Source organism: Dermacentor albipictus, chromosome 1 (assembly GCF_038994185.2).
Source record: "Dermacentor albipictus isolate Rhodes 1998 colony chromosome 1, USDA_Dalb.pri_finalv2, whole genome shotgun sequence".
Classification (NCBI taxonomy): Eukaryota; Metazoa; Arthropoda; class Arachnida; order Ixodida; family Ixodidae; genus Dermacentor; species Dermacentor albipictus.
In genome coordinates this window covers 58,380,395-58,452,483 of record NC_091821.1, presented here as the reverse complement: position 1 = coordinate 58,452,483, position 72,089 = coordinate 58,380,395, and the positions used below count along the sequence as shown (strand labels likewise).

General features: G+C 44.7%; 1 protein-coding gene and 1 long non-coding RNA gene across 5 annotated transcripts in view; both read left to right on the top strand.

The window, feature by feature from the left end:
• LOC135899373 (uncharacterized) overlaps positions 1 to 13,685 on the top strand; it is a 19,275-nt gene extending 5,590 nt beyond the window's left edge. The window contains exon 3 of the long non-coding RNA XR_010563608.2: positions 7,895 to 13,685. This is a non-coding gene — a long non-coding RNA (uncharacterized lncRNA). The remainder of the gene's footprint in view (positions 1 to 7,894) is intronic.
• Positions 13,686 to 42,348: 28,663 nt separating this feature from the next.
• LOC135899372 (dehydrogenase/reductase SDR family member 12-like) lies at positions 42,349 to 71,687 on the top strand. 4 transcript variants are annotated; one of them, XM_065428629.1, is made up of 9 exons: positions 42,349 to 42,558; positions 42,889 to 43,022; positions 43,397 to 43,479; positions 43,568 to 43,666; positions 45,466 to 45,547; positions 48,483 to 48,544; positions 57,578 to 57,776; positions 65,600 to 65,737; positions 70,379 to 71,687. In XM_065428629.1, exons 1-9 carry the CDS (start codon positions 42,500 to 42,502, stop codon positions 70,606 to 70,608), a joined length of 1,086 nt encoding a protein of 361 aa, XP_065284701.1. In that variant the 5' UTR covers positions 42,349 to 42,499; the 3' UTR covers positions 70,609 to 71,687. The 4 variants fall into 4 exon arrangements, with proteins under 4 accessions (XP_065284701.1, XP_065284704.1, XP_065284702.1 ...); XM_065428632.1 differs by lacking the exon at positions 70,379 to 71,687 and adding an exon at positions 70,319 to 70,338 and having other exon boundaries at positions 42,351 to 42,558; XM_065428630.1 differs by having other exon boundaries at positions 42,352 to 42,558; positions 70,493 to 71,687.
• Positions 71,688 to 72,089: the final 402 nt, after the last annotated feature.

Sequence of the window (72,089 nt, the reverse complement as noted above, 5' to 3'; positions counted from 1 at the left end):
TAACTGTGGCACAGGCGAAATTACTTTGAATAGCACGCTTCTCGCCACCCTTGCCGACACATCCTTACCAGTTAAAAACTATTGTGTTGTTTCAAACGATTTGCTGCTGCCGCCTTGGTCGCTGTCACGTATCCCTGTCAATTTCGCTGCTGCCGACCTTTCATCATTTGACGCGCAAGTCCAGCCACTTACGTCGAGCTGCGCAAAGAAAGCTGTACTTGTACCGTGCTCTGTCGTGAGAGTAGTGAATGGCGCCTCAAATTTGTGGACTTTCAATTGTTCTTGCGTCCCTGCCGTTCTCCCGCGTGATATGAAGCTTGCTGAATATGACGAGATGACTTATAGCTCCGCTACAGTTCTAAGCGAGGAGGTGCAGTCTCATACTAGTGATCCCCAACAAAGCATTTCTGAAGAGCAGATCCTACGAATGATCAACAAGGCACTGCCCTCACATGAGCGCCGTGCTCTCGCACAAGTTTTGTGGGCACATCTTTCTTTGTTCGATTTCACACAAGGCGACGAGCAGGCTTCACTCCCGCGTTCTTGTGCTCGCCACAGAATTGACACCGGATCTGCGCACCCCATTTGGCAAAAGCCTTACCGCGTTTCTTCAACAGAGAGGACAGTTATTGCTGAACAGGTGAAAGACATGCTGTGGAATAATGTTGTTCAAGAGTCTTCTAGTCCGTGGGCAGCACCAGTAATCTTAGTAAAGAAGGATGGATCGTGGTGGTTTTGCGTTGATTACAGGAAACTGAATGCGGTCACCAAAAAGGATGTGTATCTGCTTCCTAGAATTGATGATGTCATCGATTGTCTATATTTCGCTGCCTACTTTTCATCGCTGGATTTGCGATCAGAGTCTTGGCAGATACCCGTGCACCCAGATGATAAGGAGAAAACGGCCTTCGTGACGCCAGGTGGTCTTTATGAATTTAACGTTATGCCGTTCGGTCTTTGTAACGTGCCAGCAACATTCGAACGATTCATGGATACTATCCTCCGAGGACTTAAATGGGAAATTTGTTTGTGCTACCTCGATGATGTGGTGATTTTTGGCAGCACATTGAGTGAACATAACAGCTGTCTCAATCTTGTTCTGGATTGTGTCAAACAAGCCGGCTTGATCCTAAATTCCAAGAAGTGTCATTTCAGAGAAACCGAGATGTTAGTACTTGGGCATCTGGTCGACAAAAACGGTGTGAGGCCAGATCCACGGAAGATTAAGCAGTCAGCTCCTTCGAAGCACCGAAGTCAGTGCGGGAGTTGAGGAGTTTCTTGGGCCTGTGCTCGTACTTTTGTCGCTTCGTTCCAAGATTCACCGATGTGGTGTACCCCCTAACATGTCTTCTCCAAAAAGCCGTCCCTTTCAACTGGACATCGGCTTGCGATGACGCGTTCCATCAGCTAAAATTTCTACTAACGTCAGGGCCCATATTGCGTCACTTCGATGCATCCACACCTACGGAAGTGCACGCGGATGCCAGTAGCATCGGCATCAGTGCCGTACTTGTGCAACGTCATCAAGGAGCTGAACACATTGTGGCTTATGCTAGTCGCTCTTTGACTAAGGCGGAACGCAATTACACTGTGACCAAGCAAGAATGCTTGGCAGCTGTTTTCGCTGTCCACAAATTTCGACCCTATATCTACGGACGCCCGTTCACTATCATTACTGACCACCACGCGTTGTGCTGGTTGGTGAATCTCCGTGACCTGAGTGGACGACTGGCACGTTGGGCTCTTCGACTGCAGGCGTACGACTTCGTTATTTCCTACAAGTCCGGGCGTCACCACGCAGATGCGGACTGTCTCTCCCGCCTTCCTCTGACGACGACGGAGTGTGACGAAGACAATTTTGATGACTGTTTTGCTCCTATTTATTCTACATTCCCAGACTCGATGACTTTCAAAGCAGAGCAGGAAAATGACATTAGTTTGTAACCTCTGTTTGTAGCCGCATCGCGTCCTGGAGCCACCAGTCGATTTTGTGTCCGTGACGGCCTTCTTTACAAGACCAATTATTCAGCTAAAGGTGCACGCTTCCTTCTGGTGGTGCCGCAGAGTCTGCGAATGGACATACTGAGAGCCATGCACGACGATGTGACCTCTGGCTATATCTAGGATTCATCAGAACTTTGAACCGGACACAGGAGCGTTTTTACTGGCCCAGAATGCGGGACACAGTCAAGCACTACGTCGCCAGTTGCGAACAATGTCAACGCTACAAGCGCCCTGCGACCGCTCCGCCAGGTCTTCTCCAACCTCTGCCGCCGCCTCGCCTGCCATTTGAACAAGTGGGTATCGATGATCTGGGCCCATTTCCCCGATCTTCTAACGACAACCGATAGGTGATCGTATGTGTCGACCATATGACCCGTTGCAATGTTTTTGCTTCGATTCATTATTCTTCGACATGGTCCCCCCCCGTGTGATCATTAGCGATCGCAGTCGTCAGTTCGTTGAGGACGCCGTAGAAGAACTGCTTCGTCTCTGCAGTTCTGCAGAGACGAAGCAGTTCGAATACTGCAAAGCATGAGACGACTGATTACAGTCCTTTTTATCTCCTTTACGCACATTCACCGCTAAGCTGCATTGACACTATACTACCGTTTGACTTTCACAGCGAGTACTCTGTTGCCAAGACGCTTTGTCTTGCCGAAGAAGCCAGGCGTATCGCTCGTCTTCGTACTGTGGCATCGCAACACCGATCGAAAGAGCGCTATGACAGCCGACACCAGTCTGTCTCGTACGCCAAAGGAGACTTTGTGTGGTTGTGGACTCCGCAATGTAAACGTGGCTTATGCGAAAAGTTTTTACCCCAGTACACGGGCCCATTCGTCATTGTAGATCGCTTGAGTGACTTGACGTACGTGGTGGCACGCTTGACATCGGCTGGTCGTCGGTCTAGTTGGACCCAGTTAGTACATGTTGCCCGTCTTAAGCGGTTTCACCCTACGCTTTCCGAGTGATTTGGACTTGCCCAGCGGGCTTCGTCTGGCAACGGGGGATTGCTACGGCATGAGCCGGGCGAGGAGAAGAGGAAGAAGACGTGAGCTGGTGCAGCCTCAGGACACCATCTTGACTTTACCATCAATCTCGTCCCTTGAATAAAGCCGGTTTAACATTAACCATAACAATATGTTTAAGTTGCGATGGTTCGAGGACAAGGCAAACATAATGAACTGGTCCGAGCTAAAGAATTCCAACATATCTGTGGGTGAAGAGTTTTCTATCCGTGTGCGTATCAGAAAAACTTTGGAACAGCAGCAAGAGCAACCGAGAGAGGGCTGAAAAAGTTACACTTGTGTACGGCAAGATTAAAATCAATGGCCAAGTTTACGTCTGGGACGAACATAAAGGAGCTCGAGCACCCGTGGGAAAGAAACCTGCCGTCTGAAAGAAAAAAACTCACTAAACATGAAATGCCCTCCAGTCTAGTGATAGTGAACATAAATGCCAGAAGTGTTGTGAACGAAAGCACCGAACTTGAAACATTTATTATAGAACATAGAAGACCAGATTTTGTAACAATAACCGAAACATGGCTTTCTCCTGATGTTTCAAGCAGCGATATCTGTCATGCATAAAGATAGGTCCTCTCGCGATGGCGGCGTAGCAATTTTGATAAGGGAAAATAAGGGAAAACGGCGTTCGTGTTGTTCACTTCTCTACTCTTGTGTCCTGTCTGCACGCCTCACTTCTTTTTTGCATAAGGAAAATATTTGTCACACCTATGAGGAAAGGGTTGATGCTGGAGCACTTTGGTGCAAAATCATGACAGATAAATCTTCCCTCTTTTTAGGCACCATGTACCAAGCCCCTAATACTTCCCATGATATGCTACACGTGCTAGCAAATTGTATGGAAAATCTTTTTACACATACTACAAAGCTAATCCTTATGGGGGATTTTAACCTTGCTAGTATAGCAAGGGACTCCCTTGATAACATTGCTGATACAACTCACACAGAAGTACTTGACGTATGTTTTAATCTTGGCCTTCGACAAATCATACGGGAGCCAACACGTGTTACTGCAAAAAGCAGGAATGTACTCAATTTGACGTTTGTAAGTGATGCTATTGCAGAAGACAGTGTTTTATGGGAAGTTGTCGACGGCATATTGGACCACAAAGCTACTAAATGTTTCTTTACTGTTAGGCGCACCTCCGCCTACCCAAAAAGGAAGTCCGCCAATTTTTAACTGGGCGAATTCTGATGACGTCAGCATTCTTGATTATCTAGATCACTCTTTCACCACTTTTAGATCGTTCTCGAATGATCCTACAGTTTCAGTAGATGGATTATGGTCAACATTTGAAAGAATCATTCAGCACTGCTTATCAAAATATATTCCCACAAAGATCAAACCAGTACATAAGACAAACCCTTGGATAACAAGAAACATAATACAACTAAAGCGAAAGATTGTCAGACTCGGGAAACTGAGAAATAAACTACCCATACCAGGCTACACTACTAAAATACGCGAACACTCCCTGGCACTAAAGGCAGCCGTAAAAAAAGCAAAAGATGAATACATGAATGTCACCCTAAGTAATTTTATCAAAACATCTCCGTTGAAGTTTTGGCGATACCCTAATTCGAAGTCACGTCAGACCAGTAATCCATCACCAACTGAAGCTATGGCAAAGGCTACAGAGTTCAATGAATGAATGAATGAATTTCGGTATTTACACAAGACAACGGTAAACAGCCCAACCTCAAACCTCTTCCGAATAACATAGCGAAACTACACTTAATCTTAACCAAATCGGGAATTTTTTTCCCTCTTACTTGAAATAGACCCAAACAAATCTTGTGGTCCTGACAACATACCAAATGCATTTTTGAAGCGCTATGCGGAATGGATGTCCAAGTTCTTGCTGATTATTTTTGTGAAATCATTGCAAATGGGCGAAGTTCCGGTGAAATGGAAAACTGCTAAGGTTATCCCTATACATAAATCCGGTGACCTTACCAGCACAGCAAATTACCGACCAATCTTGCTTACTTGTATGGCCAGCAAAATCCTCAAACATTTAATCCTAAAACACACAATATAATTTGTCGAACAAAAAAATTTAATTGTCCCTAATCAGCATGGCTTTAGAAAAGGATTATCTACGACTATTCAATTGATTGAGACAATCCACGACTTAGCGCTTACAATGGACAAATGCAGTCAAACCGATATTATATTCCTAAATCTATCCAAAGCGTTCGATCAGGTTTCCCATCCAAAGTTACTTCAGAAACTTATCCACTACCTCGGTGGTAACAACATCACCAAGTGGATAAAAAGCTATCTTGCAGTTCGACGTCAATATGTATGTTTCAAAGACCACTCTTCGGATTGCGGCGATGTGCTATCTGGCATCCCACAAGGTGCCGTTTTAGCTCCTATCCTCTTTCTTTTTATCAGTGATTTGGACATTAATACTAATGCCACAGTAAGAATCTTTGCAGATGACCGCGTTGTCTACAAGGAAATAACCTGTCGTGATAACCCGATAACCTTAAACAGTGCACTTGAAAATATAACACAATGGTGCCAAATGTGGCAGATGGTGATTAACACGGAAAAAACTGTTTGTATGACAGTGATGAATAAAAGAGCACCCATGAATTATCCATATTATCTACAAGGACAGATGTTCAAAAAAGTTGTAAAGTATAAATATTTAGGCATCATAATTTCATCAGATATTAAATGGGGCAAGCAGGTAACATATATTGTTAATAAAGCACTATACTCATTAAAATGCTCGCTTAGATCCGGATCAGTAGGTACTAAACGCTTAGCATACCTGTCACTAGTTCGCTCTATACTGGATTATGGAATAGTATGTTGGTTTCCCTTCGGTAAACAGTACATAGCAAAATTGGAGAGCGTACATAGGAAAACGATTAGATTTATTTTTAATATGTATTGCCGTCTTGACTCCCCCGCAGAACTATTACGGCAAGCTGAACTTCCCACTATACAAAATTGAGCTCGACTACTTCGTCTGAAGTTTCTTTTCCTTCTTCTTAATGGCGGTATGAAAATCAATGCGAGTGACTACTTACTACAGACAGATACACATAGTTCTCAAACAAAATACACCAAGAACTTAACAGAATACAGATTTCACAACGACATATTCAGGTACTCCTTTTTTCCACATGCAATCCTTGAATGGAACACGTTGCCTGATGACGTTGTCACCGGCGCATCACTCGAAACATTTATCGCCAACTTATCAAACAATGCTTTGTAGCTACAATCTGCACGTAGGCGAGCTGCGTCGTACAATGGCATTCTGATTCACTTGTCAATGTCTTGTATCCTGCCGTGATATAAATGTGTGTGTGTTTGTGAGTGTTTGTGTTTTCTGCTCATGACTCCCCCAGTACTAGCCGAGTCTTGTCTCTTGCGCAATGAACATCCAATATACTTACATTTCCTTTCTTTGTTCTTCTTTTGTGTGCTAAACCTTCCAACATGGCGTTTACTACTTTTTCCCCCCCTCCTTTTATAGCATTTGTATAATGAATATAGAGTGCATATGTACTGCCTTGTTCACCTAAACTTACCTATGTCTGCACCTACTTGAACTGTGTTCTCTTGAATATGTATCCTGCCCCTTTCCTGCAACAGCCTCAAATGTGAGGCTAGCAGTGTGTTCAAATAAATAAGTATGTACTCTTAATTCATGAATAACAAGGATAAAAAAAGGAAATAATCCTATAAGAATTAAAATTTTGATGCATTGTTATAGTCCAAGGCTTAGAATATGTGCACACAAGAATATTTCGCAAGACTCAAATGTTCCTGCTCTTACACTTATATTTACGTCCATAGCCTAATCGAACTGCCTAGATGAGCGCACCCAAGAAAACTCTGTGGTTGTGTGCCCGTCAAAAAAAGCAAAACTTGTGACAAACTTCCGCTAGTCTTGTTTCTTATCACCAGCCAGAGGCAATTAGATATTGCGAGTCTCCCCAAAAAAGAAAAGAAAAGGAAACGCGTGCATGGCGGCATCCTTCCTGTGCTCACCTCTGTGAGCTCTCTAAACGAGCGAGAAACAGGCGGCCGCCCTTTGAGCAATTAGTAACGAGATAGCCATCAGTTTTGTGAGCGCAAGAAACTGAAACTGCCCGCAGAACAAAACCCAAACCGCCACCCGCCCATGTGCACGCCAATGCGTGAGCGGTAGTATACAGACTTGCTGGAGCAAACTAGCTCTAAAACAAACCATGCAACGAAAACCGAGAGGAGGAGGCGTGAGAAAAAAATTCCATGTATTCCCACTTAGTGGCAGCACATGCCAGGAAAGAAAAAATGGGGAAATTGGCGCGTTTTTTAAATGTACAGACGGCGCCATAAATATACGGCATCAACCATTTTGGACTTGTTCGCAGCATCGTATATTTACGTCATTGACCTTGAAAGGGTTAAAGTTCTTAAAAAATGCTTCATCAGTACAAACTGATTTAATGTTCCTTTTTGGTGTCTCTTTAGGTTGGTCAGGTATTTCTATTGTGACCCCAACATTTGCAAACACTGGCACTTCCCATTGTTGGAACTTGTGTTTATTACAGCTTGTGTTCCAAATTCATTCATGTTTACAGAAGGAGAATTTAAGTAAAAACATGTTTGACATCTTTGTAGTTTGCCAGTATGAAATGATCTAAACTTCTCTGCACTATAGTTGCACTTCCTTTTTACTGAGTAAGCCTGCAGCAGTTCATTGCAGTTGATTGCATTGCGTGACAAAACCCTGGTTTACTTTTATCATTTTATCCAAACACGCAGTGCAGATGTTTTGCAGGCTTATGTAGCATGTTGTCTCAGTCATTATTTCAAGCAAGTGTTTAAGCATTGATTTTTCTTTTTTTCTTCACAGTGTTCAGACATGGTAAATGGCAAGATTCAGGCAGATCTCGTCAAGATAGACATGCCCAAATTGCATGAAATTTTCACAGAGCCAAGTCCAGTCAAATGGCGTGACAGTGATGAAGAATATCATCATCATTGCGTCAAAGTACCCACGTCAAGCGCCAGTCCTTCAGCAGGTTTGGAGTCGAACAATCAGAAGAGCAGAACACATGATACTTCTGCCACGATCGCTGGCACGAAAAAGGTGACAACTGAACCCTTTCGAAGACATGCTGTTGATATTTGTGACAAAGTGCCTACTGCATCCAGTGCCAACCCATCACCGGACTTGCACCTGGAAAAACACCGGGACAGGTTGTGTCAAGGTACTGCTGTTTCCATCAGCGGTGACACAGCACAGGCAACTGCCAACCCATTTAGAGAGCCCACAGTTGGCATTCGTGACAGTGCGCCCACTGCATTGTTGTGTGCCGAGCACCCAGTGCAAGTCAACCCAGTGAAACATATGTACAGGACATGTCACACTTCTTCCTCTACTTGTGGCGATACGGGACAGGTGTTCATCAAACCAGTCGAAGAGCCCACCGTGAACATTTGTGACAGTGCAACCAATGAATCACTGTGTGCCAACTCCGAGGTGTGTATGGATGAAGAGGAACATGTCTATAGAGCATGTGATACTTCTGCCTCCACTTGTAGTGAGGTGGGACATGGCACCATCGACAAAGTACTTACCGTTACCACTTGTGGCAGTGCACCCATTCAATCATTTGGCACTAATACCTCGCTCTGCATAAATACGGACCATAGGAACAGGTCACATCCTTCTACCCACAAACCTGCTGTAGCTGTAACATCAGCACCGACAATTACCACTTCATCATCTGGCTCAGCGTTTCATGATTCACCCATCATCCCCCTGAGTGTCGGTACTCCATCGGAAGCGAAGACAAAGAAATGCAATGACACAGGAGGAGGTCGTGTTTTCTACATGTCTCTGATGCCCAAGGCAGTGACAGTGAAAGTTGTTGCTTCATCAGAACATCCTTTCTGTGTTGTTAATCGTGAACCTACGAGCCCTAATTTGTGCCCGGCGACAAAGCAGAAAAAAAATCCTGATGAAAAGTGTGATAAGGCCAACATGCTTCAAATGGGAAAAGTACTTAAAGTGAAAATCGTTTCGACATCTGAAATGGAGTCCTCTTGTCATCTCTCTAATAATGTTCGAACTCCCACACTCCCTGCAAGTGGTGTTATTGACTCGTGGCAAGAGGTGGTGCCAGAGGAACTAGAGGATGAAGTAAATTGTGCATTCAAAGTAGATCCACATCGAATGGTAAAAGAGCCAGCAGCAAGAAACATTTCTGCGCATTGTCTCAGGCGTGCGAAAGCAGTTGTTACCCCGGTATCTTCATCTCTACAAACAAATACTGTTGAGGGAGGTGCTGTAAAGCAGAAAGTGGTTAGCTCACCATCTGCAAGCCTGGAGCACAAGCATAGGGAGAGAACAAAAGTGCCACTAGTTCGTGAAAATATCTCAATAAATTTAGAAAAAGGTTATGCATCGTTTGGTGCTGCCACTGAAAGTGCAGACAGTGTGTGTGCCACAGAAAACAGTTCTATGGAATTGACCATCGAGGAGGGGATGGTTGTACCTGTGTCAAGTGCCATTGCAACTAACGCTGCCTTCGCATCTGTGGGAGAATCTGACACAATGGACACAGAGAGCAGATTTTTTCACAAAAGACAGAACTTGGCGTTACCCTGTGAAACTTCACCCACAAACCTATCTGCACTTTCACAAGAGCAAGGGGCTAAAAATACAACAGACCATAATTTCAGTGATTCAGTGAGACATTGTGGTGATGTGTGTGGCATGCTAAGCACAGTAGGCCAACCAAAGAGTGACCAGATAGCTAGTGAAATGTCAGATCTGGCCAAATCTCTGAGGGAAGAGCGGGCTAATACTCAAACTGCAGCTAATCAGCAACCTGCCATTGTAGAAACTACAATAAAGCCTCAAAGTCTGCTTGATGGAAAAGATGTAGGCATACAAGAAGGCTTAGCCGTAGTAAGCACGCTTGCTTCGCCGGATATCTTTACATCTTGTCAAGAAGAGCAAAGAGCAGATCAACACCTCACTGTTTCGAAAGACTTCAGCACTGAGCTGTTGAACTTGCCTAACAGAAGTGAAGCAACCTTAGCAGAAAACTTAATAGCAAGTGAAATTGAAACATCAATGCAGCCACCTGAACCGTTACTGAAATCTGGGAACGCAGAAAGTGCCGCCACTGACCACATTCTTTCTAGCCTGCCAGGTTCCCCATCCAGTTCGCAAAGTGTAAGTGAGGCAGGGTTACGAGAACAGTTGGCAGTAGTGAATAAAATTCCTGCATTGGAGCTGCCCAGGTCTTTACAAAAAGAGGGAGAAGGCACTAGCAGTGGAGTGCCCTGCCATAAATCCCTTGATTTACCAAATACTGATAATGAGCTCTTCAAATCGCAAAGTATAAATGAAGCAAGCTCACCAGGAAACTTGAGAGTAGTGATGAAATCCCCAACTGACCAAATCGGACCGTTAAATGGAGAAGGGGGCACTGAAGCTGCTGCTACCTCTGACCACCCTCTTGCTCCGTCCTGTGCAGTCAGTGAATTACCTTGCCAACCAAGCTCCCATGAAGCAAGCTTACCAGAAATGTCTGTTGTAGCAGAGGAGACTATGTCATTGGAGCTACCTATGTGTTCGCAAGAAGTAGGGGTAAAGACTGAAGATATTGACAGCTACGTTGACCCTGTTGCTTTTCCATGTGCTTCTGATAGACTGTCTAGATTGCAAAGCAGAACTGAGGGAAACTTACCAGGAAATCCAGGGGCCGTGAATGCAACACCCTCAATAGAGCTGACCAGATACGTGGTGAAGGAAGAAGGTACCGCAAGTGCTGTCAACTGCTATGAATCTTTACCTCAGTCTAGTGCCATTGGAGAACTGCCACTCCAGCACGGCAGTGGCAAGACATTGCAAGCTAACATCCCAGCAACAACTGAAGCCACATCACTGTCAGAATCCTTGTGTGACGAACAAGCAGATACCGAGGGTATGCACGGGCACCGTGAAAACCTTGCAGCAAGGGCTACCACTGATCGGTTCAGTTCACCATGTAAAAGGGAGGCAAGCTCACCAGAACGCTCAGTGGTAGCAGAGGAGACTATGTCATTGGAGCTACCTATGTGTTCGCAAGAAGTAGGGATAAAGACTGAAGATATTGACAGCTACGTTGACCCTGTTGCTTTTCCATGTGCTCCTGATAGACTGTCTAGATTGCAAAGCAGAACTGAGGGAAGCTTACCAGGAAATCCAGGGGCCGTGAATGCAACACCCTCAATAGAGCTGACCAGATACGTGGTGAAGGAAGAAGAAGGTACCGCAAGTGCTGTCAACTGCTATGAATCTTTACCTCAGTCTAGTGCCATTGGAGAACTGCCACTCCAGCACGGCAGTGGCAAGACATTGCAAGCTAACATCCCAGCAACAACTGAAGCCACATCACTGTCAGAATCCTTGTGTGACGAACAAGCAGATACCGAGGGTATGCACGGGCACCGTGAAAACCTTGCAGCAAGGGCTACCACTGATCGGTTCAGTTCAGCATGTAAAAGGGAGGCAAGCTCACCAGAACGCTCAGTGGTAGCAGAGCAGACTATGTCATTGGAGCTACCTATGTGTTCGCAAGAAGTAGGGGTAAAGACTGAAGATATTGACAGCTACGTTGACCCTGTTGCTTTTCCATGTGCTCCTGATAGACTGTCTAGATTGCAAAGCAGAACTGAGGGAAGCTTACCAGGAAATCCAGGGGCCGTGAATGCAACACCCTCAATAGAGCTGACCAGATACGTGGTGAAGGAAGAAGAAGGTACCGCAAGTGCTGTCAACTGCTATGAATCTTTACCTCAGTCTAGTGCCATTGGAGAACTGCCACTCCAGCACGGCATTGGCAAGACATTGCAAGCTAACATCCCAGCAACAACTGAAGCCACATCACTGTCAGAATCCTTGTGTGACGAACAAGCAGATACCGAGGGTATGCACGGGCACCATGAAAACCTTGCAGCAAGGGCTACCACTGATCGGTTCAGTTCACCACGTAAAAGTGAGGCAAGCTCACCAGAAGGCTCAGTGGTAGCAAATGAAACCTCTTATGTGGAGCTACTGGGGCCTCCACAGAAGGCACACAAAGGCACTACACGCACAGAGATAAAGCACTGTGAACATTCCACTGCGTCAAGTGCTATCACTGAAATCTCTGGTTTGGCAAACAAACCTGTGGCTCACAAGCTTGGTCCTGTAGAGGATCCCCTTACAGCATCATTGTACATTGCAGAGAGCATGTGGAATATGAAAATTGGTAGACCGCAGGATACCTTGTTGACACAGGAACCTCCTGTGAATCCCACTGACCTTAAGGTTTTAGAGTACACTGTGTTGGAAAACCATGCGAGTGGAGCTGGCTGCCTTTCACTGGCACCTTCTACTTTGCGTCGGCCTCCTACTGGCAGTTTAAAGAGAAAGAGGGGTGCAACACCCGCCAGTACTGTCAGAGCGACTAGTAGTGCAAGGGCTGACTCTGGCACATTGCAGCAGTGCAAGCCTTTGAATGATAAAGTGCAGAAGGGTGTCACTACAGTTTCCATGGGAACTGGAATGAAAGTGATTGACACCACGATTCAGGGGCAGGCCGTTATCTTTTCAGTTTTGGGTCTACAAAACAGAATGCAGAAAATTGTGGTCAAGCTCCCTCCCAACCTAGTCAACACAACCAATACGCAGACTGCAGCTGTTTCTTCGTCGGACACACCAGCACATGTTGAGAAGAGGACAAGAGGGCAGAAGCTGCCTGCCAGCACCGCAAGTGCAGATACAGGCACAAGTGCAGCAAGCCAAAGCAAGGAAAGGGAAGAAAGAAAAAAACCTACTCTGCCATCGGGGCAAAAGACCAGTCATACTGGCTGTGCAATAATGGACAAGTTGGCCATGATCAACCAAGCCCTGGCCGTACCGATAACCAAACCAAAGTCCAAGAGAAATACCAAAGCACAGACGCAACGTGGTAGAGCCCGCTCAAATAAAACGATGAAAATGCCACAGAAATGCCTGCAGGCAGTGACAAGAAGAGAAGTCGAACATACTCCGCGTAGAAAAAGAAAAGGGAGTGAGCAGGTAGTCCCAGACATCTTGCAACCTGTCCTCAGCCCCACGTCCAGCAAGCTCAGTTCCATAAGCTCAAAACCAAGCGAAAGCAGCTCATCTGGCACTTCCAATAATGCAGCTGGCTCCGACTCTACTGGTGAAATCAGGAGTTCGCTATTGCAGTCCTTGAGCAGCTGCAAGTCTGCTGAGGAATATGTACAAATGATAAAAAAACTTCTCTTCCCAACAGAGGAGAGTGGGAGTGAGTCCCCTGGATACAACCCTGTGCTTGCAACCCGTCCACCTTACAATTGGGAGAAGTCATCTTTGAAAGCACCAAAGCGTAGACGGATGACAAGGCAGACAACTAAAGCAGCTCCTGCTAATGTTGACACAGAGCTAGAGCACTAAGTCACCAAGTTGTCTGCCTCCACAGATGTTATTCAGTATGACAGTGTTCTGTCAGAATTGTTTGATTGTGTTGCATAGTCATGTCACAGCACCGGTTCATTATTTATTTTCACCCTCTTAAGATGTTAAGGGGCTTAGTGGCAGAGTCCACTGTGCATTGTACCATAAATAAAGTACATAGTTCGTGTCTTTTTATTGCAAACTAGCCTTGTATTTATTCTTGTGCTAGATAGTAACCCTGCTGAAGCAGCACCAATGCTTCACTGTCACTTAACATAGAAAGTTGTCATTGCAAAGCATACAAGGCTCTCATCATAGGGTACAAAAGACAGAAGTGCTAAATTGTCCATTTGAGTTGCACATGCTTCAAGGTACAAGTCTAGGCAGAGCAACACAAAAATAGTGTCTTCTGGTGCCACACAGTTGGCACAGCCATAAATAGCAATGGGAAATAGAATCCAAACTGTGTGACAATGGCAGCAAGTGTCCCCTCCACAGTCTTTGATGTGCTGGGCCACTGGTGTTTTCCAAGTTACAACCCAACAACTGATGCTGCAGTGCCAAGAGCCACTGTAACGCCCAGTAAAATGGGCATTTTCTCTGGGTCGCCAAATCATTCCGGAAAGAGCAGTAGGGATGCAGCACACCGAATGAACAGGCAGGCAAGTGTTAGAATGAATGCACCGGCATCTTTTTTTGTCAAAAAACATGGCAAAAGCACTTTGTATGCGCGGTCTTAGTGGTGGAATCGACAATGTCAAATACCTCGAGGAGCACAAACGCCCAGAGATTGGCGCCACATTCAAGGTACACAAGGTTTGGATCTAATATTACTCCTGGTAAAAACTCTGACAAAATCATTGCATGGAAAACTTTGCCCACCACAGTGGAACTTTCACTATAGTTTGTAGTGAAAGTTCACAAACACACAAACAGTCCAGCTATTACCAACATGATAATCCAAGAGACCGTAAGGCAAAATTGTGCAGCTACTGACGCAGTGGTATGCAAGCCAGCTCACGGGTTCTGCATTGGCCATGACACTGCACAGAGGATAGACGAGCAAAATTGCGGAGATAAAAAGCCCCACATAAACCCCCGTCAGTTTCCACAATGCTTGTATTTTGATTACTGCTGCCACAAACAAAGCAAGACTGAAGAGTCCTGCTTGAACGAACCCGGCGAGGCAGAACACTTGAGGTTCACAGCGGTCTCTGTAGATGATGTTGCACACCAGGCTGCATCCGGGAACAATGACGAACGTAGTGATACCTTGGCAAACGAGCAACAGCTCGCTGTGAGTGAACGACTTGGGTGAGTAAGCCGGTAACGACGTCACGAGATAACTGAATATAGAGTTAGATTAGGGGACGCAAGAACTAGAGATCCTGGTACTGCGCTTGCACAGACCCCTACGTCAGGGTCTGCGCATGCACAATACTGTCGCCCCTAGATCTTGCATATGCAAGCCGCTTGTGTCCCCTGAGCTAATCTGTTCCTGCTGTAGTCATTGCGGCCGCTGCACTCCGCAGAAAAGAAGTGCTAGTCTCTGTAACAAGTAAAGATGTTGTCCATACAGTCAAAAGGGCATAGATGGATGTGTCTACGATCTTAAAAATGACCGCAAGAGACAGAACAAGCATTCAGACTGGGATGCATAGCGCAAAAATTATACAGGGACAAGCAGAACACAGGACGAGCGCTAACTTTCAACAATTGATTTATTGCAGCTGGTGAGTATATATATACTCACTGGGATGCCACTACAATAGAACACACTGAAGGGAAGGAGGAAAAGACAGTCATGTGACTACTATGCCCAAAAATTCAAGCTCTTTCCTTGATAAAAATACAGACGGCGTGCTAACGCACTCTTCACCTGCTCTGGCTATCTCAGCTGCTTCTACAATTTCCCTCGTAATCTTATTCCTGTGGCTATAGACAACAACAGTTTGTTTGAATAGCGGGAAGCATGGAGCCTTCACGTCACATTTTCTACAATGGGCAGCCAGATGCCCATCTATTGCAATGCTCTCCACTTTGTTGCTATGCTCCGCCAGACGCACGTTTAAACATCTGCCCGTCTGGCCCACGTAGTACTTCCCACACGAGAGTGGGATCTTATACACAACATTGCGAGTGCATGCAGCAAAAGGATCTTTGTGCGCGGTAGCGCAACCAGGCTTTGGTTTCCTCATGGGACAGCTCATCACACTCAACCTCAAGAGTTTGTGAGGTGCTGTAAACACAACGTTTACACCAGAACGTTGCCCGACCTTTTTTAGGTTGTGGGAAACCTTATGAAAGTAGGGAATTACCGCCACTTTTCGTTTTTCCCTTTCTCTTTCGTAGTCCGCTCTCTGCTCATTGCTCATGCGTGAAGTTAGTTTCTTTTGACGATGCAGGCCTTCAGCAACCGAGATAATGATATGTCTCGGATAGTTCGCTGCTTCCAGACGAGCCACCTGCTTACTAAGGCCTTCATCTAGCAAGTGAGCACATGACTTAGATAGAGCGCATGACAGGAAAGAACGTACAATGCTTCTTTTTATGAGTTTAGAGTGTGCAGAACTGTACCTCAAGGGCGGCTTGTTAGCTCTGGGCTCATATACCCAACACACGTGTTCGGCTTTGAAATGCAAACGCAAGTCTAAAAACCTGATATTGCCCTGCGCTGGAAATTCAGTAGTGAACGTAAGTGGCCTATAATACTCATTGAAAGAGGCAAGAATACAGCTAACAGCAGGGTTTGAACAGTCAAACGGCAAACGGCAATGAGAACTGGCAGCCAGATCAAGTAGTGATCTATCTAAAAATACCAAAAAATCATCTACATATCTAAAAACCTTCAAAACGCTATAATCACCCACCCGCACAGCAAAAGCTTTGTCACAACGAGCTAAAAACAGGTCACTTAAAATGGGCGCTATGCAAGAGCCTATGCAAACACCCCGCTTTTGCAGGTAAATGTTATTGTCAAATTGAACAAAGGTAGACCTCAAATAAAATGATAAAAGCTCTAAAAACCTTGCCACACTTACACCACAAGCGTTAGAAAAAAGGACGGCCTTGGTAAGCAGGTGGCTCGTCTGGAAGCAGCAAACTATCCGAGACATATCATTATCTCGGTTGCTGAAGGCCTGCATCATCAAAAGAAACTAACTTCACGCATGAGTGATGAGCAGAGAGCGGACTACGAAAGAGAAAGGAAAGAAGAAGGGGAAAAACGAGAAGTGACGGTAATTCCCTACTTTCATAAGGTTTCCCACAACCTAAAAAAGGTCGGGCAACATTCTGGTGTAAACGTTGTGTTTACAGCACCTAACAAACCCTTGAGGGTGAGTGTGATGAGCTATCCCATGAGGAAACCAAAGCCTGGTTGCGCTACCGCGCACAAAGATCATTTGTTGCATGCACTCGCAATGTTGTGTATGAGATCCCACTCTCGTGTGGGAAGTACTACGTGGGCCAGACGGGCAGATGTTTAAACGTGCGTCTGGCGGAGCATAGCAACAAAGTGGAGAGCATTGCAATAGATGGGCATCTGGCTGCCCATTGTAGAAAATGTGACGCGAAGGCTCCATGCTTCCCGCTATTCGAACGAACTGTTGTTGTCTATAGCCACAGGAATAAGATTACGAGGGAAATTGTGGAAGCAGCTGAGATAGCCAGAGCAGGTGAAGAGTGCGTTAGCACGCCATCTATATTTTTATCAAGGAAAGAGCTTGAATTTTTGGGCATAGTAGTCACATGACTGTCTTTTCCTCCTTCCCTTCAGTGTGTTCTATTGTAGTGGCGTCCCAGTGAGTATATATATACTCACCAGCTGCAATAAATCAATTGTTGAAAGTTAGCGCTCGTCCTGTGTTCTGCTTGTCCCTATGTAATTTTTGCGCTATGTATCCCAGTCTGAATGCATCCCACCAACACACCCAAACTTCTTCCCTGCTACAGAACAAGCACCTGACTGCAGACCAGTTAGACGAAGGTGTAAACATCCTTGTGCTCATAGCTATTGCCAGCGGTAAGCAAAGAGGCAGGAGAAGACTCGGCCACTGTCCACTGTCGGCGTGCAGCCTCTGGTTGAAGTTCGGTTGTTCAGACTGCTGCCAGTACAGTAGGAGGTGCATGATTGCCAGAACAGCCACCACAGTCAATGACTGTGCGACCCTGCTGAGGAGAACAGCAGTGAGAGCCACGCCGGTAGCGATGACGAAATGTTCCAAGCACATTCGCATTTCTTGACTTGCGTCAGTTATGGTCAGGCTTTTTGAAGTAGCTGCACATAGTAGCTGTTTCTTGGCTATCCTCTGGAGATGCTCACGTGACATAGGAATTCACTGATTAGCATGTCCAAGAATCAATGCGCAGATGCAGCAGCAAAAAGACATGCACGAGAATTCACGTTTGTCGGTGACGAATTGGTACAGGATACACCGCATGTAGCTTTTACAGCGCACATCATAATGCATCGTTCGCACTCATTGCCATTTAGCTAAAAGCCGGGATTGATCCACAATAATGAAGTGAATGGCAGCTTCGAAGGTGGTAGCAGACTTCGACGCAATCGCTACAAGCCAAACAAGCAATGCAAGAACCAGCGAAACAAAAGTACACCAATGCCTTTATTACACGCTTATGAAACCTATGAATGCCTATACGAAACAGCTGCACAGCGGAGCCCAATGTCGGGGTAAATGACTGGCCAAACACATCACATGGTGTACACATGCCTTTCGCTGTTTCGCCCCTTTCACACTTGTGCAACTTGGGGGACTTGGACGCTTGAACCTTGAACTACTTCTGCTTTGCTTTCATGTGACCCACAAATGTTCTGTGCCTTTAGTGTCGCGTCACGTTTGCACCTCAGTGAAAGTAGCGGAAATGCTTGGGACCGGCGCTCTCCACAATTATCTCCATGGAACGTGAACAGAGTCTGCGTCGGCCCTTCACTTGTCCCGAGCTCTGCAGTATATTTTTACACAAGAACAGCGAACGCAATGACACAGAATAGGTGGCCTGCAAAACAAAACGGTCCTGAGCTCCGGCGAGTGCATCTGCGCTGCGTCAAATGCACTGGTCGTTTTCGAAACCTGTCCTTTCTTTAGTGTGGCTTTAGTAGTACTGCAGCTGTGGCTGCACTCCACTACACAGCTCTGATTTTCATGTTTATAATCGAATGCGCCACGTCTTCTAGCTGTGATCTAGCATTCAACGAAGTTGAGGCTTGCGTACCATACTAGACGATAAGTCCGCATACTTCTTTCCTCTTCACATTACTTTTGAATCCCAAGTGAGAATGGCAGAATCTAGCAGAGAACCAAATCATGGCGTGATTGTAACGCATTCCTTGTGTACAGGGTGAGTTCGTCTGGATAGTGTACAAAATATTTCTGCAGCTGGTAGCGTATTCACAATTTCGCTAGCTTCCCGGTGCGCTTTCGATCGTGATCGAGTCCGGTGGGGTATCGAATTACTCAGACGCGATTGGCTTCTTTGTGCAAGCTGCAGGAGGGAGCCAATGGTATTCAAGGATTTGGAACCGGATCGGCCTCGATCGCAATCGAATGTGGCCGTGGGACATCAATATTACACATGCTCAATTGCTGTATACCCTTGCCTCCCGCTTCATCTTCCTAGTTGTCCTCTAATTTGCGCAGGAATTTTCTACTCATCACTGTTTGTCATATGCTCCCTGCATGTATACCGTCAGCCATGTTAGGTCCACCGCTGCCACCTTTTGAAGCGAGACTATGAGGCTGGCTGACTGTTGCGATTTATTTAGCCAGCAGCTAATTAAGAATGGCCATGGACCTCTGTGGAGGTATAGGTTGGGTGTGGGCTGTAGTCTGGAAAATAAGTGATGCGTCCGTTCTTAATTAGCTGCTCACTTGCTTTCTTGTTCCTTCACACCATCTTGATGCCCTTGTCTTCCTCTTATTTTTTTGTCAATTGTTCTAACGCTGTTGCCTTGTCCTGTTACAATATTAATTGCATGCATAGTATCCTGTGTTGCATCTGTCGCTGCTATCATCATTGCGTTTGCTTCTGTTTTAAGGTAATAGAAGTGAACCGACAAGCGTTTGTTCTGTGTAACCGATAAGAAGGGTTAGAATTAAGTTTTTCATTAACTGACAAAGCATTGGCACTCTGCTCTAACTGCTGTTGGCATAGCCATGCAAATCATTTCACACCTGTAACTTAACATTGAGCTTCATGCTAGTCAGATGGCATGCTATGCATGAGCTGTTTATGGCTGTATGTCAGGATTTTTTTTCCAAACTGCTGTGCATCCAAAACTGCCACGGAAATATCGCTTAAAGAGGCCCTGAAGCGATTCGGACAAATTTTGTAGACGTGTAGGGCATAGAATTTCCTACAGTAATATTTGTAGGAAACTCTATGGTATAGGGTACAGCTAAAGTTAATCATTCGCACCACAATTTAATTGTGTGAAACGTCTCATATTAAGAGAGCTACGGGCGATTACAAGTTACCCTCCTCCGGAGTCATGCGTTTTCTCAACTCGTTCGCCGAGTGATCGGGGCTAAGCTCCGCCTACTGCTGGCTCTGCGTCATGATGGCACGTCGTGTCGTCGACTTCCGGTTCTCTAGGAGCGAGCATGCGAAGTCTCCAAACTCTCCGCCAGCTGCTTGGCAGTCAACCCCACTGATCTTGTGGTCGAACCCAAGCGAGAGCTATCGAAGCAACGAGCGTTGCGATAATTTCTGCTCATCCCGTGAAACGACACAGTCAAACCACGTCAAATGGCCAGGCCCTGTCCCCTTGCGCTTACCCTAATACCAGACTCGCGACACGCTATTGCGTTAGTAATCTTCCGGTGTAAAGTGACGGCCGCAAACGCGCAAATCCTGGCGCCGATCGGATAGCGGGAGTCCCATGCGCTGCGGCCAGTCCGCTTGTCTGCTGCCTTGCAGAGGGACACGACGTCGCAGCTTGACATATTGCCAGTTGCTACGTTTGCAGTCCACAACACGACAAAGTCGAATCAGCATGGAATCAGTGCTCGCGAAAAGACTGAGACCGATCCTGACTGCGGAGCTCCCGTCAAAATGGAGCACTACTGATGTCGTTTGGGACGAGATGTTCAATGTTCATTTGAGGGATCGCTAGTCGTTTGTGCGCAGGCGCGAGTAAGAGCGGGCGCGACAGAGCAAATGTGGGGGCTTGCGCGTGTTGTAGGCATTTGTGTACGCTGCGCCGTGCTCCTTCTGTGGTGCTCCCACATGGGCTGCAGAATTGAAAATCACAAAGAAGGCATTTGTCCCTAGGAGTGCCGGCATTGGGGACTGGGGTCGAGTTTGTATGCGCTCGGACAAACATAAACGCAAGTGGCTGAAAGGCCGCCGTGACGATGACTGACCCGGCACGCGCGGCGCAGGCGCGAGAAAGTCTGTTCCGACGTCCCTTCAGACGCAAAGTTCTGACTGGCGTTGCAGAAGTCGCGGCGCGCGGTAGTGCTACACTTAGCGTATGAATTCATACGCTAAGTGTAGCACTACCGCGCGCCGCGACTTCTGCAACGCCAGTCAGAACTCAGTGTGTGAAGGGGCACGGGTCGCTTTTTTCGTCGCGACGATAGATTGGATATTTTACAAGCACTACTCCAGGAGTGCACCGCCAACTTAAGTTGGAGTAGCCGCCAACTCCAGGAGTAGCCGCCAACTTAAGTTGGCGGCTAGACCTAATTATATTTATTCAATCGTGTTTTCTTTCTTTTTTTACTAATTGTAACAGCGTGTCATTATTTCACATTATTGGCGGCGCCTCCAGGACACCAAAGCGGCACAACGGGGACACCGAAGCTAGAACCCGGACTGGTCCGTGGGTTGAGGGTCGCCGAGGCCTGCGCGCACGTGCCAGGGATGTGAAAGATCGGCTGTCCGCTATCGCGGATAGCCAATTTTTTATGCGAACACCCCCTGGCACGCTTTGGCCTCCGCGGACTCAACCCACGGGCCGCCCTGCTTCCAGCTTTGATCACCCCGCTGCCCCTTGGGTGCCCTGAAATCCTGCACCGCCTGCTTTAACCTCAGGTGCTCTCCTGAGGCCTCCGTTTGCCGGTTACTTGTGCACTCCTGGAGTAGTGCTTGTAACATATCCAATCTATCGTCGCGACGAAAAAAGCGACCCGTGCCCCTTCACACACAGCGATCACCAAATGGGAGCGAACGTGGCAGCCGTAGTTGCATTCTCGGCCGCTTGGCTGGGCCGAACGGCGCTAGCTCTCGGGGACGGGACGCGTCGGTTTTCACGGGCGACGGCGTTCGAAGCGCGTTCCTCACGCACTTTCCATGCCGATCCGAGACAACAGTCTCCGACTGGCAGCGCCGCGGCGGATGACAGCGTTTGCGATGCACGCGGCAGGCCGCACCTTTTTTTTTATTATTAAATCCAGCGGCCGTGCCCGTGCAAACTGGCTCACCGCGCGGGCAGCCAGCGGCGGAGCGTAAACTCGACTAGGGTGACCCTAACTCGACCATGTCTAGCGGCCAAACGCAAACCAACTCCGTAGTGCCTAGGCAGAGTCATATATTCATGGAGCAAAAGCCCCCAGATTTTCTCTCTCGCGCCCGCTTTCACTCGCGCCTGCGCACAAGCGATTGGCGATCCCTCAAATGAACGTCTCGTTCAAGTGAGTGATTTACGTCATATGGGTATGGGTGGCTGAAAATTCCGCCGAGCAGTGTGCTGCGATCGCCAGCGATGTACACTTTTAAAACCTTATAATAAATTACATGCCATGTTGCACGCTTTACGTGGAGCACTTCGTCGGAGCACGCGATCCCTTAAAACTTGAATCCTGTTCACCTGTAAATCTTAAAGGGACCCTGAAACGATTTTGGCGATTTTCTACAAACGTACTGAGTCGTTAGAGTAGTTTCTTCTGATCATTAATTGATGTATCTAAGTGCTCTGCGTAAAGCGTGTAATTTATTATAAGGTTTTAAAAATACCCATCGCTGCCGATCGCAGCGCACTGCTCGGCGGAATTTTAAGCCGCCCCTACCCATATGATGCAAATACAGTTCACTATAGATGCAAATAACCCATATTACGTCACATGGGCGAGCTATCTGATTGGCTGACCAGGGCGCGTGGTCGATAATTTTTCCAACTTTATGGTGAACAAATGATGCTCGTAATAGTTGTAATGTTAGTTACTTTGTTTTTGTAAAAAGAAAATAACTTAAAGAGAATACACAAGAATAGTTTTTTAGTACACTTCAGCACTTCCGGCACACAGCAAGTGTCGTCTGCTTGTGTTACAACGTACTCCATTTTGACGAGAGCTACGCGGTCCGAGTCGGTCTCAGTCTTTTCGCGAGCACTATGATTCGACTTTGTTGCCTTGTGGACTGCAAACCTAGCGACCTGCAAACCGCGAGTCCAGTATTAGGGCAAACGCAAGCGCAAGGGGACAGGGTGTGGCCGCTTGACTGTGCCGGGATGAGCCACGAGATGAGCAGAAGGGCAAATGTGAACGGTCTGCATGGTGCAGCCACCTGGTGGCACAGAGCTCAACCATACACAGTAGCAGCAACGAAGTGTATTCTTTGCTGCTGGTGTGTATTTTTCGCAGGAGTCTAATCATCAACACGTTGATTTATAAATGTTTAAAATGCTTTACACTTGGTTAGGGCAATATTAGCGCTTTGTTTGACTGGTTAAGCGCTGCGCCAGCAAGTGTCTGGACCGTGCAGACCGATCAGGCTGCTCACGTACGTCTACGCTAAAGTTCCTTCATCAGCTTGAGTTTATGCCTCCAGTCATTTGCCGAAATGACCAACTTGCCTGTTTTTAGCGGGGTACCGGACACGTTCGGCGCTACGACAGAATGCTCGCAACGCACGCTGCTTCGATAGCTCTCGGTCAACGGCCAAGCGGCTAGCGGAGAGGTCTCGCGCGGGAGGGGGCGTGCTCCTAAACAACCGGAAGTGAGCGATGTGACGTCGCATCGTGACGCTGAACCAGTGAAGGCGGAGCTTAGCGCCGCTCGCTCGGCGAGCGAGTTGAGGAGGAAAAGCATAGCTAGGGAGGAGGGTAACTTCTAATCGCTTGCAGCTCCATTAATACGTAACGCTTCACTTAAATTGTGGTGCGAATGTTCTACTTAAGCTGTACCCTACGCGCCTACAAAATTTGTCCGAACCGTTTCAGGGGCCCTTTAAATGTAGCGATTCATGTTATGCACAGGAAGAGAGAGAGAAATAAACTTTATTGTGAGACCAGGCTTCTTGAGCCGAAAGGTGGGTGGCCTCCTCAGTCCAGGTAGCCATGGCTCGCTGCCGCCGCCTGAGCCCTGTTCACCAACCGCAGCTGGCTGTCAGGGTCTTGCGTCACCAGCAGAGCCTCCCACTGGTCTTCTAATTCTTCTTCTGAATCCGCCTCTTTCTGCATGTTATCGCCTGGTGGCGATGATGATGGTGGTGCTTCTCGATTATTCCTGCATCCAAGCACCATATGGCGCAAGGTGTTGGGCGTGTCCGGCGGGCACAACTTGCAGTCTTGCCCGTAGATGCCCGGGTACATGGCGTGCAGCAGTGTTCCGTGTGGGTAGGTTCCAGCCTGTAGTCTTCTCCAGGTTACCGCTTGGTCCCTACTCATAGTCTTATGCGCGGGCGGGTAGCAACGCCTCTGCTTCCTGTAGTGCGCCAAGATATCCGAGTATTTCTTGGATATGCGTTCATCATCCTCGTCACAGTCGTTGGTACGTGTTCTCTGCGCGTCGGAGGTGACTCGGCGTGCATGATCTCGAGCCGCGGCGTGCGCCGCCTGGTTCTCCGTGAGAGACTCGTGTCCCGGCGTCCAGAGGATTTGTGCTGCTTCTATCTTGGTGTTGTTCAAGACCTGAAGTGCTGCCTTTCCAATCCTTCCATTCATATACCTTCTGCATGCTTCTTGCGAGTCCGTCACCACGGTAACCATGGCCTTCTTGCACGTTACGATGGCCAGGGCTATGCCCACCTCTTCCGCAGTGCTCGCGTCCTTGGCACGTATGGATGTGGCTGTAAGTTGTTCGCCCTTCTCGTCGACCACGCTGATTGCGAATCGGTCGTTGGTACTGTACGCAGCTGCATCCGTACAGGCACGTACCCAGGATTTTTTTTCGGCGGGGGCCCACCACCTCCATCATCATCATCATCATCATCATCATCATCATCATCATCATCAGCCGGTTTTATTTCCACTGCAGGACGAAGGCCTCTCCCTGCGATCTCCAATTACCCCTGTCCTGCGCCAACCGATTCCAACTAGCGCCCACGAATTTCCTAATTTCATCGCTCCACCTAATGTTTTGTCGTTCTCGATTGCGTTTCCCTTCTGTTGGTACCCATTCTGTAACCCTAATGGTCCAACGGTTATCTAACCAGCGCATTACATGACCTGCCCAGCTACGTTTTTTCCTCTTGATGTCAATGAGAATATCGTCTATACCCGTTCGCTCTCTGATCCAAACCGCTCTCTTTCTCTCTCTTAACGTTATGCCTAGCAATCTTCGTTCGATCGCTCTTTGCGCGGTCCTTAACTTGCTCTCAAGTCTCTGCCCCATATGTCAGCACTGGCAAAATTCACTGATTGCACACCTTACTTTTTAATAATAATGGTAAGCGTCCAGTCAGGAGCTGGCAATGTCTGCCGTATGCGATCCAACCTATTTTTATTCTTCTGAGAATTTCCTTCTCATGACCAGGGTTCCCTGTGATTAATTAACCTAGGTAAACGTATTCCTTCACAGTCTCTAGTGGCCAACTGGCTATCCTGATCTCTTGTTTCTTTGCCCGGCTATTTATCTTTATCTTCATCTTCTGCATATTAATATTCAACCCCACTCTTACACTCTCTCTGTTAGGTCTCCAATCATTTGTTGTAACTCGTCTGCATTGTTGTTCAATAGAACAATGCCATCGGCAAACCGAAGGTTGCTGAGATATCTGCCGTCGATCTTTCCTCCCAAGCCTTTCCAGTTTAATAGCTTGAATTCTTCTAAGCACGCAGTGAATAGCTTTGGAGAAATTGTCTCCCTGTCTGACCCTTTTCTCTATAGGTATCTCCCTGCTTTTCTTGTGTAGAATTAAGGTAGCTGTAGAACCTCTGTAGATATTCTTACGCGAAGGACGAGTCAGTAAGACGAGAAACTATTTACAGAATATATTTACAACAACGGTTGCAGCGCTGACCGGTTAGATTCACAGCGCGAGCCCAGTTCGTTCTTTCTCCTCTTTTCTGGGGTGATGGCGCCTACGCGCCTCGTTCAAACAAACAAATACCACATGCATGCAGCAATATTTTCCAAGCTTTTTACGTAAGCGTTCTGTACTCCTTGATTACGTAGTGCCTCTATGATTGCTGGTATCTCTACTGAATCAAATGCATTTTCGTAATCTATATAAGCCACATAGAGAGGCTTATTGTACTCTGCAGATTTCGCGATAACCTGATTGATGACATGGATGTGATCCATTGTAAAGTATCTCTTCCTGAAGCCAGCCTGTTCCCTTGGTTGTCAAAAATCTAGTGTTGCCCTTATTCTATTGGATATTATTTTGGTAAATATTTTATAAAATACTGGGAGCAAGCTAATGGTCCCATAATTTTTTCAATTATTTAACGTCTCCTCTTTTGTGGATTAGTATAATGTCTGCATTCTTCCAGTTTTCTGGGACATTTGCAGTCGATAGACACTTCGTATAAAGATCCGCCAGTTTTCCAAGCAATATGTCTTCTCCATCTTTGATTAAATCAACTGTTATTCCACCTTCTCCTCCCGCTCTTCATCGTTTCATGTCTTGCAGGGCCCTTCTGACCTCATCGCTAGTTGTAGGAGAGTTTCTGTATCCTGTTCACTACTGTTTCTAATTGAAGTATCGTGACTCCTCTGGTTACTGTATACAGGTCCGCTTAGAATTTTTCCCCTGCTTTTACTGTATCTTCGAGATTGCTGATAATATTATCCTTCTTATCTTTTAGTCCATACATCATGGTTTGTCCTATGCCAGGTTTCTTTTCTACTGATTTCAGGCTGCGTTCATTTCTTACTGCTTCTTCAGTCTTTCTCATGTTATAGTTTCGAATATCAGTTATTTTCGCCTTGTTGATCAGTTTTGACAGTTCCGCGAATTGCGTAACGCTGTGCGGCCGCCAGTCCCATACAACCGCGAAGAGCGCAGGACTCTGCGATTCTAGACGTACTGCGCTCACCGCGAAAGGTTAGAAAAACACCCACATAAGCACAGCAGAGAAGTGGCTACGTGAGGCGGTTCCACCGATAACTGTAGAAGCGTCATTCAAAACAAGTAATTGTTCTCCACTTCTGGCGTCGTTTTCCCTACTTCCTTTTTAAATAAAAAGATGTTGCTTGATCCATAAATATTCTCATAAACAATGGTTAACGTTTTTATTATTCGCTTTTGCTTGCAGTTTGGTTGTTGCCTTGACTCTCTCCCTTAGTAGATCGCTTAATTTCTCAACTCCTTGCGATTTTTGTTTCCAGTTGTCAATTTTGCACGAAAAGTGCTATACAATTAGGGAAAAACAGACGAGGTAACGGGCGACAGCCATCTTGCTTATGGGTTTAAGGGTTATTGCAGGGTTTCATTATGGACGCTCTTTCACATTATTTTATTTCCCACCTTATCTAACCCATATCACGTGTATATGGTTTCGGGCATCTGCCAGCGTCGCGGCGAGCTGTAACTCAAGGAAATAATGAAGCAAAGGGAAAAGTTAAACGCAACTGACGTTTTCTCCGGCCGCAACTCGTTCCATGAGAGTACAGACCAGCTTAGTAACAGCCGCATCCCTCTCCTGGTCCCAGGATCAGCCTAGACAAAGAAGGTTGAACTAATAAAAGCAACAGCTATGCGCGTGACGGTTGAATAGATGCTGACAACTGAACGCGTCTCGAGTTAATCGCGCGGACGCAGAATCTATGAGAAAACTGTCCTTCACATTACAAGAGAGGCCGATAACTAATATATGCGCCGTGTCTGCCCATAAATTTTCCGTAGAAAGAATGTCTGCAAATTCAACATGCGAAATTGTGTATGATGGCTCGCTAAACACTTAACATTCCGTTAGTACTTAGCCATGAGGGACATTGCATTTTACATAGGAGAAAAATCTTGGTAACTGGCGTGAACATGTTATCCGTGCTGGAAAGACACTGCCCAGCGAAACTGTCATGATTCTTATTATTACTCTGGTGAGTTGTTCTACTCAAATGTGGCAACTTTATTAATGCGTAAAAGAGTTAGGTGGGCATTTCTTATGAAAAAGTTTGCTGCTATTTTCATTGCTCTCTGAAACAGGCCTCCAAAAAACGAATATTGCTCATGGCTGCTAACACGACGCGCGTCCTGCAGAGTATTTACATAGTTAATTCACAAATACCATAGTAGCAATCACCTGAAAGGCAAGTTTCGTAGTTAACATAAAGAGCCAATCAATTTCAAGCGATGAAATGTTTCATGGAGGCCCTCAATAGCATTTATTGACAATATGGTATAGACCCTTCACACGACGGTAGCAACCGACAACGTTATGGCGAGGCACGCATTGTTCGCGAAACCCATCAGTTCACTACAACTTTGAATTGAAACCATAAAGCAGTTTTTATAGCGCCAATTGCAATGTCTAAAGTATTCTCGAGGTACTACAGCGCAGCTTAGGTTGCCTAGAAAAGGAAATTCAAGCACATTCTGCGTCACTATGTCTCAAGCAGAATTTTTTGTTGGGCTAGTTGGTGCATATTACTGAAGTACTATAGCGCCAAACAGACGACACAAGAAGAAGAGACACGGACGAGCGCGTCCGTGTCTCTTTTGTGTCGTCTGTTTGGCGCTATAGTACTTCAGTACTATGTCTCAAGCCAGCATTGTTTAATTATACAAACGGATAACTGTTCGCTTCGTCTGTACATAAAAGAGAACCTCGCAAACTTTCATAAGGAAGAAACGTACCACAAACCTTACATATTTCACTTGATTCTTGACCCTCCACCGGGGAGTTATATCTTCATTATGGCCCATACTTCTAATGAATGACGCTTCGGCTCCTTTCTGGATGCAGCCATATGGTCCAAAAGGCATATTCCACTAAAATAATTGGGCCGAGCAGCCTGCGTCAGTTCGCCAAACAGATTCGCAATGTATATTCTTCAAGCAACAAGCACCAGCAAATTTCTCAAGTGAGTTGAACGTGTAGCAGGGAAAGGTAAATGTATACATATGCCCAGATGGAGTCAACACCTTCGGTTTGAAGATAATCTCTTTATAAATTGTACCTTGACATCTTAACCCCATGTCCGAGCTGTTCTCGCCCTGCCGACTTGTACCACTTTTACCGAGGACGAACTCTACTTGTTCATGGCGCACTTTGCTTGCTCTGCGCTAACCACTCATGCGCGTCAACTCATTCCGCGGCACGCGCAGTAGCTTTTTTTAGGAAGGTAGATTAAGTACTGAATGTAGCTATTCACCAGCACGGAGCAGATTTATGACAGAAGAAGTTAAGAAACGCGGCACAAAGAATAAGCATAGAGACCGCACAATTTGTTACATAAGCAGTCAGTGTGGTCAAAAGCAAGATAGAAGGCTGGAAATTCAAACGCAGCTGAATGACGAAGCTATTAGTGCTTGCACCTTGACCGAAACGCATCTTCGAGATTTGGAGCATCCGCCGGTTATTGACAATTTTATGTGAGAGGGCTGCATGCATCAGATTGACTAGCTCAAGGAAAGGCGGAGGCGTAGGCATGCTCATTAGGCGAGTTATGAAGGGGGAAATGTTAAAACGAGACATGTAAACATCATCTGTGGGTTAGCTACACACGAGAAGGGAAAAAAGATGGGGCTGGGAATAGCTTACTTACAGATATATGTAATGATAGCAGGGATCAAAATAGAAAAAAATTTTGGCTGCATTAGAAACGGTATTGTTGAGTTGAAGAAGATCAGGCCAGGTAATATTAGGATATGTGAATGCGCACATGGAGAATCGAGATAGATATACTGATTACAATTATTCCCTAGTGCCGGATCTGTGCGAGGAGCAGAACCTTATACAGTCAAGAGAGAATAACTGTTATAGACATGTAACGTGTCAATGCGGAAACTGGCAGTAGTGTATCGGCTACGCCTCAGTCCCAGAAATGATTTATGAACGACTATAGACCAAATGACAGTAGATGAACAAGAAACAGATAGCCTGTGTAGCAATTGTAAACGTATAACCTTAAAATTTTGGAGAGACCGACGCAAGACAGGAACCAATAGCAGCAGAATGCTTAAAGATTGATGAAAAGCAAATAGCAGAGATCGCAAAAAGCATAGAGAAGAAAATGGAGGCGCTTCCTACAGCAGACTGGGATTACAAGGAACTGGTAGACGTCGTGCAGCAGGAGATAAGCTAAACACGGCTAAAAAATTGTCGAAGTGGAAAGAAGAAACCACGTAAGGGGTGGAATAAGAAAATAAAGCAAGCTATGAAAAACCATAAGCAGGCATCTCGGGACAAAAGAAAAGTAAAAAAGTTGGGATTACTCGAAGAAGAGATGTTCCTTAGATGGAACAAATACCGAGAAAAGAAAAGGATGGCAAGTGAGATCGTGCAAGAGAAAATTAAATGCGCTAGTGAACGTTGGGCGCATAACGTTCGCAAAAAAGACAAAGGCGCACGAAAAAGATTTTGGAACCATGTAAGAGCACTCAGAGCTCCAACTAAAATTCGTAAACGGCTATAATAGATGAAGGTGGTAACCTCTTTGATGGAGGTGACGCGCTGTGGTGAGAGACGTTGTTAGTGATAACTTCGTCAAGGAAGAAAGCGCAGTCAAGACAACCGGGACCCAGCAACAGAGAAGCCTGAAACATTAAAATTTACTGCAGAAGACTTTCATTGGAAAGAAGCAGAAGAAAATATCCCTAATAACATGGTAGCAGGACCAGATTAAATCCCGATACAGCTAATGAAACAGCTGGGTCCATGAGCAAGGTACAGCGGACTAGTGGCATAGAGGAAGTGATTAAAACAAAGGCTATCCCGATTGAGTGGCGTAAAAGCAAGTAGAACATTATCTACGAAGTCAAAAGTAATAAGGATAATACGAGCTTGAACTGACCAGTTACAGTAACGTCCGTGATGCATAGAATGACACTGTAAGTCATAAATTAGAGTTGTCGAATCGGGTGCGGTAGAAATGATATGTTTGGGAAACTACAGAATTGGTTCAGACCAGGCAAACGCGTGGAAGATAATATGTTTGTACTAACTCAATGCATAGAGAGTTTAAACCTCAAAATAGACGTTTATGGATAGCATTTCTAGATAATAAGGGAGCTTACAAAAATTGTAGACATGGAATTGCTGTGGGATATTCTCTAGCATGAGGGCATAGATAATTTCGGGGAGCTGCAGAGGGAGTTATATAAGAACAACCGAGTACAAAGTGTATGGGAAGGCCGGAATTGCAAGGAACTAGTGGAATTTCACAGAACTGAAACAAGGATGCCCTCTGTCTCCATTGTTGCGCACGGTTTATGTTATGGGCAACTGGATTGACTGGCTGGTATTGATTTATACTACATCCGTAATCGCCAAAGCGTGCAACAGAATGACCCTGGGCTGATATATGCAGACGACATAGTGCTACTAGCGGACAATGCAAGGTATTTACGAAGTGGTATTCAACTGAGCTAGTTGGTTCATAGCTAAGATGAGTTTGAACAGCTGAACTAAAAAAAAACAAAGGACTAAGGAAGATTTTGTCTATCTTTCCTAGTCCTTCGTTTCTTTAGTTCAACTGTTAAAACATGTCTTAAGATTTACAGACTTGCGAGCATACGTGGTCATGCAGCGACAAATCTGGTCCTTAAGTTTAGCACAGAAAAAATCGGAATTATGATCTGTAATGGAGAGACGAGTAATGAAGTGATATCAATTCAACAGCAAGCCCATGCCCATAGCCAAGCAATATAAATACCTGGGAGTATACATAAACGAACGAGACCTACTCAAGCATCAACTAAGAATCTAAAAAATGAAGGCGAAGCGGAATGCAGCAATAATTAAAGATAGAACAATTATGAGATACAATAAGTATGAGGCAGTACGAGGAATTTGGAAAGAAGCAATGGGGCTAACACTAACGCTCACAAATGCTATTTTGTGGCTAAAATCAGATACCTTGCCGACGTTGTATACATTTAACCAAAGGTCGGTAGACCGGTTGGATTTGGGGGCCTACGGTAAAACCTCAAATGAAGCAGTACAGTGTTACATGGTTTGGGCATCTTTTGAAGTCAGTGAAGCGCAGATCAAAATTAGTTTTGAAGAAAGACGCAGGAAAATGCATGAAATGGGGTGGTTAGAGTGCACAAATATGTCTGCCCCTCGAAAGTGTTGACATGGAATGGAGGAAGAGGTCAAGAAAGTTGGCAACTCAGTACAAGGTAATCGAAAGTGTAAATAGACAACCACGAGTCATAAACAAGAACGTGAGAGAAACAGAGACAGTAAAATGGATGCAAAGGATCGAGAAAAAAAAAAGCATGGCAATTTACAAGAATGGAAAGGAATAAATTAGAATGGAAAATCTGTACGATATCACAGAAGTTAGTGCCTTGCTATTTGAGGCCCGATCTGGTTCCCTAAGGACAATAAAATTCCAGAGCGAATATTCGCAACATGATGAGGTTTGCGTCTGTTGCAGCAAAAATCCGGAGACAGCCCATTATAATGGAATGCGAAGGTGTTCACCCATTAAGACCTGTAGGTATACGTTAACCTTCCAGAAGTGCTGGGATTCAAAGCGTATGGAAACATTAACCGGTCAGCAGTTGAGATAATCAAGTGAAGTTTAGAGTATTAGTGGAAGGAAAAAGCAGGGAAGAGATTGAGAGGACCGGCGCCGTTTCAGGCTTAGGCAACTAAGCTTGTATCAGGTAACATCACAAGGTTGCTAGATTTAGAGTTTTTAAGGAAGATACAAAAGATTAAGAAGTAGGCGAAAGGCTTGATTGATGAGCATGTATAGCTTATCTGATTAGCTCGAACAGGGTAGGCGAATAGTTGTTACCGCACCGCTTCAAAGGGTATGTCACTAAATCATCATCATCCACCGATGACTGCTGACTGAGCGTTTAGGCACACTATATTGTAATTTGCATTGGTGCGCTGCTGTCATTATTCCAGGCTTTTATGTATCTAAAAAAAAACACGGCTGACAACTCACTCCCTTTACCCATAGTTACACCCAATAAAGCAAAGAGAGAATGATGCCAGGGAAAGCATAGGGGGAATTAACTACCATATTTCATTTAAATGCAGCATAGATAAGTTAAGAACACACGCACAAGAGAAAGAACTTCCACACCGTGATACGCAGACAAGTCTCGGACAACGGCACAGCGCGTGCGGGTTCCCCGTTCTAAGAACGGCCAGCTGCAGTGCAAGTTTTGCTAACCAGTTGCGACTGTGGCGGCAACTTTCCTGGAGCGTCGCCGCACAACGGCGTGACTAAGTCGACTGTGTGTGAACAACAATACGTGCGTCCTCGACTCTCCGTCGCTGGAGCCGAGTTGACGAAGTCTCCATTGTAACTAAACGGGCCCGGCGGACCAACTAGTATTACTGGGCCGCGGGAACGTCTACTGACACCCCTTCCTGCGCGTCGACCAAGACGCCAGACAATGGGCGGCCGGCGGGCGCGCTGCAGTTCGTGGAATAAATGCCCTATACGGTGCCGGGTCGTCTTCCCTACGGTGCCTGGTCAACTCGCCTACGGTGCTTGGACGGCCGTTTCCGTCACCTGGGTATCGGGGGAGGACCGAGGGTTTATAAACTGCTGTTGTGTGGCTGCTCAGGACACTCTCTCTCAAGCAGTCATGTTAGACTGATGTACTTTCTCAAACAATCATGTTAGACTGATATAAATACTGTAAATAAACCCATATTCCTCGTTCTCGATGAGAAGCAGTCCTTCCCTTCATCAACGTCCTCAGCGTGGATAAGTTGGACGATGGCATGGGCCAGCTACCTTCTAATTCATGCCCGACTCCAATCTTGACAACGGACCACGAGCGATGGGATTGAACGCCCAATCATAACAACTGGCTGACAGCGGTGAGATGGACTTTGCGACGTGGTGCTGTGTCTGCGGTGAGTGCTTGGTTCGTGCTTTGACTCTCTAGGCTTCATTTTGTGGTTGTTCTGTTTAGAACAGTAGGGAAGCTAGATTGTTGAGTGTTAGCTAGGTTGTGTTTTCCTAGCTAGATTTAGCGAGCAGGATCAAGGCAGTAAAGCAGCAATCATGGAGTTAAGGACACTGCTGAGAGACGAGTTGTTGATTGTTATTTGGTGAGGAACTGGGCCCAGATGTACGCAAGGAAATGCTAAAATCGGAATTATTGCAGCTAATTTCCGAACAGGCCAGCGAGGAAGAAATTGAAATGGGGTTTGAACTTCTGAAAAAGAGAGAAGAACGAGAGAGAAAAGAAAGGGAGGAACGCGATAAAGATCGCGAGTTAAGAAAAATGCAACTGGAACTTGAAAGCAAACGTTTGGAGTTGTCTCAAGGAAGTGAAGGGGCTCTGGGACGATCAAGTGAGGCAGAATCATACCGCATGCATGGACAGGCTGTTAAAGCCATTTGAGGTCGGGACCGACATAGGCTTGTTCCTAAGCAATTTTGAAACGACTTGCGAGAAGATGAACTTCATGGCCACAGCGGTTGCTATCTATGTTGCCGTGTGAGGCGACGGAAGTAATCGCCAGACTCAGTGCACAGGATGCATATGATTATGCAAAAGTTAAGGCTAGTCTCCTGAAGAAATACCGCCTTTCAGCCGAAGTCGGCAAAGGTTTAGGAGCACAGGCAAGAAAGATAGTGAGGGGTATCCAGGGTTTGCATACGGCCTAAAGGCCAACCTAGTCGAGTGGCTGAAAAGCGCGGAAGCGTACAACAGCAGAGACATGATTATTGAATGCATGTGTCTAGAGCAGTTTTACAAAACCATCCCCCAAGCTGTGAAACTGTGGGTGCAAGACAGAGGGAATGTAAACACTGTGGAAAGGGCGGCTGAATTAGCCGAAGAGTACGCAACCCGTAGAAAGTTGAACGCCGAGGACGGAAATTGGGGCGGTCGAAATGGACCACGGAAACCATTTCCGTTCAAAAGGGGTTGGCAGACTAGACGATCAGAGCCTGTAGACGTGGAGGAAAAGCCCGCAGAAAAGAGCGAGGGGAAACTTAACGGGGAAACCGCACAAAAGGAACAGAAAAAAAAAATCGGAACTTTTAGGCCGATCCGCTGTTATAAATGCCACAAACTGGGACATATAGCTGTAAACTGCGGGAAGCCTAGCGTAGTTTTTTCCTACGGAAAAAGACGACAATATCAAACTTTTAAGCCCCTATCTTCACGACCTGCAAGTTAATGGAAAACCATGCCGAGTGCTAAGAGACAGTGCCGCCACGATGGACATTGTCCATCCGTCTTACCTGACGGTAGATGACTTCACCGGAGAAGTAGCATGGATCAAACAGGTTGTAGAAGAACACAGCGTGTGCCTGCCCATGGCCAAAGTCAAAATCAGTGGGTCATTCCGGGAGCTAGAGACTGAGGCTGCACTTTCCAATTTTTTGTCACTGCAGTACCCTTACATCTTTTCGAATCGTTCGAATCAGTTACTCCGTGACAAAGGGCTTAAACTGGGAGAGGGCATAGTACAGGCATTGACGCGAGGCCAAGCCCGTAAAATCGCGTCGCTTTCGGCTGAAAATGCACAAGCTGCTCCAGCGGAAGCAGAAAAGGGGATAACTTCCATACCCGAATCCGAGCTAGGCTTGTGGGATGAAAAATCAGTCGAGGAGAGCCTGCCAGCTGACCAGTTCATTGAGAGCGTATCACTAGAGTGTCCAAGTTCAAGCCTGCAGGAAGAGCAAGCTGACGCACTCACAAGCGAGACAGGGTCGTTATTATCGCTGGCCTCAAAGAACTTTGATAAGCTCTTACGTGTGGATAGAGAGTCATTGGCAGCCGAGCAATAGAATGATGAGAGCTAAGCTAAATTACGTCACACAGCCAAAGAAGGCATTGCTAGGCGCAACGTGACGATAGATGAGAGAGGAGGATTGTTGTATCGGCACTACAGAGATCGAAAGGGCAGGATTTTAGATCAGTTAGTCGTACCTACTAAGTATAGGGAGGACCTTTAGAGTCTCTGTCATGGAAGTGGGTGGTCCGGCCACCTAGGCATAAACAAATCAAAGGAAAGATTGCTTATGGAATACTACTGGCCTGGCTGTTTCAAAGACGTAGAAAACTTTGTAAGATCATGCGACGCCTGCCAACGCTCTGGTAAACCAGGTGAGACACGGAAAGCTCCACTGAAGGTAGTGCCCTTAATAACAGAGCCTTTCAGACGACTTAATTGTAATAGACACGGTAGGGCCTCTTCCAAAAACAAAATCGGGCTACAGGTGCTTCTTTACCATGCTGTGTCCGGCTACAAAGTTTCCAGAAGCAATCCCTTTGAAAGAGCTCAGCTCCACCGAAGCAGTAGACGCGCTTTTGACAGTGTTTGCACGAGTTGGGTTTCCAGCCGAAATTCAGGCAGAACAAGGGTCAGTATTCACGAGCGCACTGACTTCCACATTCTTGAAAAGGTGCGGGTTAAAGTTAATACACAGTTCTGTCTATCACCCTCAGTCATTCAGTGTAGAGAGGTGGTATTCAGTGCTTAAGCGAGTTTTGCGTGCGCTCTGTTACGAGCACAAGGAGGACTGGGAGAACTGTCTGCCGGCAACTTTGTTTGCTTTGCGAACGGTTCCACATGAAGCGACAGGGTTCTCGCCAGCAGGACTAGTGTAAGGGAGGACACTCCGTTCTCCTCTGAGTATTTTAAGAGAGATGTGGGAGAAAAAAGGGGAGAGTCCAACAGTGGTTGAATACGTGCTAAATCTGCTGGAACGGCTAAGCGCAACCCAAGAACTAGTCGAAAAGAACATGGGAGTAGCTCAAAAGAACGCCAAATTCTATTACGACAAGAACGCGAGGCTTTGTACGTTTAACGCCGGAGACCAGGTTAATGATTCTCAAACCTTCAAGAAAGAACAAGCTTGAAGTTCACTGGGACGGGCCCGTTAAAGTGTTGCACAAACTTTCAAATACTAACTATGATCTGAAAATGCCCGGTCGCAGGAAGGAGGTGAGGATATATCACTGCAATTTGATGAAGCCGTATGTAGAACGGAGTGGAGTCGTTAACTATACCATCAAAGAGCAGGATGGCACTAGTACCAAGTTTAAGGAGTATAGGGCGACCTCCAACTCTGAAATCGGCCTAGAAAAAGTAGTAAAACATTCGGCAAGCTCGCACGCTCTAAGAGCCGAGCAGCTAAATGAGCTAAAAGGGGTGTTAGGGGAATATCTCGACAGATTCAGCGATCGGCCGGGTAGAACCGAACTAATAACGCATGAAATAGAGCTGACATCGACTGAACCCGTAAGATCAAAGCCTTACCGGGTGTCTCCAAGACAGAGAGAAATTATGGAGGCAGAGATACAGCGCATGCTAGAGTTGGGACTTATTGAGCCCGCTGAAAGTGACTACACGTCACCGCTAATACTGGTAGAAACCCCTAACAAGGACCCTCGTCCGTGTGTTGACTACAGGAAGTTAAATGCCATCACTAGGGATCAGCTGTACCCGATACTCAACATTGAGGAACGAATTGAAAGAGTTAGCGCTGCTAAATACATCTCAACTATAGATCTCGTGCGGGGGTACTGCCAAGTTCGCCTTTCAGAAAGTGCCAGCCGATATGCAGCATTCATCTCACCTGTAGGCACTTTTCGCCCTCTCGCATTCAGCTTCGGGCTGAAGAACGCCCTGTTTAGCTTCTCTAAGTTAATGAATATTGTCCTAAAAGACTTGCAGGAGTTTGCCTTGCCATATCTGGATGATGTAGCAATTTTTTCGGACACCTGGAAACAACACGTATCGCACCTCAAACAGGTGTTCTCACGGTTGAGGGCAGCCGGCTTAACGATGAAAGCGGAAAAGTGTAGATTTGGTTGTTCACAGGTTACTTATCTGGGCCATGTTGTCGGTCAGGGCATGAGACGGCCGGCTGAGCTGAAAATAGCGACGATTGGAGATTTTTCTCAGCCGCGCACGAAAACGGACCTTCGTTCATTTTTGGGACTTGTGGGGTACTATCAACGGTACATTCCGAATTACTCGCAATTGGCAAGTCCATTAACAGACGCCCTCCGAAAGGGAGCACCGAGTAACGTACACTGGGATAAGGACAAGGAGAACGCTTTCCAAAGTTTGAAAACGCTTTTGGTTTCTCGCCCTGTGCTTCGTGCGCCAGACTACACAAAGGAATTCATAGTTCAATGCGACGCAAGCGACAGAGGTATGGGCGTGGTACTTAGTCAGGTCGGCGACGATAACGAGGAGCATCCTATCCTCTATGCCAGCCGTAAACTAAATGTAAGAGAGGAAACCTACAGCGCTTCAGAGAAGGAATGCGCTTGTTTAGTTTGGGCCGCCCAGAAGTTGTCGTGTTACTTGTACGGAACGAAGTTCATCTTCGAGACCGACCACTGTCCTCTGACGTGGCTCAATCAAATGTCACACAAAAATGGCCGCTTGCTCCGATGGAGTCTCACTCTCCAAGAGTACGACTTCTCTGTTAGATATAAGAAGGGAAAGTTGCATAGCAATGCGGATGGTTTGAGCAGACTAATTTGAATTCTGCGTTTGAGGGTTCGGCCTAAATTTTAGGGTTACTAGCGTTAATTTTGTTAAGCCAAGAAGATCCCCTCTCATTTTGCAGGATTCCCTCCATGATTGCTGAATTTGTAAGCACGAAACTGCTTCAAAAATTGGCATAGCGAAATGCAGCATTTTTTGTTTCTGCACTTATGTTTTCTTTGAAGCCTAGCGGGTCTAAAGTGAGAGCCAAGGTACGTCATCTCGGCGCAGAGCCGTGTTGTGGGGTTCATTTAAAATTTGCAGTTGCCTGTCCTTGTTGGATGTTTTGGGGCGGTGACATCGTTACACAAGTGGTCGCTGCGAGCCAAGGCATCACCCTTGGCTACTTCCTGCCCAGCGGTTGTCAGCGCTAGACAGTCGATTAATTAATTATGGGATTTTACGTGCCAAAACCACTTTCTGATTATGAGGCACGCCGTAGTGGAGGACTCCGGAAATTTCGACCACCTGGGGTTGTTTAACATGCACCTAAATCTAAGCACACGGGTGTTTTCGCATTTTCGCCCCCATCGAAATGCGGCCGCCGTGGCCGGGATTCGATCCCGCGACCTCGTGCTCAGCAGCCCAACACCATAGCCACTGAGCAACCACGGCGGGTGCTAGACAGTCGATATTTTCCGGGCCATGGAGGTGCTGTTAACAACGGCCAGTTACAGTGCAAGTTTTGCCAACCAGTTGCGACTGTGGAGGCAACATTGCGGGAGCGTCGCCGCACACCTCTAGGCACGGCGTGACAAAGTCGACTGTGTGTGAACAACAATACGTGTGTCCTTGGCTCTCCGTCGCTGGAGCCGAGTTTGACGAAGTCGCCATTGCAACTAAACGGGCTCGGCGGACCAACTATTGTTACTGAGCCGCGGGAACGTCTACTGACACCCCTTCCTACGCGTCGACCAAGACGCCAGACAATGGGCGGCCGGCGGGCGCGCTGCAGTTCGTGGAATAAATGCCCTATACGGTGCCGGGTCGTCTTCCCTACTGTGCCTGTTCAACTCGCCTACGGTGCTTGGACGGCGGTTTCCGTCACCTGGGTATCGGGGGAGGACCGAGGGTTTATAAACTGCTCTTGTGCGGCTGCTCAGGACACTCTCTTTCACGCAGTCATGTTAGACTGATGTACTTTCTCAAACAGTCATGTTAGACTGATATAAATACTGTAAATAAACCCATATTCCTCGTTCTCGATGAGAAGCAGTCCATCCCTTCATCAACGTCCTCGGCGTGGATAAGTTGAACGACGGCATGGTCCAGCTATCTTCTAATTCCTGCCCGACTCATCATAACAATCATAATCATAACAATCATAACAGCGTGGCGCATGACGACGGCGAACTATTGGTGACTCTTCGCAAAAGCGGTGCCGCCCGACTCCAGCACGTCCTGCTCGACCAAAACGCGCTGATCCGGCTTGGCGGCTTTTTCTTGCTATCGATACGTGGCGAGCCGCTTTTTCTGCGCATCCGTCATGCTGCTCCGCACCAACAGCTTTCATTTCCCTCCCACAATCTGGCTTAACATGCCCACCTGTCCGTTGAAGGAGACAATGGTATGTCGACCTGCTACGTACTCGGAGAGGTTCTTGAACTTGTGCTCCATCAAATGGTCGATATGTTCAGCGAATCGCATGACTCCTCACTCGGTCTAGCCGCTGTGTCCCAGCACACACAAGAACCTATGGCAGGGACAGGCTTTGATCACTCGGTCTAGTAGCGGGGTACTACGTGCTGTTTCCTTTTTCAACAGCCGCGGCTGACGCCACCAGGCTCTCTAGAAGTGCCTTCTCACACTCAGCCAGCACAAGTCGAAGCATGAGGACCGATAGTAGCTTCTCCTGTTGCTCTTTGAGCTTCATGTATAGCTCTTCACGCTGAATCTCCTCCTGTCTGATGGCTTCCTCCTCCTCTCCTCCCTCATCGTACTTGAGCATATCGTCTGTATAGTCTCACTGGAGGAATCATCCATGCACTCCTCCAGCTTGGCGTCGATCTTTTCGCACATTCTTACGGCGCGTTCTTCGGCAGCACTCAAACGTGCGTCTCGGAATGACGCCATTGCCAACGATCAGGAACGGATCACGTCTTTACCATGATGGACGAAAGACGGGCAGAGCGCGAGCTCGCGGTCATTCGTTGTCGTTGTCCTGCATGTACATGGCGCATATGCCCACAGTGCGAGCACATTAGCCACGAATCCGGACAAAGACGAAGTGAATTGACAATTTCGAAGTTGTCACAACAAGAAACCAAAAATATTAACTTCTAAATTTAAGAAACTATAGCATGAAAATTATTATTAACGATTAGAATTCATTTAATATCTCATTTTAAGTAAAAAAGAAAGAAAAAGAAAGAAATCCTATTTAGGTATTTATTCTTTTTCAACCCACTGCCGCCCGATTCATGGCCAATCCCCCGTAGTGGGTTGTGCTATAACTACAGGCACCAAACCAAACCAAACTTAAGGATAATTATACTGACATTGCAATTTCGCCCGTAATGAATGAGAAGCCCTGACGCAATAGCTGGAGAAATGTACGGTCGTGTGTACGGCTCTACAACGCAGAGACAAAATTTAGCGCGGACGCGCGGGCTAATCCTGGTCTCTCCCCGCAAAGGGACTAATTGCCGGAATGTGACACAATAAGCGGTATACCGGCTGACATACAAAGATTTGGCGGTTGTGCACGCTGATCTGTCACTCCACATGGGGGCTCAAAACGACACCATATTGTTGCACCATTGCGTGTGGCGCTGACAAACTTAAAGTGCCCCTCACGCTGTAAGTTGTGTAGAAAGCATTTTACCGCGAGAGTTTTTCAAATTGGTTCTTTATTAGAGGAGATGGGAGAAATCGAAATATCACTTCGCCATGCTGCTGCAGGAGGCGAGTTTCATTTCAAACACTGACGCACTCTTTCTTTGTCTTAACTAGCGTAGAGGTGGTCGATTATATTTTTATTGTTCGATTAATCATTCATCATTTTAGCCTTTAATCGGTTAATCGATTTCGATGAAGGGCTTTTTATCGATTAATTGATTAATCGAAAATTTTATCGTGCACTTTTAAATAGGTTGAAACAGTTGTCTACTTTTGTAGGACCCTCTTTTAACGTTTGAGATGTGGAATCAAGTTTGAAACACAATTATAAACGTTTGATAAAAGGTAATATTTGTTTTATAGCCGGCACTAGTGGCTTTTGTAAAGATAAACAATATAGGTTGTAAAATGACACTAAGCGCAGAAATAAATAATGGTGAATTCGGCAAATCCCAGCGGTGCGAACTGGGGCGCCCCAATGCGCCCTTTCATCCAATCGTCGCCGCCCCGGTGCGCTCCAGAGCGATTTGCCGAATTCGCCATGAGATACGTACATGACACTTGTGAACCCCTGTACAGTACAGTTAAGCAAGAAATAAGAAAAATGGCAAAAGTGAAAGGTGAAGCCCAACTGAAATATGCAATAAATTGCAATATGCACAGGGAGAAGAAAATTTCTGGTTTAGGATCTTAAACCACAAGGTTTCTTCTACAGAGCGAAGGGCCAATTCTTTTCGTCAGACGCATTCAAAATTAATATCTCGGAACTGGTGCTGTCCAGAGAATTCGTTCCAAGTGAATACGCCGTGCGAACTCAGCTGCTATAACTCGTAGATTGAAATACGTGGCGTAAATTAATTATTTAAAAGGTTGATTCGCGTAAATACGTTAATAATTCAATTGAAGATTTTGATTTCTCGTAGAAGTAATGGCCGCCCGCCTCATCGAGTAATTTAGATAAACGTTTAGAGTTGTGCTATCTGCCATAGTTCTGAACCGTTGCACAAGCGATGCGGTCTATGCGGTCTTTTGGCACGACGACTGCATTCTGTTCTTATTAGATCACCATGGGGCAGGCTCGCGGTTTACGGCTGCCGAACGTGACATTCTTGAAGATATGTGACTCTGAAGCAAGTACATGGTGCTGCTTCCGCCGCTGCTGCCTTTTGTTAGCCACGTGCCTACTTCCCTAATTCTCTCCCACATTTGCGTCACGTAGCGAATTTCATTTAGCAATCTGGCTACCATGAGCCTGGCTTAAAGCCGTCTGCTGTTGGACGGATGGCACGGAGATATGCAAACTCTTGAGACAAGTGTAGTTTGCAGTGTCTGTGTAGCTGTCGCTCACTACTGACCTATTTTGTACTCATAGTTGAATGTAGTCAACTATGACGTCCCTCTACAGGAACGTATTTTGGTTTGCGAAGGGCATGAAAGAGTACAGCAGGTAAGAAAGCTGCGTGGGCATACTGGTGTGACACTTGCATGGCGTAGTTTACAGTTCTCTTGACCTTTATGGAATCGATGCATTGAAGAGGAGCATGCTTTTACAAAGTATGTTTTACGGCCAACCCTTATATAGCGCGGATGGGTTGCAGTTCTGCTTAACAATCGCGCGTTTTGGGCGTGTCCGCGTACGTAAATACGTTTCGTTATTTCACGTACGGTTACCACGTAGCATACCAAACTCGGTCTCTTGGACCGCATTATTTGTGCCAATAAATTTTATCGCATAAAATGAAGTGCGGGCCTTTCTGTCTTGCTCTCCAATTTTCAGGAGCGGGTTTCGGTCTGCTTGCCGAACGTTCAACCTCCCAGACTTGGACGTTGATTGCACCGGTAAAGTTTTCATGATTACCGGTGCCACGGGTACGCTTGGGAAGGTTGTTGCTATCCAACTTGCGCAAAAAGGTGGGACATACATGTTACTGTACGTATCTTTTAAAAAATTTGAATCACCCGCTGATATTTGATCGAAGCTTCGAACTATAGTTATTAGCATATCTGTCAAGTATTGTATAGGTTAATTAAGGCATTCATCTCTGTAAGACCCTGTGCCCATAAATCACACGTGCTGAGCTAGAAAAATTTTAACGCGGGCACCATGAGCTGGCAATGATACGACATTGTAGAAAATGTACGTTAATTCGCTGATATATGGGACTCGTTGTATGTTGTTGTTGTTGTCGTTGTTGAAGTTGACACGTTTCCGCGTTGGGGGACTGGCCAAGGTGTGCCGAGAAAGCACGACTCTATCAAGCATGTGACGAAACTTTTTCAAACAGGTGGTACAGTGCACCTCGTATGCAGAGATGAAGAGAAGGCGGAAGTTTTGAGGAAAACGATCACTGACATAACAGAAAATGAGGTATGCGTTTGCCGGTATACAAATATTTCTCACGCATTATGCATTTGTCATGAAATATTAATGCAGCACTGCTACATTATTTTTACAGAATACAGTTGTTGTGCACATAGTGGACATGTCTCGCCCCCAGGATGTCTTCAGTTTTGCAAAAAAATTTAAGCAAGACCATGAAATCTTGCATGTTCTGGTAAGAAATTGTTGCTTGACATTTACCTTTGTTGCTTTCCAGGTGCTTAATATGTGTGACCCAACTAGGCCAACAAGCAGTTCTGTTCCAACATAATTTACAGGAACCAAGACCACACATGTGGCACAGGCATATATAACTTTAATGTCAGCTGTGTCTGCAACAACATTTTACTTATTGTCACTTTTACCTAGAAGTAATATCTTGAACAATTTTCCTACAGTAGCGCTAGTTACATTTGTCAGCATCTTCCTTTTAACTTACGAAAAAAAAAAAATGAGAGCTGAGAATCATGCATGCTGAAAATAAATCAACAGTAATTGTACTGGCACAGTAAATTTTGTCTGCTTCAAGTAATGAGTATAGCACTTTTCATTTGTTAGCTCGCATATAATGAATGATTCAAAAAATTTCATTGAGGGGTTCTATTTTTCTGTAGGTACGTGTGTTTCCAAATTAACTTAACGTAGTTAATATCTTTGCTCCAGCTCTGGGTCCACCATAGGACTTGTGTAGCTCCACACTGTGATGAACAGCATGTTGTTAGGTGCAGCTTTCCCACTTGAATATTTTTATGCTACTATAGGACATGGTATTATACACTGTTTCTGTCACTATTAAAGGCACCTGCCATGTCTCACAGACAAGATTTTGCAGCCTCGCACAATCAAGCAGCATTGCCTGTGAAAAATACCACATCAATTGTGTGCATCAATTTTGGTGTCTTATTCAGGGAAAGTTTGGACACTAGAAAGCATTTTAAGGCTCAAGAGTGACTGAAAATGCCCCAGAAGCCACCAAATGTAACAAAATTCTGAATTGTTGGTCCCCACATATGTTCTCTTTGAATGTATGCTGCTGATTGTCATTGACCAAGAACTGCTTGCCATTTATCACTGACATTCTTATGTCCATCTTTTCGAGGGACGCAGAAGAGCAACAAGGCAGATTAGTCTTGCAAAGCATCCTTTAGAGACTCAAGCGGAGATTGGGCCTGTTGTTATGGCATTGTGATTACTGAAGAACAACACGCATTCTGTGTTGATACTTTAAGTTCAATTCAATACTTGTGCAAGCATTTAGCTGAGAAAGGTTGATTGTTAGTGAATAAAATGGATGGCAAAGTTTGCATTCTTGGATTTCTCAGCCAAACTGTAGTGACAGTGCATTACTATGGTGTCATTTGTTTCAAAATATCTTTGTGTGTTTGTGCTGTTCGTTTTACTTTTTGGAAAGAGTCCTCAAAACACATTAGGTTGAGTCTGGCTCCTTTATAATACACTGTAGTCCTTGTTTGTGAAATTTTTTAACTAGTTCTGATTGGATGCTATCTAGATCTTGCAATGTCCAGAGGAGCAGAAACTTCCAAGGCCATATTTTGTTATTTCAATTCTTTCTGGCTTACCAGAACTCCACTCATGGAAAGGTCTGACATTTCTGATATTTCAGAATGATTTACCAGTCCAGCACAACCTAACCTTCTTTTTCAGTGTCCATTTAAGTTCCTAAAATTCCTGAGACATCTGCATAGCACTGCGTCATTCAGAGAATTTCCTCTGTACATCCGTGTCATCATATCATCGTAATTATTATTTTTTTTACTATGCTATTTACCAAACCACACAGCTATACCTTTGATGGACTTGTTTAAATGTTTTGCACTGCACTTTGTGATCGAAGAAATGAAATTTTGCCCCCACCATGTGTGCAGTGAACAGATAATGGTAATGTGCAGTTTTGTAGCTGATAAATGTGTTTGTAAATTTTTTTCATGTTGTGTCATGTATAACCCAACACAGGTGAACTGTGCTTCAACAATCACACAAAACAGGGAAATTGGGGATGATGGTCTAGAAAAAACCTTTGCCACAAACACACTTGGTGAGTATTAAAAACTGCCATTTCCTCCTTTTGTGATAGATTTTTATTGCCTTGTGCAGCATTATACTGACTTGCTTGTAATGGCGAGAATGAATAACTGCTTGCCGTTACACTTGAGCCTGCTATCTGCATTGCGGAAAGGATATTGGTGAACACCATTATGCAAACACATTCAAGCTGCATGAAAAAGGAATGGGCACCCTTGTCGGAACCTTGCTCCATTTAGTTATGGCTGTGTGTGCTAATATATAGTGTGCAACGACATGTATGCAAATTCTATTAAAAAAAAAAAGACATGCCTAGAATTCAACACAGTCCAAAAAGGCATTGGAACTTGGAAAATGGAATGTGTTTTGAGCGTGCAAAGTGAAGATGTGTGCGGATAACGTGAGCCCAAGTGTGATCAGTCAACGGCTTGCGTGCTACCAGATAAAGATGAAGGCTAACCACAGAACACTGTTGAATTGCAGAGGGAGCTCCAACATGCTTTGAGGAGGCCTTTCTTGAGTGTACACATCTTGGATATATTATGGTATTTATTTGTTTTAAACTTGGCACATGCTCTTTTTTTTTCCGTGATTTTCTGCAGAATTTTCCTCTATTGGAGAACTGTTTTAACACCATATTCATGAAGCAAAATTTTTAGCTACTTTCTTGGCTAAAGTTGATATTTTCTTGTTCAGTGCATAATTGTGCCTATATAGTAATGGTGAAAGAAACTGAGCTATGTAGGCGTGCTTTTTCTCCTTTTTTTTTTCGTGTGTGAAACAAACTTTAATGTCATTGCTTCTTTCCATATTCGTGTGCTGTCAACGTATCTGTAATTAGTTGCTGGATAAAATTGAGGAAGCTTGCTATATTTCGAAATGGCAGTTTCTCTAAGTTAAACACACTTATTGAAGTTTTTATATTGATAGCTTTTTAACAGCTTGCAGTAGAATAAAGTATATTTGCATAGATACAAGCAACACTCAAATCAGCTAATGGTCAAAAATTTATTTGAATCGTACATGTACGTCAGAATTTCACCTCTTTTCCTAAATAGTCTCCAAGAGAATGTTATTTTTGAAAATGCTCATTGTGCATGTCCATCCATTTTCAAATATTAGCAGCTGTTAATATTTCGTTTGCATATTTTTGTAAACCAAGAACCTAGAGCTCATGATAAGCCACAAGAATTTGTACATGTGTTGACTGTTCACTATTTTTGTTGAGCATACGTGACTGGTTTTCATCTCTGCATATTGCATACTGGCATTGGTTTATTACCAGCCACTTTCTGTATATTGACACCAGCTTGTGGAATGTGTCTGCTTATTTAATGAGGATGTGTATTTAGACTATGTGTGTCATATACCAAGTGCTCATCATGGAAATTGGGTAAGGCAAGATTTGTTTGCAGTAATGATTGTCTTCAGCTTTGCATTTCAGTCTTAAGTATGTAAGTAAATATCAGAATGCTTCACCAAATTTATTGCATTTTAGAACATTACCATGTGCCTCATGTTTGCAGGGTCATATAATCTTACAAAAAGGATAGACTATGTGTGTTGGCCTAAATATCTTTCTTTAAAAATTCTTAAAGAGCACAGTCCTAGCCAAGTGTACCATAATAAGTTTCACACACAGCTAACAAAGCAACTTTTTTAGCATTTGAAAACTCCCAATTTTGCTTTATTGGACCTTATAGTATCAAGCTCACGAGTCTTTTTTATGAGTTTGTCAGAGTACAAGAATGAAATACATTAGTGCTTTTTTCTCTCGGTTGTTCTAATGCAAAGCAGTCTTTCCCTCATATTAGGTACATTGTGGTTGGTAGGTTCTTGTCTCATCTCATTTCTGGCCTCTTCAATAAAAAATATGTCCAACTTTTGAACCAGGGACCAAGATATGAACCAGGAATCAAAATTTAAACCAGGGTCCCCCAACACATGATCATGATGCTCCACTCATTAAGATACATTAAAAAAAATTACTGCATGGGAAAAAGAGGCCAGTAGCTTTCGACAAGTGCTAAAGCTCTATATGCACACAGTTAATATTCAGGCAGGCATACACATGTTTCTTGAAAAGACATCCATTCAGGCTCCCGAGTTGTTTACACAGTACATACATATGGCACAATCTTCAGAAAAATTGATTGTGTTGACCACGATGTTCCCGCAATAGTATATCTGTCACACGTCCTCCTTTTCCAGAGGCTATGGAAAATCTTAGTATAAACATATCATGTAGAGAATGTTCATGATTATTTAAAGGCAAAAAAGAATTGAAAAGGTTTTTATATCAACATCCTTCTTGAGGGTTGTTTGAAGGATATCCGAGAAAAATGATGGCATTCCTGTTGTTGTCGCACACAATTGGTCACCCCTACACAAGTTGGTCCATGTGGTAACACTTTGTAGAACACCAAATAATACAGGATATCCAGCCACCTGCAAAATGCTTCACATGACATGGATACCCACAGTGCATGGGATCTGGATAATTTTTTGCTGCCATCTGTTTGTTCATTGTGTTTAGCTGATACAGAAATGACTTTATATGTTTGATATCTGGAGTGTTATGGCTCTTTGTACTGGGTTAGGAGAAGCACTAAAGAGTGTTTGAAAAGCGCTCTCATAAGGACTCGCACCAATCTCAGTGGCACCACCTTGCAAGAGAGTTCGCAGGTGCATATTCCTGTTTCTTGTTTGCTCGCTGGAATTTCCCGTTACCATATTTTGGTTTAGAGATGTTAACGCTTGCCGAAATATATTTGTTCACGCTTTGTAATATTGAAATATATTATCTTAATCGTTGTTTGCCATGTCATAGTTTGTGAACTTGTTGTCCAGTTTAAAAAATCACATTATTGAGATCTTATCACACTTGCCTCCTTGTAGTATGTCTCACTGACTGCTTTCTCCTTATGATTATTCTTATGCTTCTGCAGGTGTCCACGTCCTGATCACCAACCTCATTCCTTTGTTGAACCAGACCTGTGAGCCACGAGTGGTGAGCTTAGGCAAAACTTTTGTTTCACACTTGTCTTTGTGTTCTATGGGCTTGCACTGTGAATTATTTTTATCTTGCAGAGCTACATCTGGGGCTGCGAGTGCAGTTTGAAGCGTTTGGCAATCACTTTAAATGCTGCAAAAAGCATGCCACTTCTAATAAACTAATATGACTTATTCTGGGAGGTGACAGACAAAATTTAGAAATTCGTTACAGCTGCTTACAATTTTTCAAGGCAGGTCAGTGTAGTGGCAACAGCAAATGGCCACCAAATTCAGTGGCCAGCCTGCAAGAATTGGCTGGAGATTGCATTGCTGGAGGTGTGCACTTGAACCATCACTTTTTCATTGCTCGTTCCTTCGTTTTTGTATCCAAATAGCAGAAACGAGGTTAGAAATTTCAGTACCCACTTTTTGTGATTTACCATGATAACTAATGAGGAAGTGATGCTGGAGATGTTAAGGAAGCAACAAAAATTGAAAATTGCATGTTTTATGCAGTGCTAGACATGATCCAATCTGTTTCTTTCTTATAAATACACTAGCATGAATGGCTATGCCTTTCAGATGCAGTGCAGTTGTTTGTATTTTTTTTTTTTGAGTCGTGAGTGTGTGCGGCGGCATCCAGCTTCTCTCAGATCACATCGATAAGTAGAAAGAGCGCTGCCAGCTCCCAGATGAACACCTATGTAGGCATGCTTGCATGCATTTTAACCATGCTTAAGCTGTAACTAACTTGCTTAACTACCTTTGTGACATTGTTTCAGTATGGGTGAATGCTTTTACAATGAATACCAGTATTGTGAAATGACCTATGTAATATTGGGGAAACTAGAACCCGTCCAATGTCTTATGTTTATTTGTATTGTGGGCACTGCTACAACACAGAATAGGCACTGAAGTTATCTCTATAACAAAATAACCTAAGTGTCTCCAGCCCCTTTTTTGGGTTTGATGATGAACATCCTGCATCAGCAGTGTGCATGCTTATTTGGTATAGTAGTACATGTGATGTCAGGGGCTATATGAATGGGCACATAATGCTGCACTCAATGAGCGCATTATGCTGCACTCATAGTTGCGGTGCACTACTTTTTAAAGTTGTACGAGGTGGAACACAAGTCCTTATGTTCCTCATGCTGCTCACTTGCCTTTTGTCTGCCAAATTCCATCAAGATGTGTAGTCACCGCAGGAGTGAAGATAACTTGTAAGAGGGGCAAAAGCGACATTAAATTTTTTGCAGCTTTCTTGCATTATTGTCAAAACTTTTAGTGGCCCTGACAACATGAGTGGATAATTACATGAATCGACACATCCCAAAGGAAAGGATTACTTTTCAGTAAACATCTTGTGAGCCTGCATTGAGGGATCTTTTTAGTGTTTCAGCGTGTTTATTGTGCCTTATTGGGGTTACGAGAGAGGCACAATATAACAGTGATCTATACACGAAAGATATTTATGGTGCCATGCACAAATCATTTTAATAGCATTCAACTTTATTATGTGCTCTTTCTTTCCAGCTTAAAACACATAAATGAACTTTTTAATCCAAATGTACCAAAAATACCAGGTGGTACATTTTTATCCCAGGGGTTCATCTTCCTGGCTTAAGGAAACAACAACAAATTTAATCTGGAAAACAGCTTAGTCTTGTGTTTCTTAAGCTTCTCAATGCTTCTGGATCTCTTTAGCATCTAATTACTGAGTGACTAATGAAATTGCTAAAATGTATACTAGTACCAATTTTCTTAGTTTGAGACTGTGAAAAGATATTGCTATGGAACAGTTATTTCATTGGCCAACAGCAGGCATGCCATGATTGAAGAGACGATGAGGATGATGTTATAACCTGGCACAGGCTGTTTGTTCTGAGGAGGGCTACATGCATATGCACTTGTAAATATACCTGTATATAGTCATTCCTGTGCATCTTCATACGTAACATATTTGGTGGAGGTTGCGGTCCCTGTCCTCGCCATGGAACTCCGCAGCGGAAGCTCACTCGAGGTTTTCACCATGGCTTCCGGGCAATCAACCTCGACCACACTGGCCGCCCTACATACCACGACTTTCGGCACACTTTTTGCCCCCAAAGGTCCTGGCGTCTTTTCAGGCCTGGACGGTGCCGATATCGATAACTGGTTGAACCTGTACGAATGCATCAGTGCTAACAGGTGGGACCATACTATCATGCTCACAAACATTATTTTTTACCTCGGTAGAACGCCTCGAGTATGGTTTCAAACCCATGAATATGACCTCACAAGCTGGAACAGCTTCAAGCAGAAGATTCGTGACTTATTTGGGAACCCCTTGGGTCGACAGCTCATTGCCAAGAAGGAATTATCTACTCGTGCACAGACGTCAACAGAACCGTAGGTGACCTACATGCAAGATGTCTTAGGTTTCTGCCGCAAGGACGACAAAAGCATGGCTGAGGTGGACAAAGTTGCGCACGTCCTTAAGGTATTGCTGACGATGCACTTGCTTGTGTTTACGAACGTTACAACTGTTGACACCATCATTAAAGAATGCCGCTGCTTGGAACAAGCCAAAAGCCAGTGCATCGCACATCAGTTACAGCACTTGCCGAATACTGCAGCAACGTCATCGTGTGATAATCTCTTTCACCTGGCCAGCACCTGCGATAATGTTACATGTATGTATTGGTGTGAACTTGAGGTGGCCGCTCCAACTATTGTGCAACCTAAGTCCTTCGGCCCACCTTCGGTTCCTATACCGCTTATCCAAACCGTCATCTGACAGGAGATCACCAATATTGGTATCTACTCCATTTGCTCGGCTTCTCGCTCCGATGTTCAGCCAAATTTTGCAACTCCACCTCGACCCACATCAGACTTTCCTCCACAATTCCGGAATCTGTCCACATGGCAACCTCCCGATGTGTTTTCATTGTCACCGTGTCGGCCACATCTCTCGCCACTGCCAAAGTCGCCAGAATTCTACAGCACAGACTAATTTTTCAAGTTACTTGAACCTGGTCGCTATCACTCGTGTATGCCCAACTCTGACCAAGTTGCCCCTCAAGAACATGGGGTTGAGCCCCACTACTGCTTGCCTTCAGTCCAATGCCACCAGTCTCACTCCCCCCTAGCCCGGCCAACCATCCTCCCCGACCTTTCTGTGATGCTTCCAGACAGAAAACTAAGCAATGCAGCTCCTAGAAGCGGCGCTGCATGCTTTAACCGACCAAAAATCCTCTCTGGACGACCCCTACCAGACAGGGCCTCCTGGATGTACAGATTGACTGTGTGCAAGTCACTGCACTCATTACATAATACTGTAGCACACCTTCCTATCATGAGTGCTCATTTTTGCCGAAAGCGCAAGAAAATTCTGATGTCTGAAGTCGTCCATGTCACTGATGGCTGAACAGCTGCCATCGTTGGAATTTGCACTGCTCATGTTTGCATAGCTGATTTCCGGACAGTTGTCCTATTCACCGTCCTTTCCAAATGCCCGCATGATGTGATTTTGGGCGCCGACTTTTTTGCTGCGCACTCCGCCCTTATCGACTGTTCAGCCAGCACCCTCCGTCTTGATCTCGCCCCTTCTGTACCCTGCTGACCCACCTCCAAGGCGCTTCTGTTCCACTGAGTACGCCCGTTTGCCATCGCAGACGTTGACTTACGTTGACTTCATGTCGTTGCTGCCAGTTCCTGACGATGACTATGTTTTGATGCCCATCACTAACATCTTCCTCACCCACGATATCACAGTACCCCATACTGTTCTGTCTATAGTAGCAGACTGCATCTGCCTTCCTGTCCTTCTAGATGTGAATTTCACCTTGTCACTGCAAGTGCTGCCACAAGGCAGCACTTGCAGTCCAAAGAAAATCAGCCAGGTTTATTTTCAATTTGTACAGCTGGTGCACATCCCCATCATCTCTTCTAGAAGCTGCAGAACTGGAAAACCTTACAGTAAGGCGTTACCAGGACAGAATGAAATTTCTCTTCTTACTCTATAACAATCAATTAGGAATAGATAAAACATATATCCTACTGGCTAGTCATCGCTGCACGCGCTCTTATCACAACAAAAAGGTTAGAGATTTTTCCTGCAGGACCAACGCACTTAAAAATTCTTTTTTCCCGCGCACAATTTCTGAATGGAACGCAGTACCTGCCACAACTATCGACTGTCCAACGGTTTCATCCTTTCTTTCTGCACTTTGTGAATAAACCATAGCATTCATCCCTCGTTTTTACCAGTCAAATCATGATTGTGAAAGGTTTCTCTTATGTTGTTTGTTATGCAGATTCTTGTTCAGTGTCTGTTATCTTGTTTTATCTTATTTCATACTTGTTTTTTTTTTTCAAATGCCTACTCCTGCCTAAGGCCTGGTAACAAGGCTGGCAGTACTTGTAAAATAAATAATAAATAAAGGCATCTCACTCGCCCTCATTTGTGCCTTTGATGGAGGCGAAGCAAAGGCTTTAACATTGGCTGCTTCTCCTAGTTCCCCGACTCATCAGCAGTCCAATTCTTGCCCTGTCAGCACCATAAAGTCAATGATCACTTCTGACTTAGCACCCTAGCAGACTGAAGAACTACACCACATTCTGCTTTCCTAACTTGACATCTTTCACATTAGGGGCTGCCCCTTGGGCCAAGCCACAGGCATGACTCATCGGTGCCCATATCGGGTGTCCGCCCCTGAGTGTCAAATTATTCATAGTGAAGTTGACGAGATGCTCGCCAAGAACATCATCGAGCTATCTTGCAGTCCCTGGGCATCACCTGTTGTAGTCAAAAAGAACAGCACATGGCAATGCTGTGTGGATTATCGGCACCTTAATAGAATTACGCATTGATTATGTTCTTGACTGCCTGAACAGTGCCCTCGATTTCTCCTCCATCGTCTTACGCTCTGGGTACTGGCAGATTGCTGTGGACAATATGGACCGAGAAAAGGTGGCATTTGTAACACCTGATGGCCTTTACCAATTCAAGGTCATGCCGTTCGGACTTTGTAACGCTCTGGCCACCTTTGAGCACATGGACTCTCCGCTCAGAGGCTTCAATTGGTCCACGTGTTTATGCTTCTTGGACGATGTCATTGTTTTTTCACCAACTTTTGAGACTCGTATAGAGCGCCTCTCAGCTGTCTTCTGCATTTTTCGTTCGGCCGGACTGCAGCTGAACTCGTCCAAATGTCACTTTGGCCACCGCCAAATCAGTGCTTGGCCATCTTGTAGATGCTAATCGTGTACCACCAGACCCTGGAACAATCTGCGCTTTCAAGAACTTCCCTGTTCCCCGATCTGCTAAGGATGTCCGCAGCATTCTAGAGCTGTGCTCATACTTCCGCCGCTTCATGAAAAAATTTTGCAGACATAGCGAGGCCACTCAGTGAGCTTTTGAGGCTAGACATGCCTTTTTCGTGGGGCCCATTAGAGGCTTCTGCATTTTCGCACCTCTTTAGCCTGCTCACGACTCCTCCGATAGTTGCCCACTTTGACCTGGCTGCGCCTGCCGAGATCCGTACCAATGCTGGCGGCCACGGAGTTGGTGCAGTACTAGCCCAACACCAACGTGGCCATGACTGTGTTCTCGCCTATGCTAGCTACCTCCTATCAGCCGCTGAGTGCAATTATTCCATTACAGAGCATGAATGTTTGGCCCTCGTTTGGGCGGTTAGGAAATTCAAACCCTACTTACGTAGATGGCCCTTCTCTGTAGTTACCAATCACTATGGGCTGTGTTGGCTGTTCTCTCTCAAGGATCCTTCCGGACAGCTTGGTCACTGGGCCCTGTGCCTACAAGAATTTTCATATTCAGTTGTGTACAAATCCTACAACCAGCACCTGGATGCAGATTGCTTGTCCAGGTATCCGGTCGACAACCTTGAGAATGCTGCGGACACTAACAACTCAATCTTTTCCATGCTGGACCTGATTCACATTGATGAAGAACAAGACCATGACTCTTCATTGTGAGAAATCAATTGCCTAGAATCATCACCTAATGACGCATCCATCCACAATTTATTCAGGAAGGTATCTTATACCGGCATAATTTTCAACCTGATGGACCTGACCTCCTTGTTGTCGTGCCTACACATTTATGACGGAATGTCCTCAAAGAACTTCATAATACACCTACTGCCGGACACCTTGGAGTATCTCTCACCGTTGAGCGGGTCTGGTGCTGTTTGTTTTCACCAGGCCTCGCATGCTCCATCCACCGTTACGTGGCCACTTGTGAATTATGCTGTCTCAAAACACCTCCAATACTACCTGTTTGTCCACCTTCTGCCATTTGACATACCCACGAAACTTGCCTTTCACGTTGGACTAGATCTTCATGGCCCTTTTCCCACATCCACATTGGGAAAAAAATGGACCGCAGTGGCTACTGATTATGTAATTACCTGAGCTCTGCTGACCAGCTGTGCAATTGATGTCACGGACTTCTTGTTACGTGACGTTATATTGCTTCGCAGCGCCCTGAGGGACAATTGCTCACTGACCATGGCCGTTACTTTCTTTCTCAAGTAATTTCCGACATACTGCACTCCTGTTCCACACAACACAAACTGACCACTCCTTACCATCCCCAGACCAATGGCCTCATGGAACGCTTGAACCGCACTCTCACAGGCATGCTCACTATGTATGTTTTGCCAGACCACCGTGATTGGGACCTTGCTCTTCCCTACGTAACTTTTGCATATAGTTGCTCTCGTCGTGACACAGCTGGATTTTCGCCTTTCAACCTATTGGGACGAGAGCCAACTTTACCTCTCGGCACTATGTTCCCACCATCTGCCGCCTTCACTAGCGAGTACGCATGTGATGCCATCATGCAGGCTGGCCACGCCTGTCAGCTTGCACACTTGTACACCTCTGGTCCCCTTCCCGCCTCGTGGGCCTCTACGTAAAGCTCCTTTCCCGGTACATGGCACCATACCATGTGCTGCAGGAGGTTACACCTGGTGTTACGTAACAGCGCAATACATAGATGGGACACGAGACGAGAAGACAACACCACAAGTGCTGTGCTGGGAAGTCGAAAGTGAAGCATTGAAAAGGGCCCAAGGTACAAGAAATGTATTTCACTAGAATAGCAGCTTGGGGGCTTGTTGGTTTTCCATCTTGGTGTTAACAGCGCAAAACCTAGACAGGACACGAGACGAGAAGACGGAACCAGCTGGTGTCGTCTTCTCATCTTGTGTCCCGTCTACATTTTGCGCTGTTAACACCAGGATGGAAAACCAACAAGCCCAAGCTGCTATTCTAGCGAAGGTTACACCTGTTACCTACCCTGTCAGTTCCAGCTGTTACCTACCCTGCCCCTGTCAGTTCCAGCTCGTCATCTCTCCTTCTGTCCAGTGACGTCGTTCATGTATCAAGGCTCAAAATCTACCACTGTGGTTCTGAAGACTCCCTTTAAAACTCCGGGATGGTGCTTCCGCCGCCATACGTAATGCTACGGAACAGTTACTATTGCGATAGCAATTACACCTAAACCTCCATATAACGAAGTAGGTAAAATTGGCAATTTTCTTCGTGAATCAAAATTTTGTGGCATTGAAATTCGGCCTGTTATACAAACAAGTACAGTCGCCAATCGATTTTTCTTGCAAGGAAAGGGGCCGCAGAATTTTCCGAATTATTGGGCACTCAAAAAAAGCAAATTTGCATGAGAAAACAATTTATTATGGTGAATTTGGGAGTCGGTGACGAATGATACGGTTTCATGCCAAGTCAACAATATCTTCACATCAGCGGTACGAATTAAGTGAAGCCAGCCGCGCTTTCGCATGCACTCCGTCCCCGCAGCTCATAGCGTCGCCCGCACTGGGACGACGCTATCATGAAAAGCGCCAGCAGCGGAAAGCGAATGCTTCGTCTGCCTCTCGCTTCAACAAGTCACTGAAACTCGAGATTACGCAAACTGCAATATTAAATGCATCGGAAGACAGCTAACATGATGCCACGCCTTCTCAGCATGCTCACTCTTTGCACACATGGCAGATTACCTCTAAAGCAGTAGGAAGAGGGGGGGGGGGGCACATTCTGCTCCAGGTGGCCCGAGTGGGCACGCGTGGCCTTCCGGGCTACTGTATTTTGAAAGACATCTGCGATGGGGACAGAGTCTTCCGCATGTTATGTTTCCATGGCTTAGTTTGTGTTGATGCGAGCTGCAGCACGAAGGTCAATTCACTTGCTGCTGCTGCCATACTTCCTCACTCCAGTGTCTTGACAGCGGGTTTCCGCGATCATCGAGTAAGATGTGTTCATATTTGTTTATGTGCGCATGACACGATGCTTGTTAATTTAGTTAGTTATGCCTATGTTTACAAGTTTATGCAGCTGATAAAACTACTATCCTTAGTGCATATAGCTATGCACTAATTTGCTATTGTAATCGATGCTTTGACTTTTGGGCGAAATTGCGACCTTATTTATTGACCAACAGGAGGCCTGTCAGGATTGAAGAGATAATGAGGACAAGATTATAACCTGGTATGGGCTGTGTGTTCTAGGGAGGGCTACATGCATATACACTTGCAAATGTACTCCTGTATGGTCATTCCCGTGCATCTTTATACGTAACAATATTACCAACTAGCATATGCAACTGTTACCAATAAACAGTTCATACTATTTGCCTAGTGCACTCTTTTAACTTTTAAAATTTGTGGACATTGAGTTTATTGTTACAATTAAATTTAAAATAATTTACCTCAAGGGTACTGCCAGCCTGTTATAATGGATTTAAGCAAGAGTGGCTACAAAACTATGATAGGCATACAGAAAATAATGTAATAGCAAGATAGTGCTGAATACAACGAGTGCAAATAACAGAAGTTGTGCAAAGACCTGAAATACATGACTTGGGGAAAAAAAGGCATTGCAGCTTCACTTTGTGCAAATAGCTGTAACTTAGTTGTTTGAGCTTGGGAGCTACTAAAGGAGCAGTGGCAAAGGTAGAATTGGGTTCAGTTCCCCTTCCCCCTTGAAATACAATCCTGATAGCACTATTGTAAAATGTGCAATGCAGGTGCTGGTCACCTGTGGAAGCCTGCTGATGCAGCGGCTGGACCCAGTGGACCTTCAGTTCGAGTGCATGTTCCCTTTCAATGGGCTGGCAGCCTTCACACAGACTAAGCGTCACCAGGCTGTGCTGGTGGAACACTATGCTGAGACTTACCCAGGCATCCACTTCTCAGCCATGCACCCAGGCTGGCTTGAACCCCAGGGTATGCATGTAAAGAGTGACTTGCAGAGTTAATTTTTCACATCGCTGCACCATTGCCTTGGTAGTCACTTGAGGTGCACACAACCTGAGTGGCTCTTTTGGTTTAGTTCTTGGTCTAGTAGTTTTTTGGCCAAATAAGGCGGCTGCATCAGAGCTGCTTTGCAGTGTGTAATGTCTGATGGTATGTTAGAACTGTTGTATTCGCTTAAAAAGGACAGCTTTAACAAACACTGTAATGTAAAAGCATTGTTCGCTAGCAAAATGGAGTACAGATAAATAGAAGTTTTCTTTTTCATACAGTGTGCATTTCATGGCTGCTTGTGAACACGGGTTAGCATCTGTTTAGGCCCCTGTGCCATGTTCTGTATTGTCCTCTCCTGCCTGCAGACAGTGAAACACATGAAAAGTAAATATTTTGCAAATTGCACATTACTCCAATAAGAGAGATCCAAACAAGACACAGGATGGAGGCTCAAAGTGAAAAACAGTAGTCGTACAAGGAATGTTGCTGGAGCCATTGAATTTCGACAAGAGGATTTGTCTTTGTCTGTGCAGCAACTGCTTTCTTTGGCAGCCATTTATGTACGTGTAGCTCACTCTCCTTCTACCTCAGTGGTGGAGAAGGAGGAGCAGACACCCTCCTGTTTTTTTAACACTTTGGCTTCCCTTACCCTACTCTACACACAAGCTTATTCTGCTCCTCCTCCCCATTGAGGGTCGTGGATAGTGAGCTGTGCTGGCATAAATGCTGCTAAGGAAACCAGTTGCTGCCCTGACAAAGACAAGTGCTCTGGTCAAAACGTTGACACCAGTGACATTCTTTGTTCTACTACTGTTAACCACAGTACTAAGACAGAGGGGATTTATTCTTGACCTAATGCTCAAGTTGGAACAGCAGAAGACGAAATCCTAGAAAGAAAGTACATTTTTGGCTCATTGGGTGGGTATTCAATTCTGCGCCCGTTGGTGTCACTCAGGAAATCAGTGGCAACTGCTCATTTACACCACGATGCTTTAAGAGCGCAGCTCATAGGTGCCCGTTCCTGTGTAGAGCGTCAGCGTCAAAGAGGAAACGAGTGCAGCGGATAAAAGAGCAAATGCGTGGGATGAAAAAAGTGGTGAGAGCAAAGAGAGTGCGAAAAGGAAAGTGGAGGAGGAGGGTGCAGTGGATGCATGAGGCAAAAAGAAGAGGAGGAGGGTATAACAAAGTGTGAGAAGAAAAAGGTAGTGCCATGCAACATGCGCACTGCGGTGACGATGGCTATGAAGTGGTGCCAAAGTAGTGCGTGTTGTCTGGGAGATCTGTTTGCAGCAGCTGCTGCGAATTGCGCCCACACATCACCCATGCACTGCTTCTCGTGATCTCCCAATTAGCAAGGCAGTCATGCCACAATTCGCTCCGTTTGCAATGTGCCGCACGAGACAAAATGTCCATGCCAGCCACTGTATTGTGAAATAAAAACACATATAAAGCTGCGCTCAAATTTTTCACTAGGGAGTATCGTAATTGTCCCTGAGTTTTTTTTTACACTGCAAATAGTACTAGGTATTTATGTGCCACGTAACACACGATTGCATTGCTTCATGAATTTGAATTTAACTGAAGAATATGTTTATGCAAGAATATTAAGTGCTTGCACTTTCATAAGGTAATATGTCAACATTACAAAGAAATGGGCAGAGGAGTGTGGTACCAGAATGCTTTGAGGCACTAGAGAACGAAACTGAAATTGCAGTCTAAGCAACTCCAGCAGCAGTCACAATTGCAAGACATTCACACAGTCAGGTGCCAGTATGTTGAAAAAAAAAGAAAGAGCAGAACTGATAGAAAGAGGTCCTCATCTATTCAAGACACGTGCATAGAATTCATGAATGTATACTATTTAATGTGACAGATACAATTCATTCGTTGCAGTGCTTTACAATTTAAAGGCCAACTCTGATGAAATTTTGGACCACGTAAAAATCCTAGTTTAACATAGTGTAAATAAAGAACAGCCTTCATGCAAATCTTTTTTTGATACGTTGATAGGTGTGTCATGAAAAGGTACCAAAAATAGACCTTTTTGTGACCAACACTGAAAAAGGAAGGAAACAAAATGCAGTCGTTAGCACTCGTCAAAAATGATGCAGAACCCAGAAAGTCGAAAACCTGCACAGCTCCTCGGCATGACCTCTGAGGTTAGGCAGCAGCCGTGGCAGGCTGAATATCTCGGAGGGGATGTGCTGGGATATGCATCACATCCACTAACCACCAGGTGTATGCATCTGCTTAGGTGCTATTTAAAGGCTGTTAATAAGTAAATTGTACAATTTCAGCACTGAGGCTTTGTCAAGATTGCTTTGATAGTGAATCCTACCCACCTTGGTGGCTTTGACGTTGCGCCGCTAAGCCCGAGGGTGCGGTATCAAATCCGGGCTGCAGCGGCCGCATTTTGATACGGGCAAAATGAAAAAATGCCCGTATGTGTACCGTGCATTGGGTACACATAGTCAAATTAACCCGGAGTCTCCCACTATAGCGTGTCTCGCAATCGTATTGTGGTTTGTTACGGTTGGCGTGTAACACCCCGGGATAAAAGGATGCTTAACCATCATGGCTCATCGAAACGGAGGATGGATTCCGAATATGCTATGGTTGTCTCGAGTGGTTGCCGGTCTGGCAGGCGCCCCGCAGTGTTCACAGGCCCATTTGTGTGTGTGCATGAAAACCCTTTCTGCGAACCGTCCAACTCCAGGGGAGACCCTTTCCGCGAACCAACGTCGCCTAAAAGAAAAGATCAGCCGCCTATCGCGGACCCGCTGGTTGCCACCAGCGGAGGCAAGCAAGTGCAATGTCGCCTAGGAAAGTGGGAGCAGCCAAAAAGCAACAATGAGGACGTACAACATCGCCCAGGTGAAAAGGAGCAGCTGCAAAGCAACGAGGGGGACTCAGTGCATGTCACGTTACGTTGACGTGAGCAAGATGCTGCCTACGATTTCAGTGAGCCTATTTAAGGGGCCTTGCAATGTACTTTTTCATTATTCATTCTCTTTATTTACATTTTTCCCCAACCATTGAATAAACAGTGCAAGTTTCGCACTAGAAATCGTCTCGTCCCTACCTGGTCGCCACGGTCTACCGGACGCCTGCAGCCTGCCGACAATGTTATGCTACCCAATAGTAACGCCGGTTGAGCTTCGAGAAACAGGTATCGCAACAGGTTTCGGCATGCAAAATCTCAGAATTTGATTTCATAATATAATATATAATATCATGTATTTATAATATATGCTACTTTAATATAACCAGTTTAGGCAAAGTGATAATTTGCTGCAGTTGGCCTTTATTACAGCTACCAGTCTGCATTTTATAGCCTGTGTGCATGTATGGTACTTGTTATGTAATCTGAAGCAGCACAGTGCAAGTTGAAATGGCAGAAGTGAGCTTTATTATAATACTATAGTAGTACTTTCGGCAATTAGGACATAAAGTAAGTGTTTCTGTGTAGGAGTGTGTGCTCAGCCAAAACATGATTTTATTGTGGGGTTAAAGTTTACATTATGCATTTTGCAAAATGCATTAGGTGTTCACACATATGTTGATTCCAGCACTCATTTTCACCGTTATCTTAGCAAACTGGCCTTGCAGGAAAGCTAGCTTTACAATTAGGAACAGGATCTATTAGTTTGACCGTGAGCAGCTTTGTAAAAACATAAATATAAGATGACTTTCCTCTCTACTAATTTTTAATTAGGAGCAGGAAGCAATGGCATGTGGTAGATGAGAAGTGTGAGAGAGTGAAAGGCGGCACCGGTATGAGGACTAAACCACTTTGAGAGAAAATGCCAGTTAAGAGAAAATACCAGTGCTCTGTTGATCTGAAGAGAAAAGCTTTCTTCAAAGAGGCATTTTTCACTCAAGATATTAGAATAGGCTGATAAACTACAATGTTCTCCTTTCCAACATGGCTTCAGGAAAGGGCTCTCGACAGTCACCCAATTAAGCACAGTCATTCACTCGTTTGCTACTATCCTTGACAAGGCTGGCCAAGTAGACGTGATATTTTTAGATTTTCAAGAAGCATTTGATGCTCCTCATGACAAATTAATTAGTAAATTAAAATTCCTTTATCCTGTCCTGGGTTTCTGCTGTTATGTTTGGGGGTTCAATCCCATCGCTCGTGATCCGTTGTCAAGATTGGAGTCGGGCATGAATTAGAAGGTAGCTGGCCCATGCCGTCGTCCCACTTATCCACGCTGAGGACGTTGATGAAGGGAAGGCTTCTCATCGAGAACGAGAAATATGGGTTTATTTACAGTATTTATATCAGTCTAACATGACTGTTTGAGAAAGTACATCAGTCTAACATGACTGCTTGAGAGAGAGTGTCCTGAGCAGCCGCACAACAGCAGTTTATAAACACTCCGTGCTCCCCCGATACCCAGGTGACGGAAACGGCTGTCCAAGCACTGTAGGCAAGTTTACCAGGCACCGTTGGGAAAACGAAGCACCGTAGGGATGTTGACGAGGCACCGTAGAGGAGACGACCCGGCACCGTAGGGGCATTTATTCCTCGAACTGCAGCGCGCCTGCCGGCCGCTCATTGTCTGGTGTCTTGGTCGGCGCGTGGGAAGGGGTGTCACTAGACGTTCCCGCGGCTCAGTAACAATAGTTGGTCCACCGAGCCCGTTTAGTTACAATGGCGATTGCTTCGTCAAACTCGGCTCCAGCGATGGAGAGTCGAGGACGCACGTATTGTTGTTCACACACAGTCGACTTAGTCATGCTGTGGCTCAAGGTGTGCGGTGACGCTCCAGGAAAGTTGCCGCCACAGTCGCAAGTGGTTGGCAAAACTTGCACTGCAGCTGGCCGTTCTTAACACTGCTTACTGGCTTATTTAACGCGTCAAAAACAGTACATAGTGATTGATGGGCAGCACGCATATTCCCTTTCAGTAAGCTCTGGCGTGCCTCAAGGCAGCGTGCTAGGCCCACTTTTGTTTCTTATTTACTGTAATGACATAGTTGATGTAATAGAGGCCCCTGTCAATATTTGTCTGTTCGCAGACGACTATCATTTTTAACAATATTAATACAGTTAATGATAAACTATCTCTTCATTTAGCCTTAAATAACATTCTTGAGTGGAGCAACAAGTGGGGAATGAAACTTCACTCAGATAAATCTGTGCTTCTATGTATAACAAACAAAAAACTGCTCCTGAAGTTTTCTTATTCTATTGGCCAAGATCGCTTGGCTGTAGTGAGCGAGTACAAGTATCTTGGAATTACAGTTACCAACAACCTAAATTGGAATAGCCACATTGCTGCTACCACCTCTCCTGCTTTCAGAAAGCTATGTCTACTTCGCCATAAGCTTAAACATGCATCTCATGAAGTAAAGTCATTAGCCTATACCACTTTTATTCGACCCAAATTGGATTACTCGTGCTTTATTTGGGACCCGTTTACCAAAATCAACATTAATGCTCTTGAAAGGATACAGAGAAGAGCCATACATTTTATTTTTTCCAAATACGGCCGAGAAGAGTCCATATAACTGAATTACTGCAGATAAATGGTTTTCACACCCTTCAAACGAGGTGAAAAATAATACGCTTGAAGTTCCTTTACTCCTTCATAAACCGTAAATTTTCTTTAGCTCCTAGTCTATACATAACTTTTTCTGCATGCAGGAAAACCCATCATTCCCACCCCCTCGCTTTCTCCCCTTGCGTTGCCAGGACAAACCTCTTTAAATTTTTTTTCTTTCGTCGAACTATAGAAGAATAACACCTCATCCCTTTCCGTCATCTGAACTTCCCTGAATCAAGTCACTCATTAGTATTTCCTAAGTAACATTGCTGTTTTGTGCTATATTGTTCCTTTTCTTAAGTTTCATATTTTGTAATTCTGCCTTTTGTATGCATATTTTTTATTTGTTACCTTGCCCCTCCTGCTTGGGCCACACGGCCTGCAGGATGGTGTAAATGAATGAATGAATGAATGAATGAAATTTGTGTCTAGGCGTTTGTAGACAAGTACCTGAAATGGCAAAGTGCTTGTTAGAAGAGACTACTTGTAAAGGCAGACACTAGTGCAGTGTTGAGGCACCCACATCTCTACTAGCACAGCCTAGGTGTAAATGTAAGGGTTCATTGAACAATAATGCTTGAAGTGTTGTTCTTGTTTTCTTTATCAGCGATGGCAAATGGAAGTAATTGGGTGAAAAGTTTGCGAGCTGCACATCTGCATGTGGTGTGAGCTTCCAAGTCTAAATAGAGGCAAGTACAAGATTGGCCCTAAAATTTGTGTCGAGTGCAGATGGGCTGTACATGGTCACTGTCCAGTGTCCACCCTCATTCTATCAGTAATGACTGAAGTAAAACCAACATTCACCTCTTTTGAACACGAAAGTCTGACGAATCAGCTGTGTTCAAAAAAAGATCTATACATATCTAGTCACAAACTGCACTGTAAATGTAAGTGCCATTGTGAATCTCATTAGCTTGCAACTCCTGTTTGCGTTTCTTGTGCTCTTGTAACCAACTGACTAAAAGGGATTACAACATGGTGCTCTGTTTACATCATTCTTTCAATTTTTTTTTCATATTGTCCGAGCAGACTAGCTTGACTAGCTTTAGTTACTTTAAATAGAAGGAAAAAAAGTCAATAAATAAAACAGCTAGCATTTTTCTTTTGTGAACACTGTTTGCTGCAATGTGAGGTGAGCTCTCTGTTTTACAAAATGTGGAAGTGAAACTTGAGAGCAAGTCTATATTCAAGGAGGCAGGGTAATGATTCTTTTCTATGGTTTGTGGGAGTAAACTGCAACCACTTCATATTGCTATTAACAATCTCCCCATATTAACAACAAGAACAGTCTAAGGAAATGCTACACCAGCTGGATATCTGAGGAAGAGCAGTACCTAACCATGGCAGGTCACTTCAACTGCATGTCGCTGACAGATGGCAAACTAAATAGTGGCCATGTTGAGCAACATTCTTGATAAACTGGACTCGTAACCTTTTGCTACATTTCCAACATGCTCGACAGACCGAGGGCTTTGAATTTTGGGAAGAAGTATGCAACAAGGAATGAAATGTAAATGCCAATTATGACCAGAAGTGAGCATCTCGCATAAAGATAAGCATTTTTGGGTGTCGTGTAATCATACAGAGAATTTGCAGCTAATGTCTGATATGAGAAAAGAGCAAGAAAAGAGCACATTTAGTATGTCATTGATACTTGCCCCTTGGTTGACTTAAATTCAAGGAAAGCTTTTTTTCGACTCTGGCGTTTGGGCATCAGCTTAGAATTAAGGTTGGCTTTGATTCAAGTATGTATCAATGCCATGACACTGTTATTGGAGAGAGCACCTAGACTTGGTCTGAAACATAAGATGGGGGCTGCATGTGCTCACATTGTGCCACTTAGTTATGCACCATTTCTGAGCTACCTGTTTTAAGAAAAGGAATAACCTTGAGCTTTATAACTCATTGCATGTGTTCTTAAGTGTGGTATTCAGAATGTTCAATGCAGCAGCAACATTTTTATGTGCAATTATTGCAAGGGTCTAGATGGCACAGCTTGGGATTTCTTTACAACAATTTGTCTGACCTCCTTATCCTCTATTCCTTTACCCTGTATTTTTTTCCAAGTCTGCGGGACGGTTCTGGTGTCCATTGGCAAGTGACACAGTTAGGATGTCCGTGGCCTTTCTCAATTTTTTTTTCGATGAATAGAATAGCTTAACACTTGAATTCAATCAATACTGCAATAATGAATTCATTTATTCAGTGAGTACTTAAATAATGAATGCAATTAATTACTTCTACACAGGGGTCAAGGATGCTGTTCCGAAACTGCTGCGTAAGGTCTCCGTACGGTGCCGTTCGGTGGAGGAAGCAGCAGACACAATTCTGTGGCTGGCCATCTCGCAAGCAGCCCTCAAACATTCAAGTGGCATGTTCTTTCAAGGTATGTGAAGACATCTTTGCCCCACGATTTTTTGTTCTCAACCTGCATAGTCCAAGAGACCTCCAATAAACATGTCAAAAATGGATGAGCTATATGAAAAAAAAAAAAAAATTTTTTTTCTTGCACTCTGCAAATGACAGTAGTCTACAGTTGTGTGGACACTGTGATGTGTGATGCCTCTCTCAATTCCCACCTGCACTTCCAGTGATACACAGGCTTTTGTTCTCGATAGTTAACTATCTTTATTTTTTTTGCATAAAGGCTAATGAAAAAAAAAAAAACTGGATGCTATAAAAGGGGCAACAAATAGGCAATCTTCAACGACATCTAATAATTTTAGAATCTGCACTTGCATTCTTCTGTGTTGCAACGGCAATAACTGCTGTGATGTGACTGGCTGAAATCATTGAGGATGAAACTACAGACCATCTCTGCCCAGAAGAAAGGGTACCTTTGCACCTTTTGAGGACCGATTGCTGCCGCAATGGCATGTGTCTGCATCTAAACATTGCCATGCTAACTCACCACTGTAACTAAGAACATGAATCTGAGTAATCGTGCAGAATTAAAAATGTTTTTACAGTTTTTCTCATGCAATTAATGACCAAGAGACATTTTCTCTTACTTCCCAAAGACATATACATTTTTGGCCTTGAGATTCACCACTGGTGAGGCTGGCACTGCTGTTGGCATTTAATTTTAGGTAGGATCATGTGTCAGTGGCTGACTGCAGCCCTTGCAGTGGGAGCAAGTGGAAAACAAATCTGTCATAAAACTGCACTCTTGCTGCATTTTTCTTGCTTGGTGCTGTTGAGTATGGCTGATGTGCATGCTCGGAGGTTTGCACGAGTACACCCACTGCCATGGCCTTGAACGGTGCTGGTGAACACCTCCAGGGCAACTCTTGTAGACATATGCAAATACCAAAGGAAGTGGCCAGAAGAGTAATGCTGCAAAGCGGAATTGGTAATGTATAACACAGAAGATGCGACTGTGCCTCCCACATTCAGCAAGTTATCTTATCATCCTCTTTCATTTCCCTTTACCTCAATATTTATACATTTCAAGGCAACATAATTAATATGTATTCCCTATGCTTTCTCTGGCTTCATTGTCTATTTCTTTGTATGGTTGTGACCAACAAAAAAATTGGGCCCCTCGGATCCCCCTTACTCTACTCACTAATTATATTAGCAGGAGCAATTTGTCTGTGAATATGTCCAACATGGTGGTGGTTTACCGTTGTGTGCTGCAGTGTTGGATGTATGTTGCCAAAGCTGATGTTTCAAAGGTACTCAGAAGACAAGGTGCCGTAGTAAGCTTGGCTATTTGAGCAGGTAAATGACCCTGCAATACTGTTTGAGAAAGTTCTTCAACAAGAAATATTTTGTGCGTAAATTAGACACAATACGCTGTACATGTGTGTCTGTTCCTCTTCTTTTGCGTTACTTGGTTCAATGCACTTTTAACTCGCAAATTAAGAGCCAATGTGTGTGTAGCAGATAGCATTAAATACTGCTAACATGTGTACGTTAGTCTACCCTCTTTGTCTTATTTTAGCCACTTAACTATTTCATTACCACTAGAAATGTGAACATTTTTGGTGCTTTTATTTTTTAACATTTTGAATGCATAGTAGTCATACCATATAGCACTGCAATACATAAAATTATAGCCTGATCACTGACGTTCTGGATGGATGTATATCAGTAATAATTGCTCAAACAATTTTGTAGTATTCTTATGATAAACGTCAAAGAAGCACCTCAAGGAACACAAATGAAAGTAATCATTTGCTATATTTAGTAGTAGTACTGAAAGTAAAAGAAAAAAAATCTGAAATATAGAGCACCTAGTTCCAAGTTCCCAGCATTTGCAAGTCACATCACACAAAAAAATTAAGATTTATTGGCATCAATACTAGCCATAGTGATGCTCATGCCATGCTTTCCCCAGGAGAAGCAGTAGCTTTGCAAATGTTAAAACAGGCAAGTCCCTGTTGTACAGGGAACATTAGTTTTTTTTTGTCATTGCAGCAGGCACCTCGTTCGTTTTTTACTGCATTCTTTAGGCTCGCGAAGTAACGGTTGTCAAGTCAGGGAGCATGCAGAAGCCTCCTCACACTAGGTTATTGTGTTCGATCGGCTTTTCTGTGCGAGCAAGGTGGTCTAATGTGCGTCCAACTGGCATTGGAGCCTCCACGTGCTTTGTTCGATTTGTGCACTATGCTGTACAGCAATGTGGAGTGTTGCACGCTGTTGTACAGTAATGAATAAGGGCACAGGCAGTGTTAAAAATGTTAGAGTTTAGACAGCTAGTCAAGGTTCGGTTGAAGGTCGGTCTGAGATCACTTGTGACTCTTGTGCAAGTGAAAACCCCTACACGATGGGAATGATTGCTCGTAATATTTTATACATGCAGTGTCGAAGCACTGATGGATAAAAACAGCCCACAAGAGGGTGAAAGGGAGGGAATAAAGTTGCACTTGATACTAGTCGAACACAATTATCAAAATCATACGCACTCACGAGCATCTACGTTGTTTGAGTCCTTGTTAAAACAGCCTATACGTCGGATCGGACAATTGACAACCTGAGAGAAGCTTCTGTGTCTTCCCTGCTGCTGTCATTTAAGAATGATATTACCGAGTCAACGAAAGCAGAAATCTAGCATCTTTTTATTGAATAAGTGCTAGGAGCTCTGGAGGCTAGCTTCGACAATACTGCCAGTTGAAGTTTTATTTTTCCAGACTCTCAAATCTACCAAAAGTTGTCAAACCTGACCAGTACCTAGTTAAAGTTTAGTTGTCATTTTAGACGGTGCATGATGTTGCTAGTAAAAGAATTTGAACGGAAATGTTTAACAATGTGTAGAAAAACTGTTGATTAAATTGATCGGTTCCTATAGGTGCGGTGATGAAAGAGTTAATGCAGCTAATGGAATTTACCTTGCAAAGGTTGGTAAAGAATAATCAATATAGATAAAGCCATATCAACCCAGTACATCATCATCATAATCATTATATTTTTGTGTACACTGCCCGACAAAGGCCTCTCCTAGCAATCTCCAATTAACCACATCTTGCGCTAGCTGATTCCAACTTCATCCTCCAAATTTCCTAATTTCATGACCCCACCTAATTTTCTGCCATCCTCAATTGTGCTTTCCTTCCCTTGGCACCCATTCTCTAACTAATGGTCGACCGGTTATCTGCCTTACACATTGCATGGCATGCCCAGTTCCATTTTTCCCTCTTAATGTCCACTGGAGTATCGGCTAAATATTACCCAGTATACATATTAGAGCGATGAGCAAAACGAGAACAAGGTAAAAGCCAATGTTTCGACAAGTGGACTTGTCTTTTCCAAGGCAAGTCCACTTGTCGAAACGGTGGGGCTCACTTTTACCTCATTCTCGTTTTGCTCATCGCCTTGAATTTCCATCTTCCGCTTTCCTCGTGTTTTCCCAGTACATGTTAGTACTTTATTAGAGCCTTTCAGTATGGCCTCTACATTGCTATGAGCCCTTTATGAATTGTTGGCTTTAGGTGGGAGCACATATCTCTGGATGACTGTTTTGCCTCCTGAATGCCTCAGTGAAATGATCTTGGTATTAGTTGCACTGACGATCTACAAGTATTACACATGGCTATAGCAATCATCTGCCTTCAGCAAGAGCATCAGGTTTATTGGACTGAACTGCTTCTACAGCAACAGTTACGATATGTGGTGACACAGCGAATGCAGTCATTACAATGCTAACAGCATTTTTGCACAGCCCATGACCAGCGATGGGACAGTGAGTGGTGTGATTATTGATCAAAAACTCAGTTTTTAAAAAAAGCAATTTGCCTGTGTGCAAATTGAGTTCAAGCCTACTGCACTTTGCTTTGGTGTCCTACTCACGACTGTGCAGTGCCACTACGGCTGTGAGTTAGCAATGAACCTTGTCAATAGATGTGCAAAAACTCACAAATACAATCTCAAACTTTGTGGTATCTACAAGTAGAGGGCTACACACAACATAGTGCACCTAGCACAACCAAGCCATGTTTATTTGTGGCTTGCACACCCTTACTTGCAAGTGGAACAAGAAGGCGTTAAGCCAGTAGCGTTTTTAAGCGTGCACGTGGGGGGTGCATGCACATGTGCATGGTGCAAGGAGGCGCTGAGCCCGTAGCAGCCAGCAAGCAGGTGCATGGACATGCACGCGCATCAGTGTCAAACTCTACAACTTCGAATGGCCTCGTATTTGGCCTTGGCTCTGACTATGCAATGAAATGCTTCACATTCAACAGTTAAACATTTTGGTCAAGGCTACAGAGCTAAGAACATGTGGAGTGCCAGAGCCACCCTTCTGGCATGAGTACTACAAAGCTTGCTTCATTGGTGAAAGCTAGAAGCAACCTGTACAGATTAAAACAAGATTAACTCGTTATAGCCAGTGCAAAAGTGGCAATCATAAGAAATGAATTTCCAATGCATTGTAACATGGTGTTGGCCCCGCATCAGTGGTTGCTGATTCACTCTGTAATCACATGGAACACATTTCGGCCGACATTACAGCATTGTCATCTTGCAGCATGAAATGGACGCCGGGTGACAACACATTGAAGATATGCAGGAAATTCCTTTCTTCCAGTTGCCACTTCATTGCGAGCAGAGCATTCTGGAGGCTTTGCCCCCAGAAGACTTTGCCCCCAGGAGGCTTGTTTGATTGCCACCTGTGTCATGCTTGGAACTCCTGGTATTCCAGATAGGAGGACAACTTGCCCCCACCTTCCCTTTGGCAAGACAAAGACAAGCTTGGATGACGAGAAGTTCTTTATGAGGAACTTGGAAGACTTTGTTAACAAGTTGGGGCTCTCTTAGCCTCTACACAATAAGCAACCACAAAAGTGGTATGCCTGTAACCGCTACGGCAGCTTTGGTGCCCGACTTACTTAGCTGCCCTTTCATGTGCTCAAGGATGTCCCTGGCTGGTTTCTGCTACAGAATGTGACTAGGTACAGTTTTCATGTTCAAGCAATTCTTGTACCTGGTATAACTGTTGCAATTTCTATGCATTTTGTGCAAGTTTTCAGTGTCTTAAAAGCTGTGTGTGTATGCAACTTTCCCGATAGACTTTTTATGTTAAAAAGATGAAACTGCATACTGTATACTGTGTGATCCAAGTAGAATAATTTATTAGTGCGTCATATGTGCAGTCAGAATGAAAGTAAGTCTGCGAAAGTTCCCACCTGTTCAGCAGTTCGATGCCAGAAGAAATGCCATTTTCTTGATTTAGATTAAACTGTAGAGATGCTCTTTTTTTCTCTGTGCTTTAGTACTTTTTATAAAAATAAGCTTCTGCTGTGTTGACATAATTTTGTAAACGTATGTGTACTCAGAAATGTCCAGTGAGTATATTAATATGCTATGTAAGCACCTACTTCAGTTATATCTGTGTTCAAGATCTTTCCTCAAACAGCAGTTATTGTTTAAATGCTCAGTGTCTTTATAGACATATTTATTGGTGACAAAGACCACTACTTGTGATGTTAAAATGCATATAAAGGCTACACTTTAAATGTGTATGTATATACGTGTGTTTGGTGTCCTGTGATATGCAAATGCATTGATATTGTTACATGTACAATTTTCTCCTTCTTTATTCTGGTCACAACTGCAATAGAAAAAAAAAATGCATTGTTACCACTGAAGGACTCTGCAGTCTTTATGAACTGCAACGAAGGAGATGCCATTTCTGTGTGAACTTGTGCTGCATTGCATAACTATGCACAAATGAGATTTTTTTTTGTCACAACCCATGACACATTTTTTAGGACCCTGTTTTCCTGCGACTCATCTCAAAACAGTACAGTCCTGGAGTGAATTTGCTGTGCGAACGCCAAACAAAACTGGTTTATGAAAAAAAAAAATTAAGTTGCAGTTTTGCCAGAAAAGCGAAGCATTGATTGCGATAGCAAATTAGCAGACAGCCATACAAAGTAAGGATAGCTCTTTTATTGGCCACATCAACTTGTGAACATTTGCTTGCTAACTATACTAACAAGCATAGTGTCAGTTCGCACAGCAAACATAAACACATCACACTTGATAACCATGGACACTTGCTGTCGAAACGCTGTCGTGAGCAAGTGCGGCAGCAGCAGCGAGTGAAGTGAGCTTCGTGCAGCCGCTCGCCTAAATGCTAAGTGGCGAAAACACAGCGCAGTGGGACTCTGTATCCGTCGCTGATGGATTTCAAAATACAGTGGCCCGGCCGGGCGTGCGTGGCCTGCCTCAGCGATGGCGACGCTGACAGCAGAAATGCGCCTGGAATGTCCGTATAATTGCAGCCACAATAAAAT

Bases quoted from the DNA above. Each gene is read 5' to 3' on its own strand.
- LOC135899372 (XM_065428629.1), top strand. From the start codon at position 42,500: ATGACGTCCCTCTACAGGAACGTATTTTGGTTTGCGAAGGGCATGAAA. The intron at 42,559-42,888 runs GTAAGAAAGCTG...TCCAATTTTCAG, and splicing joins GGCATGAAAGAGTACAGCAG to GAGCGGGTTTCGGTCTGCTT. The intron at 48,545-57,577 runs GTGAGCTTAGGC...TGTGCAATGCAG, and splicing joins AGACCTGTGAGCCACGAGTG to GTGCTGGTCACCTGTGGAAG.